General features: G+C 49.8%; 1 protein-coding gene across 1 annotated transcript; it reads right to left on the minus strand.

Annotated features, from left to right (window-relative positions):
- Nucleotides 1–25,535: 25,535 nt before the first annotated feature.
- LOC308620849 (uncharacterized protein) lies at nt 25,536–60,719 on the minus strand (the record flags this gene model as incomplete). Its single annotated transcript, XM_081240741.1, has 18 exons — nt 25,536–25,942; nt 27,335–27,443; nt 27,554–27,768; nt 28,821–28,936; nt 29,079–29,202; nt 29,625–29,793; nt 31,028–31,182; nt 31,437–31,540; nt 31,901–32,279; nt 40,630–41,010; nt 41,147–41,255; nt 42,195–42,409; nt 43,365–43,480; nt 43,692–43,815; nt 45,919–46,087; nt 46,582–46,742; nt 47,275–47,378; nt 60,384–60,719. The coding sequence occupies 18 exons, from the start codon at nt 60,717–60,719 to the stop codon at nt 25,672–25,674; spliced, it is 3,357 nt and encodes a 1,118-aa protein (XP_081096867.1). The 3' UTR covers nt 25,536–25,671.
- Nucleotides 60,720–60,948: the final 229 nt, after the last annotated feature.

A 60,948-nucleotide genomic window follows, 5' to 3' on the forward strand; every position in this document is an offset into this window, starting at 1 on the left:
GATGTCCTGGTACTATTTGTTAAATAGGCCACATTTTATCCTATCATCTGCAGTGCTTCCTCTGCAAGTTTTCCTGTGTGTGGGTCTGTTTTGGAGCTTTTTGCTATTCTTTTCCATTGGACAATTTGTTCTTTCCTGCTCCAGCATCCACTATCTTAATTACTGCAATTTTATAATAAGAGTTTATAATATGCCTTGATTTCTGGTAGGGCAAGTCCTTCCCCTCTGTCCTTTTAATTTTTTTTTATTTTTATTTTTAAAAATTAATTAATTAATTAATTTTTGGCTGCATTGGGTCCTCGTTGCTGTGTGTGGGCTTCTCATTGCGGTGGCTTCTCTTGTTGCGGAGCACGGGCTCTAGGCGCACGGGCTCAGGAGCTGTGGCTCGTGGGCTCTAGGCACTCAGGCTCAGTAGTTGTGGCGCACGGGCTTAGTTGCTCCTCGGCATGTGGGATCCTCCCGGACCAGGGCTCAAACCTGTGTCCCCTGCACTGGCAGGCGGATTCTTAAGCACTGCGCCACCAGGGAAGCCCCCCTCTGTCCTTTTTAAAAAAGTACCTTGGTTATACTTGGTCCACAGCACTTTTATATACATTTTAGAATTTGCTTGCTAGTTTCTTGAAAATATCTATCGGGATTTTGATCAGAATTGCATTGAATTTATAAATCAATCTTGGAATCACTAACATTTTAATATCATCTTATGTCAATTATGAGTTGACATATTATGAGATTTCCTCTCCATGCACATAATACATTTATTTGCATTTTCTTTAATACCTTTTAATATAATTTAAAATTTTTCTTGAAAAAACTCCAATTTTTAGAAGAGTAGAGAATGCAATTGATCTTTTGTTTATTGACCTTGCCAAACTTTACTATTTCTGATAATTTTAGATTTTTATATAGATTTTTAAAATTAATTTTTATTGGAGTACAGTTGATTTACAATGTTGTGTTAGTTTCTGCTGTACAGCAAAGTGAATCAACAAAGTTATACCTATATATATATCCACTCTTTTTTAGATTCTTTTCCCACATAGGTCATTAGAGAGTATTGAGTAGAGTTCCCTGTGCTACACAGTAGGTTCTTATTAGTTATCTATTTTATATACAGACATTTATATCCTCTCTAAATAGTGATAGTTTTGATTTTTCCTTTCCAGTCCTATTTCTGTTATTTGTTATTCTTATCCTAGGCATTGACCACACTCTCCAGGATAATGTTGAATAGAGGAGGAGACAGCAGGCACATTGGTCTTATTCCCAAGTTTAAAGAGAATGCTTCTAGGGCTTCCCTGGTGGCACAGTGGTTAAGAATCCGCCTGCCAATGCAGGGGACACAGGTTTGAGCCTTGGCCCTGGAAGATCCCACATGCCGCGGAGCAACTAAGCCCGTGCACCACAACTACTGAGCCTGCGCTCTAGAGCCTGTGAGCCACAACTACTGAGCCCGTGTGCCACAACTACAGAAGCCCACGCGCCCTAGAGCCCGTGCACTGCAACAAGAGAAGCCACCGCAATGAGAAGCCCATGCACCGCAACCAAGAGTAGCCCCCGCTCGCCGCAACTAGAGAAAGACCGCGTGCAGCAACGAAGACACAGCACAGCCAAAAATAAATAGATAAAAAAAATAAAACAGGAAGATACTAATGAGAACCTGCAAAAAATATATACATAATATAAAAAATGATGTTGAAGATGAATAGTTATCAATATTTTTGAAACCTATTTTTGAGTGAATAAAAGGTACATAACAAATCGAAAAAAAAAACAGCAAGATACTTTTTCTGTTTCTCAGAGCAAGTCTCTGGTGTTGATGAGGGTATCTTATACAATTTTTAAAAATGTTACTGTAGAGTATGCGGCAATATCTGTGAGAAGCCTTACATAGTTTCATACCTTTGGCCCAGTAAGCCCACTATTTTTTTTTGTTTTTTTTGGCCGAGTCACGTATGGGATCTTAGTTCCCCAACCAGGGATCAAACCTGTGCCCCCTGCAGTGGAAGTGTGGAGTCTTAACCCCTGGACTGCCAGGGAAGTCCCTCAGTAAGTGCACTTTTGAGGTTTATCCCAAGGGATATAAGACAGATGCATAAGGCTGCATGCATATGGATACTTGTTTATGATTGGGAAGGGCTGGAAAGAACCTATGTGTCCACTACTGGCACTATTAAAATAAATTAGAAAATTATGGAATACTATGTAGTCTTTTTTTTTTTTTTTTGCGGTACGTGGGCCTCTCACTGTTGTGGCCTCTCCCGTTGCAGAGCACAGGCTCCGGATGCGCAGGCTCAGCGGCCGTGGCTCACAGGCCCAGCCGCTCCGCGGCATGTGGGATCTTCCCGGACTGGGGCACGAACCCGTGTCCCCTGCATCGGCAGGTGGACTCTCAACCACTGCGCCACCAGGGAAGCCCCATATGTAGTCTTTAAAAATGGAGTTCTGGTTGGAGGTGGGGACAAATTTATTATAATAATAAAGGGAGAAACTTCAGGAAAGGTAATACGTACCATAGAAGTTCGTAAGAGTGTCTGTATGAGGTCTTACATGTTTGGCAATATTTTTTGTGTGATGTTTTGTTGTTAGAGAGGGAAGACAAATTTTTATTCAGTACAGTTGGATAAACATAATCACGTCCGTCAACAACAGCCACAAAAACCTGGGGCACAAGATGCTTGGAGACATGTAAATGACAAAGAGGAAGTGACAATGCTTTTTAACATACATTTGTGTGTGTGTGTGTGTCTGTGTGTGTCTGTGTGTGTCTCGGGAGGAGAAGAGAAAAATGAGAAGAAGGTGGAGTTGGGAGGTGTTTGTGTGGAGGACAGGAATAAAATAATATGGTGGAGCACCTGAGTGGTGGATAAAAGGAATATACTCAACTTATGTGCCCTGGAATTTCTAGCGTCTGCCTGTTATTTCTGCTGCTGTCATGGGAGCAACTGGCACAAAAAAATCACATGCCTGTGAATTGCCCCACCTCTCCTATCTCTCAATACCATTGCATGGAGACAACCTGGACTGGAAACAGGTAGAATCATTGTCCTGGTGCCGTTCATAAGTTGGCTTGAGTTGCTAGTCACTGTGATAACCTGCTGCCTTCAAAGCTCTCCCAGCCCCGTGCCATAGCCAAAGAGAATGGAGCCCGCTTGGAGGGAGTGAATCAGTGAGAATACAGGGTCAATTGTGTAGGTCTACATTTATCAATATTTATCCGTATGGAAAGAAGTTCGTGAAATATTAAGGACAAAAAGATTCTAGAACCATAGGAGTATGGCTGAATTTTTGTAACTACATGTAATGTAAAGTACTGTGTGTTTGTGTGCCTCCAGAGCACCTGTGTCCTTTTCCACTGGCTGTGGGGCCTCCCTCAGCCTCCCACCTACCCAGCCTGTCCTGTTTTCTCAGTCTGCTTATCTGCCCATCAGTTTGTCTGCCTCCTACCTGAGTGCAGATGGACCTACCACAGTGGCATGATACAGAGGAAGAGCTGGCGGACGGCAGGGGAGTGCAGCAGCTGCAGCATCGAGGGCCAGGCTCAGCTCAAGGTCAGGCCCTTCTGCAGACTCATTCGGAGCAGCTGCTTGGATAGATGGGGCTCAGGGTTTGGGTTCCCCTGGGGACCTCTCCCTCCACTCTCTGCCTGGGAAGCACCAGGTGTCCTGGGTTCTAGGATGAGGGTGGGGGCAGGCAGAGCTCTGGTGGGGTATCACAGAGGGTCCTGGGGGTTCTCCCCTCCACACTCAGCTTGGCACCCTCTTTCTGTTTACCTTTGATCTGGGCCACTCTCTGCAGGGCCTTCAGGGTGAGGTCCAGGGTCCTTAAGGAGGAATGCCAGAGGGCAGACTCAATGAAGAACCTGTGGGTGGGGGGTAGGGATGGGCATGACTTCAGCCTTGGTTGACAGGGTTGTGGCTTTCTGAGAAAAGCACAGACCAGAGCAGGAAGACATTTGGGAGGGGTGAAAAGAATTCTGGGCTGGGGGCTAGGAGCCCTGGGTTCTACTTCAAGGATTACCACTGTCTTCTTGGGAGACCTGGGATAAGTCTGGCTCCTTTCTGGCCATGGTCTTCCCACTTATCAGTCTGGGCATTGGTTCTTTTTGCTTTGATCTGCTTTGATACTGGGGTGGGGGAAGGTAGTGGGTGTTCTAGGAGATGTTATGCCCATCTGTGACTTATTTTGAACCCTCTACCCTACCCTGAGGTCCCACGCACCTGGAGTAGATGAGGATGACAAAGAGGGGCAGAGAGACCAGCAGCTGCAGGTGGCATCAGTGGGGCACAGCATAAGCCATGCCAGCCAGGAAGAGCTGGCCTACAGTGGGGACAAATCCAAATAAAAGGCCCAGACCTGGCCGGGCATGGATGGGCCACCACTCCAGATCTGGGGAGAAGAGCAGAGCTTAGGCTGAAGTCAGGGCTGTGTGAGTACGTGTGTATTTGGGGGTGGTTGTCACTTCCAGATGGAGGACGATCCTCACATTGGAGGAGAAGGGCTCTTCTCTTGAGCTCAGTCCTGCTCTGCACCCCTCGGTCCCTCACAGGGTAAAGCAAGGGTGGTTTGATCTCTGGTTAGGTTCCGTGTGTGTGGAGAAAGGGATGGACTAGAAGGCTCTGAATTCCCGGGCATGCTCCTATTCAGTGTCCCCAACCCCAACCTTCATGTTTCCTCACTTCTCCCAAACCTCTTTTGACCTGCCTATAGCCACTCCCTCCGCACTTCCTTCGACTCCTTTAAATTCAGCAGGTATTTAGAGGTGACAACTCTGTGCCATGCCCTTTGCTTGACCTGGGAAATAGAGATGAATGAGCCTTACCCTCAGGCCATTCTGCACCACTGTCATTTCTTCCAATGGGTCACACTCTGGCCTCTGGGCCTTGAATATTCTATTCTTTTTTAAATAATTAATTAATTTATTTGGCTGCTCTGCGTGGCTTGTGGGATCTTAGTTCCCTGACCAGGGATCAAACCCAGGCCCCCTGCAATGGAAGCTTGGAGTCCTAACCACTGGACTGCCAGGGAATTCCCTATTCGTTTTGTCTGGAACTCTGCCCCAGAACCTTACTCCTTTCTTTCTGTCTCAGTTTTCATTCAGTTCGGAGCTGGGGAGATTTCTTGGTTCCCCAAGTCCTGATTGAACACCCCACCTCTGAACTCCCACATCACCCAGGATGGGCCTGATCCTAGCCTTTAGTAAACCAGTTTGTAACTGCTTGGCACTCTCCTGCAGTCAACTGTTAACTCTTTGAGGTCATGGGTAGTGTCCTCTTGTTCACTTGTGTATTCCCAGTGCAGGATGTTACACAAATTAAATGCCTTTCAAAACTGTACTGAATAAAGAAATGTTGAAATAAAGACTCCCTGTGTGATCGGCTTGTCTAAGCAACCCCGCTCCAATCTCTGAGTCTTTATTTAGTTCATCCTTACAATGATCCCTAAATATCTAGGATGAATTCCAGCCCCAAATAATCAGAGCTACCAAAGAGGCCATGATCTTATCTTTTCTCTGCCCGGGGCACTGCCTACTCCAGGAGAGGCCCAGATAGGTCAGGATCGGCTGGGACAGGTAGACTCCACTTTGTACTCAGGGAAGGAACTGAGGTTTGAATTGGTCAGGTCCCCTGGTTCACTGGATCCCTGTGATTGAGGAGTCCCCATGAGCCTGGCCCTCTCAGGTTCCCTCTCACTCAAAGTCATGGAAGTGCTGCTGGTGCCCGACAGCCGTGCCTGAGAGGAAATGGAAAATGCAGTAGGTTGGGAAGTTGAGTGCGAAGGCAGCACAGGTCCCTGAGACTGCTAACTGCAGGTGGCTCCAGATAAGCACCTTCTGGCAGCCCAGCCTGTGAAAGGAGGGGAAACCTGGGTCTGGAGAGCACATTGCTTGCTCCCCTGCCCCATGTCCCTGGCTGTCACAACCTTGGTGCCCTGGGCAATCTAACAGCTGCTTGTAAGGCTGCCCACCTGTGCCCATCAGGTAGATCCTGAGATGGGAGGTAGGGAATAATTGGGTGAGGGCTGGCATCTAGGGGACCTGGTGTTGGGAGGATCCTTGGGTTGCCGCTGTCCAGGGTCCTGACGCATCTCAGCATATACCTCTGTGGAGAGAGCCACGCGCCTTCATCAGAATCATAGAGGGTGTGTTGAAAACAATCCAGATACCAGAGCCCCACTTAAGGGCTGTTGGATATCTGGAACGTAAGCTAGAAACCTGATTTTTAACAAGCTCCCAAGGTTTGGGAACTACTGCTCTGGGGTGTGGTTGATTCTTTGACTGTTGGTCGATGGTGACTCCTGTTCGGAGACAGCCTTTTGTGATTTTTTAAAAAACATTGAGGTATAATCAACATACAACAGTATAATAGTTTTAGGTATATAACATTAATGATTCTATATTTGTATACACTGTGAAAGGATCACCACAATAAGTCTACTTAAAATACAACACCATATGTAGTTACAACAATTTTTTTTGTGTGTGTGATGAGAACACTTAAGATCTACTCTCTTAGCGACTTTCAAATATGCAATACAGTAAGAGTCACCATGCTGTACATTATATTCCCATGACTTATTTAGCTTATAACTGGAATTTGGACTTTTTGACCCCTTTCATTCATTTTGCCCACCCCTCACTCCCTGCCTCTAGCAACTACCAATCTGTTCTCTGTATCTATGAGCTTGGTTTATGTGATTTTTCTTTTCTTTTCTTTCTTTTTTCTTTTTTTTTTTTTGTGGTATGTGGGCCTCTCACTGTTGTGGCCTCTCCCGTTGCAGAGCACAGGCTCCGGACGCGCAGGCTCAGCGGCCATGACTCACAGGCCCAGGTGCTCCGCGGCATGTGGGATCTTCCCGGACCGGGGCACGAACCCATGTCCCCTGCATCGGCAGGCGGACTCTCAACCACTGCACCACCAGGGAAGCCCTGTGATTTTTATTTCTGGGAAACCTATGCAAGGTTTATAGTTTTGCAAAATGCATATGATTGTGGCTTATATTTTATGAATAATAAAGCTGATTTTGTCTGCCGAAATGTCTGCTATGACATTTATAATATTTTTAGATATTATTCTTTAGAAAATTGCCTCCTATTATTCATCCCATGATCTTTTTATGGTCTTGGCCTGGAAGATAGTCAAGGTTAGGGTATTAACACTGAGTTGCAGCTACTAATTTAACCCTCACCATAACCCCTATTTTATAGATGGAAAAACCAAGTCTAAGAGAGTTTGTATAACCTCCTCATGGGCACACAGTTATGGCTGATCTGAGACTTGTCTCTAGCTGTTATTGATTCCTAGGTCTTTGTTTCTGTGACACTCACATGTCACATACAAGGCAGAGTGGTAGGAGGTGACTTCTTCAGGATGTCAGAAAATCTGGATACTTGTCCTGCTTTTGCCACTTATTAGCTATGTGACTGTACTTTTTAAAAAAGTAAACATTAACTATTTACGTTATACAATTATAAAGGTAATGAATTATCATTAAAGTTCAAATAATATAGTAATGAAAAGTGAAAAGTTCTCTTCTTTTCAATTCCACTCCTCAGAATTAACAACATAATTTTCTTGGGTTCCTTCCAGGCAGTTTGGGCAAGTTATCCAACATCCCTGAACCTAAGTGTCCTCACTGGTAAAATGCAGTTAATAGTACCATTCGTGCTGGCTTCACAAGGGTACTGTGAGGAGGAATTGAAATGAGGCAAGACATGGAAAGTGCTGATGGACGGTTGTGTGATTCCTACAGACTTTCCAGACATGGTCAGTCTTGGGTGGATCAGTCCTGTGTCCCTCTCTGGATTCTCAGGGATGCCAGTCTTCCTTCTGTGTCCAGCCTAGAGGGCTTATGCCTTTGCTCCTTGATCCAGCTTTGTTCACCACTGACCTGTCTGCCATGGCCCCCAACATCAAGTTTCCGACCAGTACTCCTGCCATGATGATGGACTGACTAGCTGTGGCAAGGTCTTGTGTGTGCACACGAGGTCCCACTGTGAGGAAGGAAGAATTGGGGTCAAGGAGAGCTGGGCCGGCCCCACAACAGCCCATTCCCTCTCCCCTGGTGGGCTGAGGGTCTTGGATTAAGACAAGCACATAAGGAGGACTTGCCTCCCTAAGTCACACACTCTTTCTCATCATCTTCTCCTGGTGAGAATGATTCAAGTTATTTCAAAACATGTAAGAGGTATCTTTTGGGATGACTGCTCAGACTACTCGCCCTTTTCTGAGCACTAACCCCTCACCCTCTTTCAGGGCTCTTTAACCTGTCCTTCCCCGGGTGCAGCTGAAGAAAACTGACCCTGGAGCTGGACAGAGCTAATTAGGTGTTTTTTTTTTGTTTGTTTATAATATTTATTTATTTAGCTGTGCCGGGTCTTAGTTGAGGCATGTGGGATCTAGTTCCCTGACCAGGGATTGAACCCAGGCCCCCAGCATTGGGAGCACTGAGCCTTAGCCACTGGACCACCAGGGAAGTCCCCAGGTTCTTTTTCTTACAAATTTGGAAAAGCAACTCAGAGAAGCAAGCTTTGTAAGGACACCCAAGTTGGGGTGGGAGGGCCAAGTTTGCAATGACACGGAAGTGGAGCTGAGAAATCATGAGACAGAGAGAGAGTGGGAAAGGGAGAGGGAGAAGGAGAGGGAGAGGGAGAAAAAGATGAGGGAGGGGGAGAAGGAGGGAGGGGGAAGGGGAGGGAAGGAGGGGAATAGGGGAAAAGAATGCAGTAATTTAGTCGGAGGGAAGTGGGGGTGAGAGCTTAGTGCCAGAGAGGCAAAGATAGAGAGTTCAGCTCTCCTGGTTCTCCTCAACCACCTGATCCCAGTCTTTCATAAGGCTGGGCTCAAGTTCTTGACCTTGGGTTCTGTGAAATACCTTTGCATCCTTCCATTAACTTTCCATAAGCAAATTTGAGAGGGGTGTAGTTATTTGCAATCCTGAATAAGTGGCAGTTGGATACCTCAACTAATAGTTTAAATTTTGTTGCTCTTTTTTTTTTTTTTTTGCAGTACGCGGGCCTCTCACTGTTGTGGCCTCTCCCGTTGCGGAGCACAGACTCTGGACGCTCAGGCTCAGAGGCCACGGCTCACGGGCCCAGCCGCTCCGCGGCATGTGGGATCCTCCCGGACCAGAGCACGAACCCACGTCCCCTGCATCGGCAGGCGGACTCTCAACCACTGCACCACCAGGGAAGCCCTTGTTGCTCTTTTTAATGAATATAAGAAAAAAAGTTCTCCTTTTAAAAGTACTTCCTTTCTAGGTGGAGTAAAACAGCTCTACAGCCTGCAGGAAAATCATACTAAAATCAAAAGTCACACTGACGGATGTGACTTAAAGGATGTGACTTAAATCAAATGACAAATAGGTGTGGTATTTCCTTTACATAAAAGCTAATTTTTGTATACTTTTGAGTGGATTTTAAAACTCATTTCTTTTGTTAACAGAAGAAAAAGGAAAGGGGGCAGGGATGACCAGGACGTTTAGGGAATGTTCCCTAAGATGTGTTAATATATAATCCAAATGAATTCATCCTTCAAGTGTGATTACTTGATAATCTTGATTTGATTGGAGAGAAATCCTTATTTGTGAATTTAATTATTACTGTGAGACTTTTAATACCCTGTGCACACACCATATGATGTAAAATTTGGGTGGTTGGCATTTGAACACTTTCTCCGAAGAGCAATGGACTTTATTGCTGTTTTATTCAAATAACTGCTATTCTGTAGTTCTCTGTGTTATCTGATATAATTTTTATTTTAAAAAAGATTTTGGGGCTGTGTCAGACTGGGAATTCATTTTTAACAGTATTTTAATGGAAACTTGTGAATGAAATACTACCGTGGAGATGCATGTGGGACACACTGTAGTGAGGAGTTAGGGGTATGATAGACCAGCACTGAGGAATGGAAAGATGAGAAGCAAGAGGATGTAGGAGAGAGGTAAGAAGTCAGAGGCATGCTGGAGGAGGGACGGACTGGGAGTGTGGGATTGGCAGATGCAAACTATTGTATAGAGGACAGATAAACAACAAGGTCCTACTGTGTAGCACAGGGAACTATATTCAATAACCTGTGATAAACCATCATGGAAAAGAATATGAAAAAGAATATACACATGTGTAACTGAATCACTCTGCTGTACAGCAGAAATTAACACAACATTGTAAATCAACTATACATCAATAAAATTAAAAAAATAGGTTTATCGATTTTAGAGAAAATGGAAAAATAAGGATTTGTTAAAAAAAAAAAAAAGAAGAACCAAGGCGTGCAAAGAGAACAAAATCTGTATTCAGTCTGGTGATGAAATCTGGGTGTAGTCCAGAATAGAAATTGATAAATGAGTATAGAATATGTGCTCAGAAAGAAGTTTTCTGCCTCTGTTCTACCCTAAGGTGCTTGTCATCTGTAAAAGCAACAATTGGATGGGGCTTACGTCACCTTAGGTTTAGCACTGGCTTTTACTATATATATTCTCTTCGTGTGCACCTGAGACTCTTGAGGATCGTATATTTGTGTGCTCCTGGGCCTCATGTACATAGAATTACTTTATCAGTAACAGGAACCAAAATCTAGGAATAGGCAGTGGTGGATTTGAGGGAGACTCAGAGAATTGCTGCCTAGGAAAGCTCTGCACTGCTAACTTGATAAAGGCTGTGATAAATGACAGATGCTGTGAGACTGGCCTCAGGGGAAAGAAAAAGAGAAAAAGAGAAAACGAATGACAGTGGCACCAGGAATTAGAGCAGTGAAATGGTAACTGTTGTTCATCTGCAGAACAGAAGTGAACGGGAGACTCAGGTGGGTCATTCATAACAACTCACGCCCTCCCTGCCCTACAGTCATTGGACCCAGGGGTGGGCACCTGACCCAGGCCAGCAAATAAGTCTTTCTTAGAATTTTTCAAAGTTGAAGTGGAGAGACAGTTATTAGGAGTGAGCCCGGAATGGTCAGTGGCCACGTTGTGAAGGATCCGTGACAGAGTCACATGCCCAGCATGCAAAGAAAAGTAAAGATGAGAGCCAGCCAGGGTCCTGCTCGCATGGCCCTGGTTCCCATTGCTCCTAGAGCAAGCTCTGCCTCTGCTCATCTTGTGGTTTGGTTATGGGAGCCTTTATACACTCTTTTCATGCTCAGATTAGCTTGAGTTGAATTGCAGCCACTTGCAAACAAGAGTCCTGACTAATATAGTTCAGATAGAAGCTGCTGGTTATTACTTAGGATGCCTTAATTCAGAAGAAAATAAGAAGAGCTCAGACAGAGTTTTTATTAGAACCCAGAGATAGCATCTTTTTCTTATTATATGTATTTATTTTTTGCTCTGCATTTAGAGTGCAGAAGTATCCCTTTGGGATACTGGGCCATTTGGGGGTTCTTTCCAAGGGGCAGGCTGAGACGTGTCTCTCAGGTGACCTGTGCCACTGTGCTTACCAGATACAGCCATGTGGCCTGGGTGGAGTATCTTCACTGCAACTAAGCTTCTTGCTTGAGCAACCCCTGATAACTTGTGAGCTGTTTCATTTGCTTCACAACTCAGAAGGCCCAGCTTCACGTTAGGTCATGCATGTAAGCTGCCTATTATCCTAATGAAATGGTCTCTGGTGCAGCCTTTGGCATTAGTGGCCCAAGGAAGAAGTATCCTGGCTGTGTTTATGAAATAGGCCTTTTAGTGCCCTATGTCCATGTGTGGTGGTGGATAATGGTCCCATTCACAGTACCTGTTGGAAGAAGATTGGATTATTCTTGGCATCTCCCCACAACTCAGGAAAACTGTGCGCATCTGGCTTTGTCAGTCACTGAAACCAAAAATGATGAGATTACCACCAAGTCTCCATTTAGAAGGAAAGCTAAGGTGCACACTTACCCAGATTCTTTGTTCCAGAGGGCAAGAAATTTGAGCTTTGGATCAAACTGCCTGCTGGTTTTTTTTGTTGTTTATGTTTTTTTGTGGTATGCGGGCCTCTCACTGTTGTGGCCTCTCCCGTTGCGGAGCACAGGCTCCGGACGTGCAGGTTCAGCTGCCATGGCTCACGGACCCAGCCGCTCTGCGACATATGGGATCTTCCCGGACCGGGGCATGAACCCGTGTCCCCTGCATCGGCAGGCGGGCTCTCAACCACTGCACCACCAGGGAAGCCCCAGAGTGTAGAGTTTTAAGAAGGGAAATGGAAAAGCAGAATTGGAAGCCTTGATAACATACAAGTTAAGGTGGGTGGAGGGGAAGCTCTCAGAATTTGGGTTGAGCCTGGAGAATAATGAAGGTCCTTCCCCAACTATGCAGGGAGGGGATGGCATATGATGCCTGCATGCCCAGAGGGAGGAGGACTAGCCATTCTTTGTCACCTTCTGCTTCTGCATCTTGGGTCTGTCTAGTGGGAAGTATGGCTTACCTTTGATCACTTTCAGACAGATGCTGCATCAGGCAAGCCTGGGGGCTCTGCTCGACCCCAGCCTCTCCTCAAGGCATCTTTTCTGCAGAGCCCTGACTAAAGGGCAAGGGGTCACGTAATCCCACTATATTGTCCTTTGGCGTGATGATTAGATGAAGTATGGACACCTGAGCCCTTTGCCAGGTTGGGGATGGGGCTGCTCATCAGTGTGCTGGGCTGAGCCAACTGAAGCCTTTTCTGAGAATTTGAATTAAGATTCACAGAGGGCTTCCCTGGTGGCGCAGTGGTTGAGAGTCTGCCTGCTGATGCAGGGGACACGGGTTCGTGTCCCGGTCCGGGAAGATCCCACGTGCCATGGAGCGGCTGGGCCCGTGAGCCATGGCTGCTGAGCCTGGGCATCTGGAGCCTGTGCTCCGCAACGGGAGAGGCCACAACAGTGAGAGGTCCGTGTACCACAAAAAAAAAAAAAAAAAAAAAAAAAAAGATTCACAGAAATGTTCTGGTTGGTGGTAGGCCCTAAATCTGAGGGGTAATGGATCAGAGCTGGGACCAGTGGTTGTCTTGCAAATGGGCACACAGACGAAATGCGTTGAGGAGAGAGTTACAGAGTAAGTGTATAGGGATGTCTCTGGTGCTCCAATCCCTGGTTCCAGTTTCCATGAGGCCTGGACACACTTTGTTTCCTGCCCTTGGATTCTCTGAAATCCCTTTGCTCATGAGCTGACTTGAGAGAGCTTCTCTTCCTTGCAACCAAAAGATCATTGACTAGAACAGATGTTAAGAGCAGGATCCATGTGACAGCTACAAAGTGCAGAATTCAGCCGGATGAACCACTTAGCAGGCCAGGGAGACTCTACAGTCGACTGTGTGTGTGTTTCGGGGGAGGGGTGTTAAATCACTAGAGATGAAAGGACCCTCCCATAACCCTGTTCTCTTTCCCATCTTAGTTCCTTGGCTGCTCTCCATCTCCTGGCCCCAGCTGCCGAGAGCTATTTCTAGCTGAAGTCAGGAAATCGTTTTTGTCTCTAGGACTCTGAGCCCAGAATCCCCTGCTCAGGAATACCCTCTTTGCCCTCCACTATCTGCATGCCTCCTTTCTAGCTTCCTCTGTACCACCGCCCCACCTCCCTACCCTGTGGAATTGCAACCTCTCAGGGAAACCAAAGTAGAATATCAAACTCCAGTAGTAGTATCTCTCTCTCTGGTGGAGGTGGAGGGGCAGGGGAGTAGCTTTCTGCAAGGAGTTCCATAACCTCCCCTACCAGGAAGACCTCAACTCCAACCCGTTCTCTTACCTGCATTTAGGCAGAGCTCTTCATAGCTCCAGGGTCTTCAGACAAACTCAGGTCAGGTTCATACAGTCTCTGTGTGTGTGTGTGTGTGTGGTGGTGGGGGGTGGTAAGATGGGGACACAGGGGTTGGAAGGAGGAGGTCCAGGTCTCCTCACGTCAGTCACGATGGTGGAATGGAAGGTGCTATTGTCATAGATCCAGCCGTGGGTGCAGGGCTCTGTGGCCCGCGTGCTGTTCGTCTCTGTGCCATTGGGAAAGGATGGTCCCTGCTGAGGGGGAGGTGAAGCAGAGGCAGGACTTGGGCTGCCCCTGCCCATCCCGGGGCAGCCAGGCGTCCTGCTCCCTGTCCTTGCTGAGTTTGGTGTCGGCAGGTGGGCAGCAGTGGTCGGTGGGGATGGCAGTGGTGAAGTTCTGCAGGGTGTTGTGCAAAAACGTTAGGAGCGGGGGCAGAATCAACAGAGTGGTCTGGACCTGCTGGAAGCGGCCGATGCCCCCCAACCTGCAGCAGGAAGTCATTGAAGGCCATGGGGCAGGATCTCGCAGGTGCACTGGAGCTGAGGCCTCTCCCTCCCACAACCTGTTTCCTGTCTTTCGGTGCAGGGGGAGGAGACAGACTGCCCTTTGCCTCCTCAGCTCATCAGTTCCTGGGTCTGCTGTGGCCCTCGAGGCACCAAGTTAAACTGTGACTTGAAAGTAAGACGTTCAAGGATTAAGACTCATCGGGTCAGTGATTTGTTCAAGGGGATCTAAAGGGGAGGTAAAGTTGGATGGGGTGGAAGAAACCACCTTCTTGTGAAGGAGGGATATGCGTGACACCCCAAAGTTTGGTGGTTTGAATCTCCCCACCCCAGGCCAGAGCAAGCAACCTCCTTCCTTGAGGAGATAGGAAAGAGCAGAGGGAGGCCCAAGCTGGTTTGAGCACAAAGCCCCAGCTGAATTCCCTTTTCTCAAGGCCACTTGGGCCAGATGGAGTTGGGTAAAGGCTCTGAAGAGCTCACATAGAAATGCCATTGTGCTGTGCTTGTCAGCACCCCCCAACCTGTGAGCACTGCCTCTGTGTTAATCCCAAAACCTGGGCCTTCAGCTAAGCCACAGCTTAACCTCCACTCAAAGAGTGAACACTGGGAATTCTCTGGTGGTCCAGTGGTTAGGACTCGGCACTTTCACTGTCGGGGGCCAGGTTCAATCCCTGGTGTGGGGAACTAAGATCCAACAAGCATGACATGCGGCCAAAAAAAAAAAAAAAAAAAAAAAAAGTGAACCCTCCTCAGAGGTAAATATCAGCAGGGCCTCTTTTCTCATTATAATACAATCCACTCCAATTTTTCTCTTTCCCTCAGTTGTAACAGCTAAAACCAAGGAAATGTCCACCACCGTCTATCCCATTAGCTGGTTAACCATCCTCAAAACTGGGAAAAAAAAATCTTTATTGAGATTTAGTATATACAGTAAAATGCATCAATTTGGGGGGCTCATTTTGACAAGTTTTGACAAATTTATACACCCATGTAACCACTATATAGAACATTTTTATCACCTCCAAATTTCCTGGCACCATACTCCAGATAGCTCTACCTAGTCCTAGGCAATAGATTTGTCTTTTCTAGAGTTTCAAATGAATATCATACAGTGTATACTCTTTGCATCTGGTTTCTTTTATTGAGCCAAATGTTTCTGAGATCCATCCATGTTGTAGTGTACCAACAGTTCATTCTTTTTATTGTTGAGTAGTATTGCAGTATATGGACCTACCACAATTTGTTTATTCATTCACCTGTCGATGAACATTTGTGTTGTTTCCAGCTTTGGGCTGCTGCAAATAAAGCTGCTTTGATCATTTGTGTACAATGTGTGGACATAAGTTTTAATTTCTCTTGGGTAAATGTCTAGAGGTAGAATTGCTGGGTCATATGGTAAGTGTATATTTAAGTTCATTAGAAACTGTCAAATTGTTTTCCAAAGAGTTTCCAAGTTATATATTTCCATCTGCAATGTGTGAAAGTTCCAGTTACTTTATGTTCTTTCCAACACTTTGTATGGTCCATCTTTTGAATTTTAGCCATTTTTAGTAGGATGTGTAGTAATATCTCATGGTCTAGTTTGCATTTTCTGCATGACTAATGATGGTGAACTTCTTCTCATTTGTTTATTGACCATTCTATTTATTTTCTGTGGTAAAGAGTATGTTCAGGGCTTCCTTGGTGGCACAGTGGTTGAGAGTCCGCCTGCCGATGCAGGGGACACGGGTTCGTGCCCCGGTCCGGGAGGATCCCACATGCCATGGAGCGGCTGGGCCCATGAGCCATGGCCGCTGAGCCTGCGCGTCCGGAGCCTGTGCTCCACAACGGGAGAGGCCACAACAGTGAGAGGCCCGCGTACCGCAAAAAAAAAAAAAAAAAAAGAGTATGTTCAGGGACTTTCCTGGTGGCACAGTTAAGAATCTGCCTACCAATGCAGGGGACATGGGTTTGGTCCCCAGTCCAGGAAGATCCCACATGCCACAGAGCAACTAAGCCTGTGCACCACAACTCCTGAGCTTGCACTCTAGAGCCCGCGAGCCACAACTACTGGGCCCATATGCCACAACTACTGAAGCCTGCACGCCTAAAGCCCATGCTCCACAACAAGAGAAGCCACTGCAATGAGAAGCCGTTGCTTGATGCAACTAGAGAAAGCCTGTGCACAGCAACGAAGACCCAATGCAGCCAAAGATAAATTTTAAAAAGCGCATGTTCAGATTTTTTTTTTTTTGCCCATTTTTGAATTGGAGTACTTGACTACTTTTTATTGAGTTGTGGACTTCTTTATATACACTACAGATTTGTGGAACTATGTTTGCATAGCTCTCTCCTCTCCAGGAGTTTGTCCTGCAAATTCTAGCTGCCTTGGCCACTCTTAACTTTTTTGTCCTCCTCAACTCAATAAGATTGCCAGGCTTTCTTTGGATTCCACTTCTCTACACTAAAGTCTGGAAACTACTTCCAGGAAGAAAGCCTGGGTGATGATAGGTAGGTCTCACATCATTTGTTTCTATTATCAAAGAAATTACAAATCTCCATGGCCTGTTGTTCAAAGGCTGACTGTGGTTTCCCACATTTCCTTCAGTTTTCTTTTTTTTTTTTTTTTTTTTTTGCGGTACGAGGGCCTCTCACTGTTGTGGCCTCTCCCATTGCAGAGCACAGGCTCCGGATGCGCAGGCTCAGCGGCCATGGCTCACGGGCCTAGCTGCTCCACGGCATGTGGGATCTTCCCGGACCAGGGCATGAACCCGTGTCCCCTGCATTGGCAGGCGGACTCTCAACCACTGCGCCACCAGGGAAGCCCCCTTCAGTTTTCTAGTTGTAGTTGTTTACAGTGGGAGAGTTACTTTGGACACTGTTATTCCCTCATGCCTGGGATATTTTCTTTTCCATTCATAATGATTTTAAAACAACAATGCTCCTAGTGTAATTGGAAGTGGACTTTATCCCTCCCTAAAGGGAGATGCTAGATAGGGAGTGTTGGGAGAAACCTCCATTCTTCTGGCCTCCTGTTTCTTTGTGGAATAAGGAATGAGTTGTCTGATTGGTGAGTTTGGGAGAAGAAACAGGGCATGTATGATTTCTTTCCTTCTTTCTCTCTTTTGGGGTATCCTTGCCTTCAGAGAGCGTGTATTTTGCTCACTTTTGACCACACAGAAAGGTATTTGACAGCTGGGTCTATCTCTCAATAGTTTCCATACTTTGGTGCAGAAGAGATGGGTGTTTTGATAGTTTATTTCATCCAGCTCAAAGTTCAGTATTTCTGAGTAACATTGTCTTCTTTAATTCTGTTGCTCTCCTGTCTTCATGGTATGTAGAGAAATCAGAAAATATTGCTTTTTATTTCTTCACTTGTTCCTGTTTATAGAAATGTATTTGGCAAGAAGTCATGAGGACTATAATAATGTGTCAGTTGTCAGGACTTCTGCTTCCAGTCAAGAAGGAGCAGCACAGACTAGATTTACTCTCCTGTCTCAAACTAACAAAAAGCCTATCAAATTATATACAACAGCTCTTTTTAGACATCGGGCAACAGGAAGCACAGGACAGTTACTCCCCAAGAGAAAGAAAACCAACAAAATGAACCTTATGAATCAACTTATTGACGAGAGAAAGTTTCAAGTCTGTAGAACAGTGGGTGTGGAGAGGAACCTAGTTGAGGCCTGAAGTCTCCTGGAGCTAAGGGAATGGATTTGGGAATTTGGGATATCTTGTCAGAAATCATACAAGCCAGCAGATAATGGAGAAATATCTTTAAAGAACTGAAAAGGAAAAAAACTATCAAGCTAAAATTCTATACCCAGCAAGAATATCTTTCTAAACCATACAGAATCAAGACTTTTTCAGGCATATACACGTTGAAAGAATTCAGAAGCAGCAGACCTACAGTACAGGAAATGTTAAATGAAATTATATTTGTACTTAAAAACCATCTTGCAAGGAAAATTCCAGGCACATATGACTTCACTGGCTAATTCTGTAAAACATTTAAGGAAGAGATAATGCCAAATTCTACCCAGACACCTACAGAAATTTCAAGAGTAGACAATACTCCACAAATCATTCTATGAGGTAGCATTACCCTGTGTCTTAGGCAGCTCTGGCTGCTATAACAAAATGCCATAAAATGGGTGGCTTATCAAAAACAGAAATTTGTTTCTCACAGTTCTGGAGGCTGGAAGTGTGAGATCATACTGCCAGCATGGCTGGGTTCTGGTGAGGATCTCTTCTGGGTTGCAGATGACTAACTTCTCATTGTACTCTCACATGGTGAAAAGAGGGCTAGTTCTCTGGTCTTTTCTTATAAGGGCACTAATCCCATTCATGAGGGCTCCACCCTCATGACCTAATTTTCTCCCAAGGGCTCCACCTCTAAATACCATCACATTGGGGATTAGATTTCAACATATGAGGGAATTTCCCAGTGGTCCAGTGGTTAGGACTCCATGCTCTCACTGCTGAGGGCCTGAGTTCTATCCCTGCTTGGGGAACTAAGATCACACAAGCTGTGTGGCACAACCAAAAAAAAAAAAAAGATTTCAACTTATGAATTTTGGAGGGACACAAACATTCAGTCCATACCACTCTGATGCTAAAACCAGACAAAAACATTGCAGTAAAAGAAAACTAGAGACTGATATCCCTTATGGTGATAAATGCAAAGTTCTTACTATAATTTTATCAAATTTTAGTCAGCAATACATAAAAAGGATAATGCATCTTGACAAAGTAGTGTTTATCCCAAGAATGCAAAATTGATTTAACATTAAAAAATCAATTAATGTAATTCACCATATTAATAGACTAAAAAAGAAAAACTATATGATCATCTCAATAGATGCAGAAAGATCTGTTGACACAACTCAATACCAATGACATCCATGATAAAACTTCTCAGCACACCTGGAATAAAAGGGAATTTCTTCAAATTGATGAAGGACATCTATTGGAAAACTGTAGTCAACATCATACTTAATTGTGAAAGACTAAATGCTTCCTTCCTAAGTTCAGGAATAAAACAAGGATATTCACTCTCACCACTTTTATTCAACATTGTACTGAAAGTTATAAGCAGTGTAATAATGTAAGTAAAATAAATGAAAGAATTCCAGAGAAGGAAGAAGAAATCTGCTTTTATTTGCAGACAACTTGATTGCTTGTATAGAAAATCCTAAGGAATCTACAAAAAGCTACTAGGACTAATAAGTGATTTCAGCAAGTTTGCAGGATGCAAGGTTAATATACAAAAATCAGGTCAGTTTCTGTATAATGGCAACAAACAATTGCAATTGAAATAAAATATCATTAATAATTGCATAAAATATGAAATGCTTAGGGATAGATTTGACAAAATGTGTGCAAGATCTATACACTTAAAAGTACAAAACATTGCTGAGAGAAATTAAAGAAGATCTAAAAAAATGGAGAACTATATCATGGATTGGAATACTCAATATTGTTAAGATGACAATTATTCCCAAAATGATCTATAGATTCAATGTAATACAAATCAAAATTTTAGTAGTTTTTTAGGTAAAAATTTACAAGTTGATTTTAAAATTTATATGGAAATGCATACGATCTAGAGTAGCCAAAACAACTTTGAAAAAGTTAAAATTAAAGGATCTACACTGAGTTCAAGACTAGTTATAGTTATTAAGACAGTGTGATATTCATATAAAGACACATAAAGAGATCCGTGGTATAGAAGAGTCCAGAAATAGAGCCACACACATAGCCAGTTTACCTTTGACCAAGATACCTAGGCAATTCAATGAGGAAAAGAAAAAATTTCAGCACATAGTGCTGGAATAATTGGTTACCATATGCAAAAAACAATGAACCACAACCCTCTTTACAAAACTAACTCAAAATGGATCATAGACCTGAATATGAGTTAAAACTATAAACTTTCAATAAGAAAACATAAGAGAAAATGTTAGTGTCCTTGGGTTTGGCAAAGATTTAAAAAATAAGACACAAAAAGCATGAATTATAAGAGAAAAAAATTGGACTTCATTAAAATTTAAAAACTTTTGCTATTCAAAAGACACTCATAAAAATGAAGAGACAAGCTATAAACTTAGGGAAAATATTTGCAAAACACATAACTGGCAAAAGATTTAAAAATTTATGTGGAAATACAAAGTATCTAAACTAGCCAAAACAACTTTGAAAAATTTAAAATGAAAGTATATTCTTGTTCCTAGAATACATTAAAAAACAGCTTCCAACTCAATCATAAAAAATCAACCAAATTTAAAATGTGCAAAAAGTTTCGAACATATACAAAAGAAGAGATCTAGATGGAAATAAGCACATGAAATTTTCTTAACATCATTAGTCATTAGGGAAATGTAAATTAAGACTACAGTAAGATACCATTACACATTCCCTCCAATGGCTAAAATTTAAAATATCTATCATACCAAGAGTTGGCAAAGATGTGGAGCAACTGGAACTCTCACATACATGGTGGGAATGTGAATTGTTACAACCACTTTGGAAAACTGGCTATTTCTTAAAAACTTAAACATACATCTTGCACACTACTCAGCCATTCCACTCCTTAATGTTTTGCTCAAGAAAAATGGAAGCCATGTCCACACAAAAACGGGCATGAAGAAACTTTGGTGGCAATGGCTATGTTCATTGTCTTGATTTTGGTGATGGTTTCATGAGTGTATGCATCTGTCAAAACTCATCAAATTTAACACTGTAAATATGGGCAACTAATTGTCTATTATATTTCAAAAAAGCTGTTAAAATATATTAGTTAACATGTCTTTGGCTGCAAGTCACAGAAAAACCAACTTACAATGGCTTAAAGAATCAAGAGGATAAGGAGGGCTTAAATTTAAATTCTTACCTTCTACCATTAGAGTAGATGTAGGTGGCTCCAGGATTGGTTAAATCAGTGGCTCAGTGACACCATCAGCCCCCTAGGTTAGTTCCATCTTTCCACTTTGTTACTCTTAGTTGCTGCCTTCATCTTTGCTCTGGTTTCCCTCTTGGGTCATAAGATGGCTGCCACAGTTCCAGACATCCCACCCAGACTCAGCATTGTCTGTCAGCTAAATCTAATCTAGCCCTAACAGGCTATTTGGTTTCTTCTCTGGGTGTGGCTTACATGGAACTTGCTACTGGGGTGTGGGTTTCTCTTGGGGGAGACATTTAGGAGAAGCAGGAGCAGACCTTACTAGAACTGGTCAGGGAAACCGAGGCTCAAGGTCATCTAGCTTATTACTCCAGCTTTTTGCAGTGGAGTCAGCTACTGTTCCATGATTACAGCATGAACTACATGGAGACGGTCACATCTCAGAGAATAACATTAAGTGGTTTTCTTGAAAGAGGAAGAACAATGGGGCAATGGGGCCCACCCAGTGTTTTTCTTTTGCTCTCTATACATATAACAAAAATCTTTCCTTCAACAATTTAAAAAATGTGAAGGTAAGGTAGGGGTTAGACAGAGAGGGATCTAGGAGTCCTAAACTTAACTGGCTACAAGGGTCAGAGGGTAACATAAATATGTGAATCTGTCAGATGTAAGACAACAGGCAGTGGTGAGGCCTATGGTGATTTGGACAGTACAGTCCTATCCCCACCAAAAACATAATGCATGGGAAAATAAAAGCCCTATGGGCCAGTTTGAGACCCCTGGAGGAGTCTGAGAATAAGGGATGTGTATTCATTTCCTACTGCTGTTGTAACGCATTGCCACAAACTTAGTGACTTAAAACAGCGCACATTAATTTTCTTATAGCTCTGGAGGTCAGAAGTCTAAAATCAATGTGTTGGCATGGCTACATTCCTTCTCGAGGCTTCAGAGGAGAATTCATTTCTTTGCCTTTTTCATCTTCTAGAGGCTGCTTGCATTTCTTGGCTTGTGGTCCCTTCCTGTATCACTAGGACCTCTTGTTTCTGTTGTTACATCTCCCACTACCCACTCTGATCTCCTGCCTCTCTCTTAAAAAGACTATGGTGTTGGGACTTCCCTGGTGGTGCAGTGGTTAAGACTCTGCCTGCCAATGCAAGGGACATGGGTTCGAGCCCTGGTCCGGGAAGATCCCACATGCCGCGGAGCAACTAAGCCTGTGCACCACAGCTACTGAGCCTGCTCTCTAGAGCCCGCTAGCCACAACTATTGAGCCCATGTGGCACAACTACTGAAGCCCGCATGCCTAGAGCCCGTGCTCCACAAGAAGAGAAGCCCATGCACTGCAGCGAAGAGTAACCCCCGTGTGCCGCAACTAGAGAAAGCTCATGCACAGCAACAAAGACCCAAAGCAGCCAAAAAATAAAATAAAATAAATAAATTTATTTTAAAAAATCACTATTGTGATCATACCAGGCCCACCCAGGTAATCCAAGATAATCTCTCCATCTCAAGATCCTTAACTTATTCACATCTGCAAAGTCCCTTTTACCATGTAAGGTAACATATTCACAGGTTCCAGGATCAGGATGTGGACATCTTTGGGCGTCCATTATTCAGCCTACCACACGAAATGAAAGCTTAACTGGCTGGGCATCTGCTCTCCAAGGAGCCATGTAACTCCTGGGAACTGGGGAGAAGAGCCTGATGGAGGAGCTTGGTGTGGACTGAAGCTTGAGTTGTTGAGGTGGGACTTGGGATGCAAGGGTGGGGCCCTGGGAAGGTGGCTTCCGGTGAGCCCTCTACCAGTGTCATGCAGGTGAAGAACCTCTTGAATGTGCCTTCCTGTCCAGGAAGTGCTCAAGGCTGTAGGCAGAGAAATTGAGGGTGGCCTCAAAGGCTCTACCTACCCTGGCTGAAGATAGGACCTTGTGTTCAAAACTGGGGACAGCATCTGTGGCCAGTGGGGTGGTGCATGACTGTATTAGAACTTGGCCTTCCAAGGCAAGAGGATGAGATGTGAGCCAGTGTTTGGGGGCTGACTCTTTGGGGAGACCGGGTCAGAAGTCACGTACTGGTGACTTAAGAGTGGAAGGTAGAATTCCATTTGGTCAAGGGCATGGGGTGAGTGCAGGAAGTCTCAGGCCAGGAGCTGGGGAAACGGAGTCCGTGCAGATGGTGCGAGCCACCTGAGTCAGCACCAGGTCTTTACCAGTTGGGGGTGTATGCAGCGGGACAGGCCAGGGACTGGCTCTGGTTGAGACAGATGCAGGTACCAGGTGATCTAAGCACAGAATGACAGACCTACAGGAATCAGAACATGTCAGAGTTGCTAGCAGGGTTTTGAGGCAGGGGTGGGTTTGGTCCCCAAACCCCTACATCTGCAGAAGCAGAAGATGTCATCCTAGGTGTCCCTGATCAGCCACGAGGGCAACACTGCCTGAGAAACAGCAGCAGGGGTGGGGCTGGGGGCGCTCTGGCATCTACTGGGCCCTACAATGGCCAGGAAATTCTTGGGGAGCATGGGAATGTCAGCACCATTGGGGAACACCAAGGTTTCAGATGTTCCAGGGTGTGGGGTGGGTTACGGTGATTTCAGCTCTGCCCAGTCTGTCCTCTGGCTTTCTGAGCTGCCTTGAGCTCTCCCAGGGCTTTGTGGCTTTTTCAGGGGAGCTCCAGGCCACCTCCCCTCTCCAGGTTGCCCTGACTCAGCTCGAGCCCTCGGGTCCCACCTGGAAGGCAATGTGTACAGCTTGAGAGTGTGAACTTTCTCCAGGGGACGAGGGTCTGGGGGGCTGGGTCGCTTGCAGGGGAAATAGTAAGGGGCAGTGTGCCAGCAGACAAGCATGACTAAGCAAGTACATGTACTAGAGGGCACTGCTGGCCCCCTCCTTCCTGCCACCTGTGGGTGTTAAAAGGACTATCTTTTCCCGTGGCCTCCCCACTCTAACTCCCCACCTCCACCCCCACCCCCAGCTTCCCTGAAGGGAGCTCCCTTGCTGATGCAGGTGACTGGATATTCCTCTTTTCCTGGCTGTGTTCCTTAAACTGCCTTCTCTCCCTCCTTTCATATGGTTCTTACCCTGTGATCTGGTCTCCTCCACCCCCCACCCCCCCTTCTCTGTCTCTTTTCAGCTCAGGAGGCAGGAGTAGGAGAAGCACAGCCCTGGGGGTGGAAGAGGCAAAAGTCTCAGTGCCTCACAGCCCCTGGGCATTTGGTGGGGAGGGGGGATGTCCTGGCACACACATTCCACGTGGTCTGCTTCTAACCCTGACTCTGCAATTTAATAGCTGTGTGAATTCAGGCAAGTTACTTAACCACTCTGTGCCTTGATTTCCTTACCTGTAAAATGGGGATAGTACTAGCACTTATCTCTAGAAGGTTCCTGGGAGGACTGAATGCGTTAATACATGCAAAGGGCTTAGGACAGTGCCTGGCACCAAATTAGCACTCAGAGGTGGCTCTCTGATGGGGTTCCACCCTCCCCTTTTCCTCCTCCTTCCCCTCCACCAGCCCAGGGCCCGCTGGAGGCTGAGCAGCAAAGAAAGGCCAGGAAGTGCAGTGCGGAGGATTAGGATAGCTAGCAGGCTGAATCTCCAGGTGCAGAGCTGGAAGTGGCAAACTGGTTTTGAGTCCAGACCCTGCTGGAATCCAGAGGAGCAGGGATCAGCATCCTGACGTCACAGCTGCTCTCTTTTTTCTCCTCCTTTGCTGCCAGAAGTTCCCAGGAGCTTTCACAGAGAGGGAGGATCCTGAAACAAAGCCTCTGATTGGCTGCTTTCATTTTAGTCCCTTGTCAGTTTCCAGCCTGATAGGGAAGGAGTGGAGTGTAAGGGATTTAAAACTCAGAAGTAGCAATATTTAGATAGGTTAGAGAAGGAAGGAGGGAAGAGGGAGGAAAGCAGGGACAGGGGAGCGGGCCAAGGTAAGAGGTTCTTCTCCAGTTGCCTGGGATGGTTTGTGAAGTCCTGGGGATTGAGGGTGGGGACTGGATTGTATGCTCTTTTGGACTGGAAGCTGGCTGAAGCGGAGTGGCTGTTACTTTTGAGACAGGAGAGACAAAGGGAGATGCTGCGCACAAACCTTTTAATATGCGGTCTTCGTGGCGTCTATTCAGAGAGGGGGGCCCCTGGGGAGTGCTCCCTGGACCATAGCCCCAACACTTGGGCCACCATTCCCCCTTCCCCCTTCTCCTGTGAGTGGCCCAGGACCTGTAGGACCCTGTCTTCCTTTAGGGCTCTGTAAGGCTCCTTTTCAGTGCTCAGAGTCCGTCCTTCGCTTGTGCTGAGGCCTGGAGCGGGACCATCTGCTTTCGCTCCTGTCGCAGCTGCCTCCTCTTCCCTCTCCTCCTGTGGCAGGTGGGAGTGGGTGGGTGGGCGGGAGAGTGGTGCCCTCGGTATGCAGCCTCCAGGCCAGCCTGGGGCTCCCAGGGGGCTCTCCATTCAGGTGTGCCCAGCTACCAGCTCTCTGCCCCAAACATCTGCCACTCCCTGGAGCCGTGAGCCCCAGGAAGGACTCCAGGAGACTCTCAGCCAATTGGGGACACAGGGACAAAGAGCCCTGGCCTGGAAGAGGAGGCCTGGGTTTGAGTCTTAATGCCACCCCAGCCTGGATGTGTGACCCTGGGAGAGTCTCTGCTGTCTCTGGGTGGAGGCCCACCTGTTTTCCACATCCTGCGCAGTGTCTGGCAGTGGCTGGCCCAGGGTCTCCGGCAGGAGGGCAGTGGCAGCGCTGGCAGCCACGGGGACAGCGCCGTAGATAAAGAGAGGCACGGAGGGGTAGATCTCGGCGGTCATGCTCACCAGTGGGCTCACAATGCTGCCCACTCGGGCCAGCGTGCTGCCCATTCCCAAGCCTGTCTGCCTGCGGGACCCAGGGGGATGGGTGCCGGTTAGTGTTCTGGCATGAATGCTGAGGTTCTGGCTGACTCTGGGGCCAGGGCAGCTCGGGCCCAGCCCCAGGAGACCCGCTGGTGCCTGCTCTGTTCCCCATTTGATTAGCTAACCAATTTGGCATTTATTTTGGAGATTAAAAAAAAAAAACAGGTTGGGAAAGGCTCTGGGCAGAGAATCAGGAGACTGAATTTTGCCTCTGCCTTTAACTTGCTATGTGACCTTGGGCAAGTCTCTTGCCCTCTCTGGACAGTTTCCTGAACGGTTGAGTTAGCTTAGTTCGGCCAGTTGTTCTCAGATCACCTGAGGGATTTCATTTACAGTTGCCCCAGCTCCACACAGACCTCTTGGGTTAGAATCCCCAGGGGACGGGACCTGGACTCTGCATGTTAAGAATATGTTAAGAACATTCTCTATGAGAGCAGAGGTTAAAAACTTTGACTAGGGAGATAAACTGCTTGGTTTCAAATCTAAGCTTCCTGACTTATAAGATATGTGACCTTGGGCAAGGCACTTAACCTCTCTGTGGCTCAGTTTTCTCATTTGGAAAATGGGAATTATCATAGTACCTACCTCATAAGCGTGTTATGAGGACCAAAAGAGTTGATATTTGTAAACAATTTGACAGCGCCTGGCACATAGTACTACCTTATACTATTGTTCTTTCAGCTGAAATCCTTTGAAAGTACAGTACAGTAACCATGACCCCTTGGGGTTCTCATTCCAAGTAGCCTAGGGAAGCCTGCCATTTCTTTGACATCTCATATGAATTTTGCACCCCATTCTATTTTGTTGTTGTTGTTGTTGTTTTGCATCCCATTCTTAAAATAGATATGTGTTTCTGGTGTCTTCATGCAAAAATACCCCCTCCATGCAACCTTGGCACTCAAAAAAGCAGTGCTGTATTTATCCATACAACTCCCAGAATCACCGTTATTAAGTGCTTGCTCTGTGACAAAAAATTACTTTCATGTTTGTGGTCTTTGGTTTCAGACATACTACCTGGTTAAAGATGGAATTTAGATTTTGTGGCAGCTTCTAACTTGTGCTTTGGAGATCAAGGGGAGACTTCAATTAACTGCCTCTGAGATGTGTCTTCTTGGCCTCCATTCAATTAACTGCCTCTGAGATGTGTCTTCTTGGCCTCCAACCCTGTCCCAGTTGGTGGCTCAGATCTTCCCCTTAGGTCAGGTAAGAGCTTAGTGGGCAGCCTAAGTGTGTACTGAGCGGCTGATGTAGACCTTTCACTGTTAGGTGCTGGGAGGGCGCCTTGGGCTGGGGCATACTGGACTGTGCTCTGGGTCTGACCTGTGTGCGGGGGAATGTCTTGCCCCAAAGCCCCTCCCATTAAGCTCCCACTCACCGGATCATTGTGGGGTACAGCTCCCCAGTGTACAGGAAGATGCAGTTGAAGGAGGCAGCCAGGCAGCCCTTCCCCAGCACAGCAAGGGAGGTTCGGACAACGGACTGATCTAGAGAGAAGAGAGGGGCTCAGCAGATCTCGGGAGTGTGGGCTGAGAAGTTGGGTCATGTCTGGGGGTGTGGCCAAGGATGAGGGACCAAGATGTTCATGGGTGCTCACCCTGGGGTACCACCCCATTGATCAGGATGCAGATGCCTGCCAGCAGCAGTGAGGCCATCTGGGCAGGCCGGCGGCCCATAGTGTTGATGACAAGGAAGCCCACGAGCTTGGCAGGCAGGTCCACAGCACCAAAGATCACCTGGATTAGGTAGATGCTGACCCCAAAACCCTGCAGGTCCATGACCAGCCCATAGTAGGCAAAGCTAGTGGCAAACCTAGTGGGGAGGGATGAGGGGTATGGAGTTTGTTAGGAAGATTAAAGGAGGGGGTGCTCATCCAAAACAGGGGTGAGCTGCACAGGTTACCCTACTTAAGAATCTGGAATCTACCTCGCCTAATATTTCTTCTGTTATTTAGTATGCACTTTAAGTATTGGGGTAGTCCTCCAATACCCCAGATTTCTCAGTCTTCTGATAGTGTCCCCAGTGTATTAGGGAATTTTCACTTAGTTGCCATGTAGGATTTACACAGTTTTAGTCTTTATTTTATCTATTAATACTGGACTGAGGGAGGACAAGTGGATATCCAAAGCCATATCTTTAGGGCCAAGGTGTTGGGAGAGGCCAGTTTTCCGGGACCTGTCCGTGGTCCTGGGATGGGTGTTGTGCTTCTTAAGATGTCAAGAGCCCAGAATATAAAGCTCAGGTTGTTGGACAGAACCCACCGCCTGGAGTAAATCCCAAATTGGAAGCAAAGAATTCATTGGTAGGATTGTTCCTTCTGACCATGTTTCTCTTGACTGTCATGGGATTGCTATGATGATGGGGTTGGGAGAGTAGCACGTGAGAGGGGTAATGGGTGATGTTGCAGTGGGAAAGGAAGATTTTTGGCTGGTCTCAACCCTGGCCAGAGTGTACTTTCAGAGATGAGTTTTGCCTGTGCCTGTGTTTCTGGCAGGCACCACAAGGCCAGTAATGTCTCTCAATGTTTTGCAAGCCAGCCTCGTCTCTGCCTTTGTGATGTAATTTGGTTGACTCTGCGGCCCGTCAGTACCGATGAAGTGTTTCCATATTGGAACAGAGCTGATAAAAGGAGAAGAATATGGAGAGATTGATGCCCAGTTTGGGGATTGGAGGCAAACTGAGGCTGGAGGTCATCTGGTTCTTTAAGACTCTCTCTGGTGGGGGATTCCTGCCCCTCATAGCTGGTCTGCTGACTTCCTCCCTCCTGTCTCCCTTCTTCCATCCCCTGCGTCCACTCTTTCCCCAACCAGTCTTTTGTCTCTTGGTCTGTCTGTCTGTCCATCAGTCTGTCTGTCTGGGCCTACCACAGCATGGAGAGGCAGAGGAAGAGGCGGCGAAGGGCAGGACAGCGCAGCAGCTCCATGGCCGAGGCCTGGCCCTTGCCCAGGGTCAGCTCCTTCTGCAGACTGGCCCGGAGCACCTGCTGGGATGGACAGGGCTCAGGGCTTGGACTTCCATAGACGCTCCTCCCAGCCTAGCTCCTCAGTCAGAGAAGTCCTGTGAGTCCTGGGTTTAGGGGTGGAGCCCTGGTGGGGTGTCATGGGAGGTCTCAGGGGTCTCACCTCCATACTTAGACTGGCCCCCTCTTCCCGCTTCCCATTGATCCAGGCCACTCTTTGCAGGGCCTTCAGGGTGAGGTCCAGCCTCCCAGAGGAGGAGTACCAGCGGGCCGACTCGATGAAGAACCTGGGAGCAGGGGTGAGCGTGGGTGTTGGCATGGCTTCAGTTCCAGTCACTGGGGCTGGAGGTAGGGCATGGGCTTTCCAGAGGTCTGCAGTGGGATTTTATGTAAGAGTGGGAACCCAGGACTTTGCCACACCCCAATCTCTAGGACCATAAGGCAGTGCCCAGCTTGGTGATGACTTATTCCCCAACACGGGAGCTCAGCCCTTGGGTGCTGGGTAAAGGGAGCAAGGCAGGCAGGCTGGAGAGCTGGGGGGAGCTGGGGAAGCCAGAGAACCAGACACCCTGGGGCAAGTCCTTCCGCCCAGAGCCTCAGTTTCCCCATTGGTCACACTGAGTCACTGGCCTGGGTTTGACCTTCTCTGATTCTGCGGGCGAGATCTGGGGGAAGTCTTGTCCCTCGCATCCCTCTGGGCCCCACGCACCAGGAGTAGATGAAGAAGGCAAAAAAGGGCACAGAGACCAGCAGCTGCAGGTAGCGCCAGTGGGGCACAGCATAGGCCACACCAGCCAGGAGAAACTGGCCCAGGCTGTAGACGTAGCCAATCAGGGTGCCCACGCAGGCCCGCGTGTGGATGGGCATCCACTCCACATCTGAAAAGAGGGTTAGAACAGAGTGGTGGAACTTACTGGGTGCCAGGTGGGTGGAGACCCGTGGAGCCCACCAAGACCCCTCTCCCTGTTCAAACCTTGGTCTGTCCCAAGGCTCAGTGGAAGATACATCAAACGAGGTTGGGGGCCATGGGAGGGGGAGTGGGGGACCTGTGATGGAGGTGGGGATGGGGAGGTAGGTTTGGCATCCCCAGGAGTTGTCCCCTCCACTCCCCTGCTGTGTGTTTTTGCTCCTCTCCAACCTACTGTCCTGGCCAGCGTCCTCTTTCCCTTCAGAGCATCTCTGACCACTCATTCCGTCCTCAACAGCACCCGCCCCTCTGGTCCTTCTCAGTCTGGGCTGGATTTCAGCCTCAGTGGCCAGAGCAGCTCAGAGGAGACAGTAGCTTTCCTCTACTCTGGAGAATTGAGGTGGGAGTGGGACCACCTCTCTGCTTCTGTCTGAAGAGGTCCAGTTTCGTTCCTTGTGGGCTCCTGATGTGGCAGCTGGGGCAGTGGCTTGAAGACTTAGATTGGCCTTTGGGACTGGATTCTCTAGGTGTCCTGCCCCTGCCCTAGCCTTGTCCTGGTTAATTCCTTTAGTCTGGAGAATCCCAAACCCTTAGATTCCCTTCTGGGCTTGAGGAATGAGCTTGGGTAAATCCTCTCCCTTCTCCCCAGCCTCAGGTTCCTCATCTGAGAAACAGGGAGCAGGGGGGTGACTTATCCAAGGATGCACACTGATGACTCATGGACAGGCCATGCTCAGTCCATAAATGTGTCTGGTCTATATGATGCTGGCTTGCCCTATGTTAAAAATATGAGAATGAATTGCAAATGTTAAAAAAATTGGGATATTTTACACTGATAAAAAAGGGTGGGGGAGGGTCTGACAGCCCTGAGACTTCTTGGCTGGAGCAGCTGAGTGGCTGTGGCCCCTCTGGATGGATGTGACTATCTTTCAGAGACAGTCCTCACCACTGCCTAATGCCTGTTGTCTGCTTCAGTCATTTATGGGAATTACCTGGCCCTAACAATGGACTTTGCAATCACATGTCTAAATGAGAGGTCAGGATGGTGTGAGCCCCGGGAAAAAGGCTGTTATGTTGGCTGGAAGGGCAGGACAGGCTGAGTGCAGGAGGGGTGGGCTGGGAGAGGAGGCTGGAAAGGGGCTGCAGGGCTGGGTGGTCGGAGGGGAGTGGGTAGGGGCCTGCCCTGCCCTTCCAGCCTCCCTCACTCAGTGTCATGCAGTTGAGGGAAATGCCAGCCAGCGCCATGCCCGAGAGGAGCCGGAAGGCACAGTAGACGGGGAAGTTGGGAGCAAAGGCGGCGCAGGTTCCTGACACAGCCGTCTGCAGGTAGTTCAAGATCAGCACCTTCCGGCGGCCCAGCCTGTCGGGGGAAGGAAGACCTGTAGCAGGCGTCCTGAGGACCAGCAGGGCCAGGCTAAATTGGGAGAGGGGCGCTTGCCCTGGGTGAGTCCCTGGGGTGGGGGTCTTTGCAGGACCCGTGACTTATCATGAGGCTGTGCTATAGGTCCTCAAACGAGCCCCAGCTGGTGATGCCAACCTCCCACCTAGGCCCCCCAAGCCCAGGTGAGGAGCCCCCAGTCCCAGCCCGGCTCCTTGGCCCTGCCCAGGACTGACCTGTCTGCCAGGTGCCCGAATATCATGGCTCCGAGAAGCACCCCTACCATGTACAGGGACTGAGCCAGCTGGCGTAAGGCCCTACGAGAACACACGAGGTCCCACTGTGGGGAGAGGGGGCAAGGGTCAGGCCAAGGTGAGCCTGGGCTGCAGGGCAGCCCCTTGCCCTCCTTCCGGCTGGCCCTCTGAGGCCTGTGTCACCCTCTTCCTCTGACTCTTCTCTTTGGCCCCAGGAGCTGAGAGGCTTTTCTTGACCCCTACAACTCCCACCTCCCCCTTTCCTACAAAGACCCCCATCTTGAACCCCTTTCTCCATTTTCCCATCTTGGCCTCTGGAGAGTTTGAGACAGTCTCTGTGTATGTGTATATGTATGTGTGTGTGTGTGTGTGTGTGTGTGTGTGTGTGTGTCTCAGAGGGGAAAGCACACTCTGGATGGTGCACAGAGGGGCCCAGGTCTCCTCACCTCCATCACGATGGTGGAAGGGAAGGTGCTATTGTCATAGATCCAGCCGTGGGTGCAGGGCTCTGTGGCCCCCGTGCTGTTGGTCTCTGTGCCATTGGGAGAGGGCAGCCCCCGCTGGGGGGAGGTGAAGCGGAGGCAGGACTCAGGCCGCCCCTGCCCGTCCCGGGGCAGCCAGGCGTCCAGCTCCCCGTCCTTGCTGAGGTTGGCGTCGGCAGGCGGGCGGCAGTGGTGGGTGGGGACAGCGGCAGTGAAGTTCTGCAGGGTGTTGTGGGAGGCCATCAGGAGCAGGGGGAGGACCACCAGAGTGACCTGGATCTGCTGGAAGCGGCCGGCGCCCCCCACCTGCAGCAGGAGGTCATTGAAGGCCATGGGGCCAGGCCTGGCCGAGAGGCTGGGGGCTGAGGACGTCCAGTCCCAGGCCCTCCGTCTGTGTGCCGGTCTGCCTGCTGCCGTTCCCTGGTGGAGAGGGACTGCCGTTGCTTCCGCAGCCAAGCTGCTCCTGGAACTGAATCTGAGCTGCCTCTGTAGGGGGGACAGCAGCCCGGCCAGGCGGCCCCTCCTTCCTTCTCTCTCCTTGTTCCGTCCCTCCCTTTCCTTGGCAGCCACTCCTCACTTGGTGTGAGTGTGTGGGGTGTTTCTCAGCTTTCAGGGTCTGCTGTAGCGCTGACCCCTACAGGGGCAGTATTTAATCCTTGGCCTGGAGGGAATGAGTTAAAGTGTGACTTGGTATCAGAAGGATTAACCCTCCAAGTATCCTTGTATCAGTGGAATTTCTCCACATGGGTATAAAGGGCAGGAGAGGGTGGACTGAAGTGGGGGTGATGGGAGCAGATTGTACTGGGCATCTGGGGGCAGGAGGGGACAGGGTGGGACCTTTCTGTCTTCCTTTTAGTGAGGGGATGGGGCTCTGGGAAGTGTGCTGGCCTCTTGTGGGGCTTCTGTCCCTTTTAGTGGGCAGGATCCAAAGGGACCGTCGTGGGGAGGGGGTGCCAGAGAAAATACAGGTCGCCCAGTTAATTTGAATTTCAGATCATCAAAGAAATTTTTTTCTTTAGTGTTAAGAATGTCCCTAATAGTTACATGGGACATACTTCTACTAAAAAAGTATTCACTGGGGCTTCCCTGGTGGTGCAGTGGTTGAGAGTCCGCCTGCTGATGCAGGGGACACGGGTTCGTGCCCCGATCCGGGATGATCCCACATGTCGCGGAGTGGCTGGGGCCGTGAGCCATGGCCGCTGAGCCTGCGCGTCCGGAGCCTGTGCTCCGCAACGGGAGAGGCCACAACAGTGAGAGGCCCGCGTACCGCAAAAAAAAAAAAAAAAAAGTATTCATTGATCAGAAATTCAAATTTAACTGGGTTTCCTGTATTCTTTTTTTTTTTCTTAACATCTTTATTGGAGTATAATTGCTTTATATTGTTGTGTTAGTTTCTGCTGTATCACAAAATGAATTAGCTATATGTATACGTATATCCCCATAAACCCTCCCTCTTGTGTCTCCCTCCCACCCTCCCTACCCCACCCCTCTAGGTGGTCACAAAGCACCGAGCTGATCTCCCTGTGCTATGCGGCTGCTTCCCACTATCCTGTACTATTTGCTAAAATTGGCAACCCCGGTCTTTGGTCTTCTGGGGACAGCTTACATCTTATAGGACCACGGCTTTGTTCAATTGGAAGACACAATAGAGGTCAGAGGCTGCTTTTGAAGCAGTGGGACCTAAGACCAACATCTTATGTGATGTAGATCGAGTCTTCCAGTACCTCAGCTTTTACTTTCTTTCTCATCCCGATTCAAAATTTCCCTTGGTCTTGTCTTCTGTCTATAGCTTCTCCTCCTCCCCTCCTCCTCCTCCCCCTCCCCCTCCTCCTTTTTCTTCTTCTTGTTCTTGTTCTTCTTCTCCTCCTCCTCCTCCTCCTCCTCCTTCACAATGAGCATGAACTTATTTTACTTTTAGCCACAACTCTAAGACATTCACTTGATTTCCCCAACGGTTTGGTTCCTGCGTCCAGTTCACTCCTGCTCAGGGCAGTGCCAAGCTCTGATTGGATGGGTTTCTATGGGATCCGATTGGTTGGATCCTGGGTTGGGGATGTCAACAGAGTGGATTACAGCTTCTTGCTTTACTTTGCATAGTGTACATTATATAAACCATGGACTCTGGAGTCAGCTTACTTGGATCCAAATCCTCACTCCACACTTGCTGGCCATGGGCAAGTTGCTAAACTTTCTGTATCTCAGTGTCCTTGTTTGCAAGATGGGGATAATGGTTGTGTATACCTCATTGGGTTGTTGGAGGGTTAAATGAGCAAATACAGGTAAAGATCTTAAGGTGGTCCCTGCCCTGTGGCTCAGTGACCATGAGCTGTTCTTATTGTTTGTTTCTGGTAAAAAGGTGATACTATCACACTGATTTTAGAGAGAAAGTGTGCCTGGGCACATCTTACCCTCAGAACAGTGATTCCTGAGTGGGGGAGATTTTTCCCCAGGGGACATCTGGAGACATTTTTGGTTGTCACCACTGGGGGTGGTGGTACTACTGGCATCTAGTGGGTAGAGTCCCAGGGATGCTACTCAACATCCTACAGTGCACAGGACAGGTCTCCATAACCAATAATTTTCTGGAGCTAGAATGTCAATAGTGCTAAGAAACCCTACCCTAAAAGATGTCCTCAAACTTCTTTTGTATAGTGATCAATCCCATACCTGCTTGGCAAAGGACAGTGCAGTCAGATGGATGACTCCTACCAACATATTTCTAAGAATCCCCACATGCTTATTTGAATGGGCAAATGTTTGCAAGGTGAACATGAGAACTCCTCTGCCTCCCCAGAATAACAGCAGACTTGCAGGCTCCAATGTGCTGCAAGTCTTCCCCTAGCTGCGCCTACCCAGCCAGTTTTGCCACTGGAGTGGTTGAATCAAGACCCTGGTCTCCCTGTGTCCAGGCCAACACCCTTTCCCACCATGTTCTAACTCGATCGCTGGGCTTGGGTTACCATATTAGCCTCTTTTTTGCCCTTCATGGTGTGTTTCCATTTGGGGTCTCTGGCTGTCCCTCTCTGAAATCTGCCACCCAGTGACTGCTCCTCTAGCCCACTTCAGAGATTTTGGCATATGTCTGAACACAATGGATTATTAGGGTTCCATAGTTTTACAGGAGGTATGCCAGGCCCTGTACAAATTAGCTGATGCGAAGGGCCGTGAAGGGAAGGGGCATTTCTCAATTCTTCTGGGCACAAATCTCCAAGTCTTATTGAGGGGAAGCAGTTTGACTTCTGACTTCTCTTGTAAGGAGTCAAGATGCTCTGTTAACATCGCACAGTTTACACAAACTACACTTTTGTGTATGAAGTTGGGGGATTGTTTATTGTCTATTGAAGTCCTGGGTACATAAAGTCTTACGCTAGTTCAAACCTATTCTGTCTAACTTCAAAACCAACCAAGTTCTTAACTGGTACTCTGGAGGTGTGGACTGCGCAGCTAAAGAGCTCTTGGTGACTATGTGACCTCATATGTACAGAAGAGAATAGGGGAGGCCCAGAGAGGTATGAGGCTCAGCCCAGCTTCCCTCCTCCCACCCTGTGTTGGTTCTGGGCTGGGACCCCATGGGTGTCCAGATGCCTGACAACATTTTCCAGGCCAAGGTATATAGGAAACTTGTGGCCTGGGGATGTGAGGACAGCTGGACAAACAGCTTGGGGGTTCTGGGGCCAGTCTCCTGCCAGGACTTGGTGCCCTCATGGGGGAGTGGGTGGAGTGCCAAGTGCAGTGGGGGAGATTGTGGGCCCCTACAAGCACCCTTCTTCTCTGAGCCTGTGTCCAGTCCTGCCTGGGAGAAGAGTTCCTTCCCTAGTGTCTGACCAGCTCCAAGCCAGCCTAAGTCTGGAAAAGGCTCAACTGGAAACTCTAGGGACTGAACTGTGGTTGGCTCCTGGAATTATCTGGTTAGTGAGGGGATTCCCCACCAGGCTCTCAGCTCATGGAGAGTTTCTGGATGGAATTGCTCCCTTGGCAAATGATTTGTAGAGCCAAGAACTATCCTTTAGGAACATTCTGGGTCATTAAACACCCAGAGTTGGACTCCCCTGTGCTCACTGGAATGTGCACTTAAGTTCTGGCCATGCTCACCGAGAAGGGGTCAAATCTGAGGACTTCCGACTGGCCAAGAGCCACAGAACCACGTGCCATTAGTGATGAACACCATCACACAGGTGAAAACTTCCATTGTGCAGATGAGGAGACCAAGGCCCAGAGTAAGCAAGGGATTTGTCTAGGATCACACAGCAAGCAAATCTAGAACTCAGCCCTCCTGATTCCATTGCTTTTTCTACTATGTTAGCAGCCATCACATATCCCAGATTTTCTGAGACATCCAGATTTTGTATAATTTTATTCCATTAACTAAATGGGATTTAAGGTGTGTGACTACCTGTGATTTTGATGTTGATTATTTTGTGAGACTTTTCAAATAAAATAATTTACAGATAAAGAAAACACTCTTGCTCAGATCACATGCCCTAAGTGTGAGTTTGAAATGATTGACCTGGAGAGAAGTCTGGCAGACTCCAAGTGCCTGCCAGGCCTACAACAACATTCGGATCAAGAAGCCAAATTGTGAGCTTTATGCCTGTGGCCTGGCTACTTAGAAATTAATCCAAAGACTGCCATTTAAAGGCTGGATATGAGGCTTACCTGGTGGCGCAGTGGTTGAGAGTCCGCCTGCCGATGCAGGGGACACGGGTTCGTGCCCCGGTCCAAGACCATCCCACATGCCGCGGAGCGGCTGGGCCCGTGAGCCATGGCCGCTGAGCCTGCGCGTCCGGAGCCTGTGCTCTGCAACCGGAGAGGCCACAACAGTGAGAGGCCTGTGTACCACAAAAACAAACAAACAAACAAACAAATAAATAAATAAAGGCTGGATATGAGTCTAGTAACCAATGAAGTGGCTCAGTATGAGGACGCCCTCCAAGTGAGGTGCTCCACATTGGGTGGCAATTCACTGAGCCAGTTCAGGGACAGAGAGAAGCAAATAGGGAAAGCGGGAGGAGCTGGAGTTGTGGAGGAACAAGCAGACATGGAGAGAGGGTGGAATCCAGATAGGGAGTTGGGAATGGCCAGAGGAATGGCGTATATGGGGGGGTGGGTCAGTACATCCTGACACCAGCATCGCAGGTCACCAGGAGTCCTGAACATGTGACTAGGAGCTGCTTTCCTGGGCATCTTCCTTTACCTTCCCGTGTGTCTTTGCAGTAAACCCCCGGATACAGCACAGGAACAGCTAGGACGTCCTGGGAGCCACCCTGAATTCTGGACAACTGAAAGACGGGGATGGGGTGAGAGAGCCAGTGTACTTCACTGAGCCCAATTCTTCTCCCTGCAGGTTGAGACCCACTCAAGCCAAGGGGAGACATTGATGGTCCCATTGTCAGCTGACCCTAAGTCAAATGTTGTGGAGGTGGGACGGGGAGAAGTCAGGTGCCAGGCAGGCATGAAGGGCAAGCATAAGAGGAGCTGTTGCAGTCTAGGAACCGAAAGAAGTGAAATGAGGCTAGATTTCAGGGTGCAAGGTAGAGGGTGTTAAAAACTGAAGCCATTGGGGCAGGTTGGGGCCTGATCATGATGGGCCTTGTAACAGAGTTTAGACTTCATCCCGATGGGGTGTTACCAAAAAACTGAAGCATGGGGGCAATATGATTTAGTTCACGTTTATTAAGCACTCTCTCACAAATATCTAAATACAGACTTGAGAGTAATTAGCTCCGTGGCTGATAATTGAAGCCCTGCTGTGTGTCTGAGTTGTCCAGTATGGTAGCCACTAGCTACTACTGGGCGCCTGAATTGAGCTAATCCTAATGGAGATATGCTGTTAGGGTAAAACACATATGGATTTTGAAGACTCAGTATGAATTAAAGGCTATAAAGTATCTCATTGATAACTTTTCTATTGATTACATGTTGAAATGGTAATATATGGATATATTGGGTTAAATAAAAATATTATTATAGTATTAAAATTAATTTCATCCTTTTAATAGTTACTAGGAATTTTTAAATTACACAAGTGGCTTGCATTATATTTTCACTGGACAGTGCTGGTAAAGAATCCTAGAGGAAGAGGTCCTAGGAAGAGTTTTGAGAGATGATCATTAAGAGCTGATAAAGGAATTGCTTTTGGAATTGTTTGGTTATAAGGAACAGAAACACTTGAGTTTATCTTTGAAAAGAAGGAGTTTATTCAGAGAATTAAAAATAGTTGATAGAACTCAGGGACAGAAAGGGCATCCAGGGCTGAGAGGGAATTGGGACCTGGAATCCATTAAGAATCAACGCACGGACTTCCCTGGTGGCGCAGTGGTTAAGAATCTGCCTGCCATTGCAGGGGACATGGGTTCGAGCCCTGGTCAGGGAAGATCTCACATGCTGCAGAGCAACTAAGCCCGTGCACCACAACTACTGAGCCTGCACTCGAGAGCCCGCGAACCACAACTACTGAGCCCACGTGCTGCAACTACTGAAGCCCGCATGCCTAAAGCCCATGCTCCGCAACAAGAGAAGCTACCACAATGGGAAACCCACGCATTGCAATGAAGAGTATTCCCTGCCCGCCACAGCTACAGAAAGCCCTTACGCAGCAACAAAGACCCAACGCAGCCAAAAATAAATTAAAAAAAAAGAATAAAGGCAAATGATCTCACCATTTGTTTATCTGTTTATCTGAGCCCATGTCTTTCCCCACCCCCCGCCATGCACCTGCTTCATTCTTTCTCTGCAACTGATTTTCTCTGCTCTACTTTTATCTGGGCCAGCCCACCTTCATGCTAACTTGCCTTCTCAGGACAGGAAACAAGAGATGGACTAGAACTTCCATGACCCAAATTCCAGCCTGGAGGGAAAATGTGATTAATGAGATTTGGACCTGAAGTGCCCTCTTGTCCAGTCAGTCATGACCAGAGGTGCAGGGTCATGTTAACTGTTCAGTTAGCAGGCTCTGGGGAATGTAGACCCTTGAGGAAGGTGTGGGTGCGGGACAAAGTGATCACCATAGCATTTTACAGGAAACCCTAAAGGAGACTGAGAAGGAGCAGCCAGAGTGTGGGAGGGAGCTGTAAGCACATGGCATCTCAGAAACCAAGGAAGGAGGCCATGACCAATAGAACGAAATCTGCTGTGAGGTCAAGTAAGACAAGGGATGACAAGTGACCTATGGATTTGGCACAGGGATGATGAGTGTTGTTGGTGAAAACAATTTCAGAGAAGGATGGGAGCCAGAGCGAAGTTTGGATGAGGTTAGAGGGTGGAGGCAGGGGAGGCAGACAGGAGCTTTGTGAAGTTTGGCTGTGAAGTGGAGAAAGAGACAGTGTGGCCCTGGAGGGAGACGTGGCCTCCAAGGAAGTTTGGTTGGTTGGTTTGTGTTAAGATAGGAGAGATTTGGGTTTATTTAACTGGTGATGGGAAGGAGCCAGGAGAGAGGGAAAGGGCAGAGACCCAAGGAGAAGGCAGATGGCTGCTGGTGGGAGAGGCTGGATGCAGAGCCCCAATGGGAGGATTGGACTTTCTGTTGTGATTGGGGGAAACTTGGGAAACATGGTGGCAGACGTCTACAATGTTCAGTTACGGTTGCAGTTTTCTCAGTTATGTAGGAGACAAAGCTGCCTGGTGGGCGCAGGGTTGGGACATGGATCAGAGACTTGGGGTGAGCAGGGAGAAGGAGGTCGGGATTGGAGGAGCCCTGGCTTCCGTCTGCAGCCACTCTGGGCTTATCTAGTCAAGTGCTCACATGCATGACGGGACGTAGATACACACGTGGTATTTCCAAGGACAGGACTTGCTATAGACTGCTTTGTAACCCCCAATGTGATGGTACTAGGAGGTGGGGCCTTTGGGAGGTAATTAGAGTTAGATGAGGTCATGAGGGTGGGGCCGTCATGATGGAATTAGTGCCCTTAAAAGAAGAGAAACCAGAAAGCTCGATTCATCTCTCTCCCGCCATGTGAGACACAGTGAGAAGGTATCTGACCATCTGCAAGCCAGGAAGGGGGCCCCCACCAGGAACTGAGTCTGCCAGCACCTTGATCTTGGACTTCTCAGCCTCCCGAACTGTGAGGAAGAAATTGTTTAAGTGATTCTGTCTGTGGCATGTTGTTATAGCAGTCCGAGTCGACTAATACAGGCTTGGCGTATACACACGTCAGTGTGCTCACACTGGACACACGTGTTCACATCAGCCCACCTTGCATGTACCTGTGTGCCCACACCTGTATGTACATGCCAGTGTGGATGGGCAGATGCACATACTCACATGTCCATACCAGGCCCTGCCCCCTTTCCCACCCCTGTTCCTGAGCAGCATGGCTTGAGTTCTTCACTGCTGTTTATTGAAAACTCCCATTGAAGAAAGTGGTGGGAGCAAGGGGAAGGGAGTGGGAACAATGGGAGAAGTGGTCAGTGGGGAAGGGCTGGACAGAAGAATGGCAGGGCCTGGGCTGCAGGGAAGGTGAGGGCAAGGTGGGGTGTGCAAAGGCCTGTAGCCAAACTTTTGAACTGGCCAGGGGTGGGCTGGGGAGCTCCGGTGGTGGTGGAGATACCTCCACCAAGCTCTTAGAAGACTGTGTCCTAGGAGCATAGATGCACCCAGGGCCCTCCCCAAGGTGCCTGTGGAGCCCAGAGACAGGCAAGGACCTGGCTGGGATTAGTCTCTGGAGGGCAGGGAAAGGAGGGTCTGTTGCCTTCAGTTGGGGCCCAGGCCCAGTTCACAAGGCTGCAGAGGGATCCTCTGGGATGCGTTTTCCGCTTCTGGATCCTGCTTTGGCTCCTTTGCCTGCAGGGACCTAGGGAAAGAGGGCTCAGGAAAAGCCTTGGGCTTCCCCAAGGAGGAGGACTGGAGGGGCCAGAAACAGGGGACTGACCAGTTTTCTAAGTCTTCAACAGTCTCTGGCAAGGGCCGATTGAGCGTCTCAGGCAGGAAGAGGGCTGCACTGCCTCCCAGGAGGGCGATGGTCCCAAAGATGACATTGGGGATGAAGGGCTTCAGCTCCCCGGTGATTTTCACCAGTGGGGCCGTCATGCTTCCCACGCGGGTCCACAGGTTATTTATGCCCATACCTGTTTGCCTGGGAGAGTTCAGAGCAGAGATTGGCAGCCTCTGTGTGGGTTCTCAAAGAACAGCTCTGGGACCCCTGGACAGGGGCCACAATCCCACCTGCCCCTGTATCCTTTGGCTAGGCCGCTTCCAGGCCCAGCACCTACCGGATGACTGTGGGGTATAGCTCGCTCGTGTAGAGGAAGAGGCAGCTGAAGGAGCTGGACAAGCATCCCTTCCCAAACACAGCCAGTACTGTCCTCAGGGTCAACAAGTCTGCAGAGGAAAGAAAACGCAGTAGACCTTGGGGCTCAGGAGCCCCTGAGTTTTCTCACTCCTCAGAGACCTTGTCTCCCTTTTTGCTTTGGCTGCCAGACAGCTCAGATCCAAACTTAAAGCTGAGTAATAGCCCTTCTGCTATTCCCAGTGCTTCGCAGGCTTGCGTCCTGCTGCATTTGGGGTTTTCCCTGGCTCTGATTCCCTATTCTCATATTTTGTTGTATCTGTTTTTGTCCTAAAATATCTCCAGTTCCTTTGGAAGGATATAGGTGTATCAACACACAAACATCTATATAAAGTAAAAGTGGCTTTTCCAAGGTCATGGTGGAGTAGGTTGTGGGGTGTTCCTTGAGCACTGGGCTCTGATGTTTCCCCATCCAAGCTTGTCTTCTGCAGCAATGTCACCCAGGCAACATCCAAATCCCGAGCAATTCCTCTCACTGTGTAGACACCACCATACTTTGCCCTGAGTCGGATCTGAAAAGGATCTTTTTTTTTTTTTTTTTTTCTTTTTTGCGGTACGCGGGCCTCTCACTGTTGTGGCCTCTCCCGTTGCGGAGCACAGGCTCCAGACGCGCAGGCCCAGCGGCCATGGCTCACGGACCCAGCCACTCCGCGGCACGTGGGATCCTCCCAGACGGGGGCACGAACCCGTGTCCCCTGCATCGGCAGGCGGACTCTCAACCACTGCGCCACCAGGGAAGCCCTGAAAAGGATCTTTGATATCATCTAGCCCACCTGTGTTATTTTCTAGAAGAGAAACCTGAGCCCCAGAGAGTACAGGGGGCTGCTCAAGGTAACACAGTGAATTAGAGGCAGACTCAGCAGATCTGGAGTCCCTGGAACCCCACTTCCCAGCCTGTGAGGCCCACAGACACATTGGTCTCACGGGTCAGCCTTTTTCGGAGGGTTCTGGGGGTCGACACAGCTTCTCACCCGAAGGCACAAAGATGAGAGACAGGATGCATCCTCCCGCCAGGAGTAGAACAACGGCCTCCGTGGTGTGCCGGCCCAGATAGCTTATGGAGACCATAGTGATGAACTTGGCTGGGATGTCAACCCCACCAAAGATGAGCTGGAGAACATAGAGGTTGACGCCAAATTCCTCCACACCCATAGCCAAACTATAGTAGGCGAAACCGGTGGAAAACCTGAGGGTCAGAGAGTGATTGATTAGGACCCACAGCCAGGTGGGGGCCTCTCCCCCTACTGCTCATTGGGTCACCAGGATGATGACTAGTTTCATTTCTTGTCCCAACTGCAACAGATTGATAGGGGCTGCTTCAGTGCTCTTTTGAGGCCTCTGAGATTGTGTCTGGGCTCAGTGAGAGAGTGCTGGGATTGATTGGTTATGTCTGACATGGACATGGTCTAGGGTATGGTGACAAAGTGCCATATAATTGACTCCAGAGAATATAGGTCCTGGAGGGACTCTTGGAGACCAAAGGAGGCAGTAAACAATCTCTCTTTGTTGGGTAATGGTTTAACATTCAGCTGTGGGAGGTGAAAGTCCCCAGGGCTGCACACATGGGTCAGATGCCTCCCCTCCCCCTCTCAGAATTGTGGGATCCCTTTTGAAGAGTTCCTGGATATACTGAATCCTTTTCACATGGGGGTGGCCAGGATGAGAAGGGCGTCAGAACCAGGTCATGGAAAGGGCTTTGAAGGAGATGTGGGATGTCGGGCAAAAGAGAAGACTTAGAAGAATCACAATTTCTGTCATTAAATCTTGAAGCCCTGAGAGCCAGGCTTGTTCTGTGGGGTCCCAGAGGGCAGAGCGGAACCAGTGGGGGGAAGGGGCAGAGAGGCACAGCTCACATGGTAAGGATGTGAGCTGGTGAAGGTGTTTGGAGCATTTGCCCTGTGGGTGAGGTGGGTGTGACCCCAGAAGGAAGCAGACCCTTATGGCTGGACCTGGGTGTGGGGCAGGGATGCCAGAGATTACTGGGGTTGGGGCTGGACTGGGGCAGCCCTGAGGAGGGGATCCCTTGAATCTTCTTGCAGGTATTTTAGGTCTTGCCCTTCGGTGAGCCTGCCAGAAGCCTTGTTCATGACCCCTGCTTGGCAGGGGTGCTAGGGTGTGGGCAGTGAGAGGTGGTGGGTTACCAGGCCAGGGAAAGACAGAAGGTCACACGGCGCAGGATGGGCGTCCGGAACAGGTCAGCTATGCTGTGCTTGGCCTTGGCCAAGGTGATCTCCTTCTGCAGGTTGAGTTTGATCTCCTTGGGGCAGAGGAAGGGGAGGGGTCTATTAGCGACCAGCTGGTGGGCAGAGGAAGAAGAGAGGGAGGTGCAGGCCTGTTGGCTTTGGAAAAGCTTGCTTAGGGCATCAGATGTAGGCTTGTGAGCAGGGGAAGCAGAGGCAAGAGGACGGGAGAGTCCAAGAGCAGAGCCCGGGTTCGTGCCCCAGACTACAGTCCCTCTGGGTCTCTACCTCCAGGCTGAGTTTTTCTCCTTCCTCCTTCTTGCCATTGAAGGCCGCCACCTGCCGGAATGTCTTCAGGGCCTTGGAGGACCTTCCAGACAGGATCATCCAACGTGTGGACTCTGGCAGCCACCTGGGGGCCAGAATCAAGTCACAGTGTCTCCCAACCCCCCACCTCCCAACACCAGAAGTTCTTCTGAGAGGCTGGAAAAAGATCAAGAGCCAGGGCCAAAGGCTAGGAAGACCAGAAACCCCAGCTGCCTTACTGCAGGTTTCATGGAATTTAAACCTGGTCAAGCTCTGCACCTGGGCTGCCTGCAGGCGGCACAAATTCCAGAGATCTCTTCTTCCCTTTCCAGAAGAGCCTTTCCCCTGCCCCCGACCCCGGGCAGCTTGTTATCCTTGGGTGTTGTTCTTAGCTAGGAGCCTCGGGCCCCAGGCCAAGGCAGGTGGGGCCTGGGGAAGGTTGGCATGCTCGAAGCTGGACAGCTGGAGGGTCCTGCACGTCCACGTCCCCAGCCGTCCTTGGGCCGAATTCCAGGTCCTGGGTGAAGGGGGGGGCAGGGCTGCAGTCCCAGGGCAGCTTAGGAAGGGGGCTAAGCTTAGGGTTGTGGTCTAGGTAATGGGTCCGAGGACCCTTTGATTCTCCCTGCAAAAGGCCAACTCTGCTGGGTGGGGGGACGGTCTGCAAGCGCAACATGGGGCCTTGGGGTTGGCAAGTGTGTGGCCAACCTCACTCTCCCCCACCCTTGGGCTGTGCTTTTGGGGTTGGTTCACCCCTGAGCAAACCCTGAGGGTCACAAAGTGAAGGGAAATGGAGGAGGCAGAGGCGTGGGGAGAAAGGAGGGATGCTTGGAAAAGTCTGGTCCCAGGTGGGGTCCGTTCCGGCTGTGGACCCCACAGGTACCCAGGACCTGGCTCCAGTGAGACCCTCAGGGGAGTGGACACAGGTCACCTGGCCTCAGACCTTTGGTCCTGCTGGTAGTGGCAGCTTCCTGGGCCCATTGCTACCTGCCTTTCTGGCCTTGTGGTCTTATTTCTGCCCTGACAGTCTTCTCAGCCTGCGCCTACCAAGATGATGGGTGACTTCCTCCCAAATCCCATAGCCAGGGCCTGGATTCCATCCTCCTCTCCCTGAGAATAATGACAACAGTGGCTTCCAATTAGTGAGCCTTCCTGTGGACCAGGCACATGTAACTCTGGGAGACAGGCATCGGTATCTCCATTTTGCCTAGAAAAATCTCGAGGCTCAGAGTGAAGGGACCTGCTGACCATCTGCCCTTATTTTGCCTCCCAATTCTCGGCTCCCATCCTAGGCTGTGGACATGCCGAACTCCACTCTGGACTCTCTGACTATCTCTCTCACTGCAAGATTGCCCGTCCCCTTGGGAGCTTATTCTCATTTTCAAATGGAGGCCCCATTCCAGTCCTGCGTCTTTTTGTGTAACCTTGGAGGATTGTTTCACCTCTCTCATCCTCAGTTTCCTCATCTGTAAAATGGGAATACTAATGTCCCCTTCCCACAGAGATGCCGTAAGCATTGGTATGATGTGGGTTGATGCCCAGAGCAGGGCCTTGCACATAGTAAGTGCTGGATAAAGGATCCTCCAGGACTTCATTTCTGCTCCTGAGTTTGTTCATTATTTCCTGTTCTTTGGGCCCAGCTATCAACTCCCACCTACAGATTGGTTTCCTGTCTTCCACATGTCCTCACTCGAGGTCTCTGCCCCAGACCCCTTGATTCTCCCAGGTTCTCAGGTTGGAGCTTTCCTTTCCTTTATACCTCAAATCCAGAAGTCCCCACACTCTGAGGATTTCTCCTTCAAAATGCCCCTCAGACTCATCCCCCAGGCTCCTCCTGCCCACGTGGTCACTTCCCTTTGTCTCTCGTCCCCACCCACTTGGGTTTGTCCTTCTGTGTGATTATGTCACAAACGGAGGTTTGGTCAGGCCTCTCAGCACCCCGGGCACCTTCAGAGACGTTCTCTGTCCCTCCACATGAAACCGAGGCCTCTCTGGCTTTCTGTGCTCTTCACAGCCTGACCCTAACCTCCTCACCTCCCCCACGCCCCCAGCCGAGCGCTCCCTCCCGCGGCATGCATCGCTGTGTGGTTCCTCCTCCCTGGGATGGGGTGTCTCGGGACAGACAGAGTCAGCCAGCCTGGTCAGGCCTGGGCTCCTCCTGTTTGATCCCGGTGGCTCTAAGGAGGGGGCTGAGGAAACGAGGGTCACATACCAGGACAACAGGAAGAAGGCGAAGAAGGGAATGGACACGGTTAACTGGAGCCAGCGCCACTGGGGGATGGCGTAGGCCAGGCCAGGCAGAATGAACTGGCCACTGGTGTAGAAGTAACCGAGTGAAATCGACTTGATGGCCCGCATCCGGGTGGACACCCACTCGACACCTGCAGGAGGAACCCAAGGACCAGATTAAGACCCTACTGGGCGGTGGGCATCTCCTGAGAAGGGGCACCAGCTCCTGCCCCTCCGTTGGCTGCTTGATCTGACCCTGATCCTACGGTTTCATCGCCCCCATTTTAGAGATGCGGTGACTGAGGCTCAAGAAGGTAGGACTCAAACGTAGGTTTGACTGACTCCCAAGCCTGCGGTCTTGACTGCCTCTCCAGTGGCAGGTGACTTCCCTTGTTTTACCTACTTGTGTGTATGGGCTGAACGAGATCATGTACCTGGCAGATGCCAGGCCCGGGGTAGGTCCTCAGTACTGAAGCTGCTGCTATTATGCTTGTTGTTATATGTTCAGAGGGGGCCTCTGGGGTCCTGAGAGGGGCAGCGCCTTGCCTGACCAAGGTCGCCTGGTGCCTGTGGCTGAGCCACACTCTTGGCTTCAGGCTGGTGCTCCCCAAACTCCTGGTCCCTGTCCCCTCCCCCTGTGGCTCACTCAAGATCGTGGTGCTCAGGGTGATGCCTGAGATGCCGCAGCCACACAGGAAGCGGAAGACTGTGTAGACGGGGAGCGTGGGGCTGAAGGCTGCGCCTGAGCCGCTGGCTGCCAGCAGCAGGTAGCTGCAGGTCAGGATGGGCTTGCGGCCAAACCTGTAGCTCGAAGAAGAAGAGGGTCGTTAGCTGCCGTGAGCCACCCAAGGACAGTGACTCTGCAGGCCTCCGGGCAAATGGCTGGACCCTCCACCTCCCAAAGGGCCAGGCAGGGCATGTAACTCCCTCCCCAGACAGAGCCTTGCTGGTAATTGCTTTTTTTTGTTGACAGGTTTGCAGTTAGATGTTTGAGTTAATGAGTGATCTCCTCCACCGCCAGCTTAGCTACCCGAGCAGGGGTCAAAGGACCTCTCCTCTCCCAGCCGTTCATCCACCCACCTCCACGGCCATGCGGCCACTACTGTGTCTGAAAACACTGAGGCCGTTTCCCCAGGTCTGGGGAGGCTGGAAGACTCAAACTGTAGGGGTTTTGGGACAGGGAGAAGGCTGTGGCCCTGAAAGGGGCTGGCCACACAGCAAGGACCATCTCTCCCCGCTACCCCAGCTCTTTGCCCCTTTGGGGGTGCATGGGTGGAATGGAGAGGGGCGGGGAGTCTCCATGGGTTGTGCCTCCCCTGGCGAGGCCCCCGCGTCTCACCTGTCAGACAGGTCTCCCAGCACGAGACCCCCAATCAGTATGCCCGCCATGAAGATAGACTGGGCCATCTCCTTCAGTTTGTTGGAGTTGCACACCAGGTCCCACTGCGCAGGAGAGAGGGAGAGCCAGCTGGCCAGCCGGCCACCCGGCTCAGTCCAGCCCAGCCTCTCAGCCGCGCTCAGCCTGCGCCCCCATGTGTGTGCTCCCTCCCCCAGCGCCCACGCTTGGCTTCCCTGAGGCTGGCCCCTGCTCCCCGTGCCGCTTCCCCCTTCAGGCTGGCTTGGGGCTCCTTGGGTCCCTGCCTTGTGGTTCTGTAATGACGACATCCCTTCGGCACATGTGGCCTGCCATATGGCTTGTGAAGTCTGCTCAGCTGTCACAACCAGGTCTGTCTTCAAGCTCCTCCAGGCTCACCTGCATCCTGTGGTTACCTGTGTGTCTGCTCCCCAACTTCGCTTGTGCAAGGCCGGTCCCTCTGCTTGCCCCCTCTCTCCTCCAGGGGCCATTCCCACTGCCACCTCCCTCCATCCCACACCTTCAGTCTCTCTCCTGACTGCTCCGTATCATCATTAGCTTGTGTTCCAGTCTCTCCACTTAAAGCCTCTTTCCCTTCCACATTTGCTTCATTTCTCTCTTCCCTTCAAAGCCAGATCTCTTGAACAAGGAACCATCCTGGCTGTCACCCTGTCCTCATGTCCCACTCATTTCCCGAGTCTGCCCCCACCACTCCACTGAAACTCTGCTCCCCAAACCCAATGGAACCTTCTGTTTCCTGACCTGACTTCCCTTCAGCAGCCCATGACCCCGCTGACCTCTCCCTCCTCCGGTCTTCCTCCTTTCCCTCCCTCTGTGGTCTTCTTTCTCTCTATCCCTTAAAAGTTGCCCAGGCCTCTTCTTGGATCTTTCTCTTTTTATTCACTTTCCCCAGGAAATGCCACCTGCTCCTATGGCTTCAATGACTATTTTATGGTGAAGACTCCAAATCCCTCTCTTTAGCCCAACCTTTCTTCTGGCCTTGAGACCCATCGATTCAGCAGCCTACTTGAAATCTCCACCTGGAGGGTGTCTTTTGGGCATCTCAGAGTCAGCGAGACTTGCCACCCCCTCCCTGTAAGGTCTGAATCACAGTGACTGGCAGCCCTTTTTGGACTCCTTCCTCTCCCATGTTACAACCACTTCATCCTCCAGTTTCTAACTTTTTAAATACTTCTTTCTTTCTTTTTTCTCTGGCCGCTGCTAGCGGCATGTGGGATCTTACTTCCCCAACCAGGGATCGAACCCATGCCCCTGCAGTGGAAGCATGGAGTCTTAACCACTGGACCACTAGGGAAGTCCTTTAATATTTCTTGAATCTGGATTCTTCTATTTCCACTACTGCTATCTTAGTGCAGGCCTCATCCTCTTATGCTTGGATTAAGAATAACAGCCAATATTCAGTAGAAATAAAAGCAATGGGACCTAATGAAAACCACAAACAAAATGAAAAGACAACCTATGAACTGGGAGAAAATATTTGCAAATGATGAGACCGATGAGGGCTTAATTTCCAAAATTTACAAACAGCTCATGCAACTCAAAAACAAAAAACAAACAACTCAATCGAAAAATGGGGAGAGACCTAAAGAGACATTTCTCCAAAGAAGAAATATGGATGGCCAACAGGCATATGAAAAGATGCTCAATGTTGCAAATTATTAGAGAAATGCAAACCAAAACTATGAGGTATCACCCCACATCGGTCAGAATGGCCATCATTAAAAAGTCCACAAATAACAAATGCTGGAAAGGGTGTGGAGAAATGGGAACCCTCCTACACTGTTGGTGGGAATGTGAATTTGTGCAGTCACTATGGAAAACAGTATGAAGGGTCCTCAAAAAACTAAAAATAGAGTTGCCATATGATCCAATAATCCCATTCCTGGGCATATATCTGGACAAAACTATAATTAAAAAAGATACATGCAGCCCTATGTTTATAGCAGCATGGTTCACAATAGCCAAGACATGGAAACAACCTAAATGTCCATTGACAGATGAATGGATAAAGAAGATGTGGTACATATATACAGTGGAATACTATTCAGCCATAAAAAAGAATGAAATAATGCCATTTGCCGCAACATGGATGGACCTAGAGATTATCATACTAAGTGAAGTAAGTCAGAAAGAGAAAGACAAAATATCATATGATATCACTTACATGTGATGACACAAATGAACTTATCTATGAAACAGAAACAGACTCACAGACATAGAGAACAGACTTGTGGTTGCCAAGCGGGAGGGGAGCAGGGGAGGGATGGATTGAGAGTTTGGGATTAGCAGATGCAAGCTAGTATATATAGCATGGATAAAAAAACAAGGTCCTACTGTATAGCACAGGGAACTATATTCAATATCCTGTGAGAAGCCATAATGGAAAAAAATATGAAAAGAGTGTATATATGGGTAACTGAGTCACTTTGCTGTACAGCAGAAATTAACACAACATTGTAAATCTGCTATACTTCAATAAACTAAATTAAAAAAAAAGAATAACAGCCAATATATATTGAGGGCTTACCCTGCACCAGACACTGTTCTAAGTAAGCACTTTCCATGCCTTAATTTTTTCAGTCGTCATAGCAACCTATGACGTAGAGCTGTTGTCATCCTCATTTTACAGTTGAGGAAATTGAGCCCAGAGAGGATTATCGCAACAATCTTCTGACAGGTCTCCCAACCTTCGACCTCAGTCCTTCGTATCCATCCTTTCCCTGATAACCTGAGTGGCTTTTCTGAAGCACCTCTCACATCAGCTTGCTGCCTTGCCTAAGGCACCCCCTGGCTTCCTCTTGCCCTCTGGGTAAAGAGAAAGCTCTGTTAACACAGATTTATAAAGCCCTCAGGCTCTGGCCCCTGCCCACCTGTCTGGCCTAATCTCCTGCTAATCCCCAGCACGCACCCTTTGTCCAGTTGTCCTGAATTACTTGTGTAATGAAGTGAAGAATCTCATTCACTGGAAATGCCTTATGAGAATGTTTTGGAAGCAAAACAGTGCGGGGGGGAAAGAACCACACGTCCCAGGGGGCTCTTTCTGCTTTCGCCCCGGGAAGCAAGGGGGATTGGGCAAGGGGGAAGCCTCCAGGTCCTCCAGCTTGCTCACAGTGGCCCAGAGTGGCCAGCAAAGCCAGGGCTCTTCTGGCTGGAAAGGGAGCCTGCATGGTACATGTGTGGGGATGGGGAGGGAAAAGAGTACAGGAGGAAGTGAGGTGGTGTGAAAGGAGTAGGCCAGTGGGTGTCTAGAGAGACTTCCTGTACTGTGTAGCATGCGGTGTAAAGGGACAGGCCATCCAGGAGGGAGATGGGGCCGTGTAATTCTTTTTTTTTTTTTTGCTGTACGCGGGCCTCTCACTGTTGTGGCCTCTCCCGCTGCGGAGCACAGGCTCCGGACGCACAGGCCCAGCGGCCATGGCTCACGGGCCCAGCCGCTCCACGGCATGTGGGATCCTCCCGGACCGGGGCACGAACCCGCGTCCCCCGCATCGGCAGGCAGACTCTCAACCACTGCGCCACCAGGGAAGCCCGGGGCCGTGTAATTCTTGACAATGACGTGCGAGTGGAAGAAATGGATGCTGCTTCCACTTCATTTGAGTAAGAGGGAATCCCTGGCTTGGACTTGCGTGCTTTCTCCCTTCCTGTTGGTTAGGAATGGTGATAACTAGAGCAACTCTGGAAGCCACGTGTTGAAGATGGCGGAGCTGCTGTGTGTCTCGGTCCCCGAATGACCTAGGAAGGGGACTGGTAACACAAGAGCGTGGCAAAGAGCATGGGACCAGATATAGAGAGAACTGGAGAGATTTTTAAAGGCATCCTGGAATTTTGGAGGGGAAGGGAAGATATTTTGAGGCATTTTTGGCATGCTTTCTGTGTTAAGAAAACCTGTAGCTGAAGTCTCCGTTCTTCAAGGTGTTGAGAGAGTGATTTATGTTTCCTTTGACTCTGACTCCATGCATAGGCCTGGCCACGTGGGGTCCATGGTTGTAATCAGTTACACTAGTGATCCTACAAAAGCTTCAGCTATTGTGTTCCTCTTTGCTTTTGTACTTGATATCTTTCCCTACGCTAGCAAGGTTGTCAGTCCTTCAAAAGACATGTCAAGATCACTTACGCTGAGTGCCAGAAGCATCTTTTCTGGCTGCCTGGCACAAGCAGGTAGTCAGTAAATATTCGTGAAATGGATAAATGGCTGAGAAGCACATCCAGACTCCCAGTGTCATTCCTCATTTCTCCTTCCACACTCGGCATCCTGTTCTTACCTCTAAGAGGACACAGATTACATAGCATGCTACCTGCCTATTTGCTTGTCTATCTCTCCTGTATAACCGGACCGAGGGCGGAGACATCTCATTTGATTCTTTATCGCGAGCAGCTAGCAGAATAGTTGGTGCACAGTAAATGTTAAATGTTTGTCCAATGAATCATTAATGGCGTTGCCATACATATTTTACTGATGAGGCCCAGAGAGGAAGAGGTAACCAGCTGACTGGAGGGAACAGGTCAGTCAACTTCTATTTAGCCCATGGCATGGTCTGGGCTGACCTCTTGTCTACCAGCTTTTGGCAGCTCCACATAGAGTTCTTGCTCCCAATATCCTATCCAACGTTCTTGGCCTTCTTTTTTTTTTTTTTTTTTTTTTTTTTTGCGGTACGCGGGCCTCTCACTGTTGTGGCCTCTCCCGTTGCGGAGCACAGGCTCCGGACGCGCAGGCTCAGCGGCCATGGCTCACGGGCCCAGCCGCTCCGCGGCATGTGGGATCTTCCCAGACCAGGGCACGAACCCGTGTCCCCTGCATCGGCAGGCGGACTCTCAACCACTGCGCCACCAGGGAAGCCCTCTTGGCCTTCTTTTTCCTTTCTTGGAATGTTTACTCCTTAGGGAGCTGGATTCAGGAAGGGGAGAACAGGAAGCCCACTGCCATGTCTTCCTGAGTGATGATATACCAGGAAGATGGTGGGGGAGAAAGAGAGGGCTTACTCTGCTCCGGAGCAAGCTTTGCAAATGATGCCATAATAATCCTGTGAAGTGGGTACTATTATTATCTCCATTTTACAGACCAAGAACCTGAGGCTCAGAGGGTAAATAATTTGCCCAAGCACAGCTTGGTTCATTTCAAGGCAGAGACTCAAACTCAGGTCTTCTGGAACCCCAACTAGTGCTCTTGACCATGGCTCCCTGATGTGTGCTTTGCTCTGAGTCCTGAGCCGCAGGAGGGAAGGCTCAGTCCATGGGAGCTGTAGCCATGTGCCACTATAAGACACAAGCACAGGATGGGCTGGAGTCATGGTCAAGGAGGCAGCCAAGGCCAGAACCAAGTGGGCTGATCTGATGTCAGGCCCAAAGGGTGAGGGACAGGCTCAGGAGCTGGAGCAGCAGCAAAATCATAGGCCAGGAGGCCCCTCAGAGGGCAAAGAAGAAGGCCTGACGTAAACGGTCAGGGCAAGCCATGTGTGATCAAGGATGGGGACCCTGCTCCGTGTGTGTGTGTGTGTGTGTGTGTGTGTAGGTTAACTCTGCCAGGGGACCCCACACATGGTCTATACTCCCTCCAGAGCAAGGACAAGGGAAACAAACTTCCCTAGATTTGGGGCCTTTTATTTTATATTTAAAATTATTTTATTTATTTATTTATTTATTTATGGCTGTGTTGGGTCTTCGTTTCTGTGCGAGGGCTTTCTCTAGTTGCGGCAATTAGGGGCCACTCTTCATCGCGGTGCGCGGACCTCTCATTGTCGCGGCCCCTCTTGTTGCAGAGCACAGGCTCCAGACGCGCAGGCTCAGTAACTGTGGCTCACGGGCCCAGTTGCTCCGCGGCATGTGGGATCCTCCCAGACCAGGGCTCAAACCTGTGTCCCCCGCATCGGCAGGCAGACTCTCAACTACTGCGTCACCAAGGAAGCCCTTGGGGCCTTTTAGATCCAGTTTAGAACTTGGGGACAATTGCTATGGCTCTGTCTACTCTTGGACCTCTGATGGAACCAAGGCTGGGGCACAACGGCCAGAGAGCCAGGTACCTGGGAAGACTCAAAAGGTCATGAATCTCTAGCTCTGCCACTTAGTAGCTGTGAGTTCCTGGGCCAGTTACTTAACCTCTCTGTGGCTCAGTCTCTTTATCTGTAGAATGGGGGTAATACTAATACCTGCTTCTCAGGATTGTAAATAAAATAAGGAATGAAGAGCACTCAGCACTATACCTGGCAGACAGTCGGCACCCTATGTGACAGCTGTTTTATTATTATTGTCACATGTCATTGTAAGGCCTGTGCTCACAGGGACATGTGATGCAGTAGAAGGGCATGGATTCTGGAGTCAGGACCCCCATCCCTCTTCCTACAAAAACTTGATTTCACCATCATGGCTGAGAGAGCCACCTTCTGGATCTGAACCCAGTGTAGTCCTCTGTAAAAAGGGGCAATATTCACAGTGGCCATAAGAGAAGATTCGCAGGATCGTGAAAGAAGGAATGCAAAGCACCAGCCCAGGGCCCTGCACACGGTAGATGTTCACCCTGACCCTAGAGAACCCAGGGGATGGCCCCGGGCTCCTCCTGCCTGGGATTACAGCTTCCTAGGTGAGGGCTGCAACGGTGGGGGTCAGGCTGGCCCAGACACGTGGCTGAGCTGGGGCCCCCTGGTCATTATGCAGGAGTCAGATTGGAGGCTAGGAAAGGGGAGATGATAGGAGGGGCGCCCAGGGCAGGGGCCAGGGTGAGCAAGTAGGGGTGACGCAAGAGCTCAGCTGGAGACAAGAGGTGGACAGATGGTCTGGGAGGTGGGCAGCCTGGGGATTTGGGGGTGAGCGTGGAGGAAGACCAGACACTCGGCAGGGGAAGCTTCCAGGGTGGAGACCCACTTCTGGGAGGACCACTGAGTGGGATCTCTGCTTCTCCAGCGGCTGACTTGGGGCCTCCAGGGACCTGTGTGGGGAGACAGGATTTCTGTGGCCCTGGAGACAGAACGGGAAGGCTCAAGGTCCAGAGAGGACTCACAGGGGCCTCAGAGGGGAGGGCCTGCTCATCCAAGGCCAGGCCCGGGCCTTCGAGGGCTGCAGGGTTGGGTTTCCGGAGCCCCAGACTGAGCTGGGCACCCACAGGGCTGTGTTCTGTGGTGTGGAAGCTGTGGGCTCCTCTCCAGGGAATCCAGAGTCCACAGTCCTCACTCCTCACACTTTCCAGACTTAAAAGAAAGGCCTTTGTTTCCTCTTAACGTCCTGGTAAAGCTCCTTCTGAAAAATTCCTACCTTGTCTCTGCTGAACCCAGAGAAAGGAATGTGTGGTCACCTCTGCCAGCAAAGCTTATGGGATCAGAAGGGGGAGGGAAACTCCCTGCGCTCCTGGCTGGACCCAGCGCAGTCCTCCCACCCTCGCCTCTTCTGCGGGGAAGGTCCTTATTATCCCATTCTACAGATGAGGGGACTGAGGTGGGGAGGGAGATGACTCACCTGGTCCCCGGCTGTGGGGTGGGGTGGAGCTGGGCCCTGTGTGCTGGCCTGTGCTGGGTTGGGGAGTGGAGTGAGAAATAGCCCTGCAGCCTGGGTGAGCTGGGAAGAGCTGGGACAGCTGATTCTCCTTTTACCAGGAGTCCCCCTACTCTTCTGGGGGGACTAACCCCCTACTCCTCAGGACATCTCCATTAGTCATGACCACCACAACAGCAACAGTGGCAGCAAACATTAGCTGAACACCTTGTAGGTGCCAGGCCCTGTGCTAATGCTGGCTTTGCATTATCTCTTTTAGTGGTCACACTTGTTCTCTTACCCCATTTTACAGATGAGGAAACTGAGACTTCTGGAGTTGTAACATCCCCAGTAAACGGCAGAGTCAGAGTGTGAACTCTGCTGCTTGGCCCTGGCTCATGGCGCCACACTGTCCACCTGGGAGACGGCTCCCTGCCTACTAACCAGGGTCACCTGGGCTGAGTTGGTTGCCAGGTGCTGTCTTCCTGATTACCACCCTTCCCCCCAGGGCTGGCACACCCAGGTCCCTGCCTCCACACCAGAGACACACCCCTAGGTGAGCCAGCCACTGTCTTATCTCCACCCCGTGAGGGACCGGAACCCCACCCCACCCCAAGTGATGGAGCATAGATTTGCCACGGCTTGAACCACAAGCAGAAAAGTCAAAGGGGTTTTGACCTTGTTGTGCTGCTAAGAGCACCTGGCTGGGTCTGGCCACTGACATTTCCCTGACTGGGTGAGGACCCTGATCAGGGGTTCTCATGGCTGAGAGTCCTCAGGGAGCCTGGGCCTGACCAGGACCCGACCTGGAGAAGGGGGCAGACCCCGAGGCCTGGTGAAACCCTGTGCATTTGGGATGCAGATTCACATGGCCCTAACTGCTGGAATGGTGACTGGGTGCTCAGCTGGCACAGATGTGAGCTGATGCTTGACGGGGTACAAGAACTGCAAGCTGGGCTTCCCTGGTGGTGCAGTGGTTAAGAATCCACCTGCCAATGCAGGGGACACGGGTTCGAGCCTTGGTTCGGGAAGATCCCACATGCCACGGAGCAACTAAGTCCGTGCGCCACAACTACTGAGCCTGCACTCCAGAGCCTGCGAGCCACAACTACTGAGCCCATGTGCCACAAGTACTGAATCCCATGCACCTAGAGCCTGTGCTCCGCAACGAGAGAAGCCACTGCAATGAGAAGTCCGCACACCGCAACGAAGAGTAGCCTCTGCTCGCGGCAACTAGAGAAAGCCTACATGCAGCAATAAAGACCCAACGCAGCCAAAAAAAAAAAAAGACCTGCAAGCTCTGCTCTTGGCCAGGCTCCCTGTAGCTCAAGGCGCACCCTGGAGGGGAAGACACTTCCCAGCAGTCAGCACTGTCTGAGTCCCTCCTGCCGGGCTCTGAGGGCATATGGCCTTCATCCAGCATTAACTGAGCGCTTCCTAGAACCTAGCCCAGGGTGCAGTGGTCGAGGGATGCAGTCCCCAGGAGCATGGGGGTGGGGAAGTGGGGGCAGGTGGCTCTGGAGCCCTGCTGCCTGGGTTTGGCTCCCAGCTCCACCATTTATAAGATGTGGTGCCTTGGGCCAGTAACCTGTACCTTGGTTTCCTCATCTGCAAAATTGACATAATATAGGTACTAACGTTCTCAGAGAGTTGTTGTGAGGATTAAATGAGTTCATACGAGCAAACTGATTAGAGCCGCCTGGCAAGGGGTTAGCACGCGGTGAGGGGTAGCGATGGTTGTTATTTCATTGCTCCCTGTAGGATTTTTGTTTCCTCGTCTAGGTTCTGTATTCTGGAGGACATGGATGGTGGCTTTACTCCTTCTCTCTGTCTTCCAGGGACCAGATGTACAGCAAGTTGCCCACACATCTGGAAACTTATTTACAGATATTGGGGCATTTCCACGCCCCCCACCCCCCACCCTGTTCCTCGCCCCTACATCCATTTGGTTCCCGAGTCCCAGAGATTCTCACTCCCCAACCTCTCTGGTATTTATTCCGACTGCCCCTGCCGTCTGTCATCTTGGTCCTGGGTCCCTGTAGCAACCTGCTAACCGGTCTCCCAGCTGCTGGACCAAAATGCTCCACAAGCTACCCTCCTCCCTGCAGTTGAGGCAGGAGATAGATGGGCCCCAGGCTGAGCAGCCGGAGTTTGTCCCCTGTGGACATATACTCCAAAGTAGCAGGAGGGAGGAGAGCTGAGCCCTGTCCAGATAAGAGATAAAAGACTGCATATGCCGGGCTTCCCTGGTGGCGCAGTGGTTGAGAGTCCACCTGCCGATGCAGGGGACGCGGGTTTGTGCCCCGGTCCGGGAAGATCCCACATGCCGCGGAGCAGCTGGGCCCGTGAGCCATGGCTGCTGAGCCTGCGCGTCCGGAGCCTGTGCTCCGCAACGGGAGAGGCCACAACAGTGAGAGGCCCGCGTACCGCAAAAAAAAAAAAAAAAGACTGCATATGCCTCATTCTTGAAGTCAAGGAGACCTTCCCAACTATACGTGCTCAGAAAGGCTCCTTGAAGGTCAACAACGGAGGGGGTGCCACTCCATAGTAAGTGACATCAACCTACCCACAGGCCTCTTGGCTAGAATCCATCTTGGCTAAGAGATGCACGCGCACACATGGGAGGACTCTGAGATAAACAAAATTACGGCCTCAGAACCAGGCAGAGCGAGATGATTGGCCAGAGGAAACCCGGAAGAAATGCCCCATATAAGTGATTCAAACTATCACAGAGTGCAACTCTCTGAGTCTGCCCATGTGTCTATCCGCATGTACCCTTTTACCTCCTAATAAATATTTTACTTGTTTCACTACTTTCTGTCTTTGTGGGAATTCATTTCTACAAAGCCGAAGGGCCAGGACCTTGTCACTGGCCACTGGTCTAGTGGCCAGGATTCAGCGCTCTCACTGCTGTGGCCTGACTTCAATCTCTGGCTGGGAATCGAAATCCTGCTTCAAGCCGCTGCTGTAGGCTGAGGCTACCCGAGATCACAGTCAGAGTGCAGACCCATAGAAGGTGATCTGAGTACGCCACACTCCTGCATAACACCATACAATGGCTCCCTGTCATCTTCGAGACAGAGGCCAGTCCTTTGCCCCGGCATCCACTCCAGGCCCTCCTGCTCCCTATGCCCCTGGCCTCCGCAGCCCGCTGCCCGCCTCTCCAGCCTTCCTCAGTCTCTTGCAGTCCTTACTGCTTTGCTCTCTTTATGCTCCTGTGACTGTGCATGTGACTCCAGGCACACCGTTCCTTTCGCCTGGGGTGCACTTGCCCGCATCAGCCCCCTCCCTAACCCTGACCCCTCCTTCACACTCAGCTCAGGCTTTGCTGACTCCAGTGAGCCCCCCTGGGTTCCCCCTCCAGGCAGATTCCATGCCCCTCCTCTGGGCTCCCAGAGCACCCTGAGTTCATAAAGCTCGTATCCATTCATTACACAAATATTTATTTCACAGTGCGCCTCCTCTGTGCCAGGCACTGTTCCAGCTGCTGGGGATATAGCAAAGCAGCTGAAAACCCCTACCCTGGGAAGCCTGCATACCCCACCACGCTGCTGGTGAGTTTCCTCACTACAGGTGAGCACCTGGAGGACAGGCAGGGCTCATGAGTTCTTTGACTCTGTGTCCTCAGTATTATGAGTGTAGCTGTCAATAAATGTTGGGGTTTCCCTGGTGGCACAGTGGTTGAGAGTCCGCCTGCCGATGCAGGGGACACGGGTTCGTGCCCCGGTCCGGGAGGATCCCACATGCCGTGGAACGGTTGGGCCTGTGAGCCATGGCCTCTGAGCTTGCGCGTCCGGAGCCTGTGCTCCACAATGGGAGAGGCCGTGACAGTGAGAGGCCTGCGTACCTCAAAAAAAAAAAAAAAAAAAAAAATTGTTGGATGCTGGATGTATTTCAGGCCCTGGGCTGGGTGCTGGGGAGAAATAGTGCATAGGACAGGGATGGAGTATCCAGGACTATGAGAGTCAGCAGATGTGATGGTTAGGAGCGTGGCTCTGGGGCCGGTGCCTGTGTTCAGGTCCTGCATCTGCCTCTTATTAGTGGCGAGACCTTGCACAGGCTCCTCATCCTCTCTGTGCTTCAGTTTCCCCATCACAACAATGGGCTTATCATACTATCTTATAATGGTGTCAGGAAGGTTAAAAGGGTTAGTTAATATTTATAAAGCACTTAGAACAGTGCCTTGCGCGTGGTCAGAGCTTTATACAGAAATAAATATTCACTAGACAAATGAACAGCAATCATAGATTCTGAACATAGATAGTCCTGGATTCAAATCATTTCTCTGCCAGGTCCGAATCATATGTAATCCTGAGAAAGTCACTGAACCAGGCTGAGCCTCGGTTTCCTCATCTGAAGGTACTAACAATACTTCCCTCACTGAGATACCATCTCCAGGGATTCCAGGAGCCCACGCTCATAGTGTGCCCAGCACAGGACTGGCACCAGGTAAAGACTTTGAAATGCATCCCTTCTAATGCGGCAAAAGCAAGATCCTGCCCTTGAGGGGCTCATGGTCCCCGAAGGGAGAATGAAAACGTTGGCCTCTGCTCACTGCTCAGATGTCACCCCCTCCAGGAAGCCTCCCTAGAATCCCGTGGTCCCCCCACTCTTTTGTACTGCCATGAATGCTTGTCCCCCTGTGCCTAGTATGGACTTTTGCTTTAAATTCCAGCTCCGAAACTGACCAGCTGTGTGGCACTGGACCTTCACTTCCTTCCACTGAGTCTTAGTTTCTTCTTTTTATTTATTTTTTTGAATGAAAAAGGAGATAAAATCACCTTCAACAGAATATCATTGTGGGAATCAAAGTATGGGAGACAATGTCTGCCAGACACCAAGATGTGCCTGGCCATTTGTGGATCCTCAATAAATGCCAATTCCCTTTTCGCTCTCTTCATCTGACCATGGTCTCCAGGTCATTCGAGAGCCTGATTTACCTCTGTAACTCCTGGAGATGGTGGGTAAAAGAATCAGTGAATAAATGAGGGTGTGAATGAATGGGAGATGCACACATAAGTGACTGCAGGAGCGGATGAGATGTTTTCTGGGTCTGCTCAGGCATGTCCCAACCCTCACCTCTGTCCACCCCCTCCTCCACACACTGTCCCACCTTGAGACCTTTGCACAAGATGGAATTTTCCTCCTTTCCCCCATTGCCTGGCTAACGCTTGCTGGACTCCCTTATCTCTGCCCAGGGTCACTTTTTAAAGGAAGCTTCTTCCCCTGGCCCCTGCCCGCAGTCCAGGGGTAGGTTGTAGTCTAAGGTCACAACTTTAAGTACTTTGAAGTTGTAATTTGACATTTCTTTGTGTGGTCCTCTCATTAATTTGTGTTACCCCTGCTGGGCGGTGGACCCCGTGGGAACAGGGACAGTGCATTTTTGTATCCCCAGAGTTTGGCACTGCGCCTGGCATAGAAAGGGCCGTTTGCACTCTGAACGTGAAGAGACGGGACCTTTTGGTTGGTGTGTCTCTGCACCCGGCTCCTTCCTCTCTGCCTGCCCAGTGCCTGTCCCTGGGTCCTTAGGGAGACTGGGCCCCAGCCTGCTCCCCTGTCCATGAGTGTGGGGTTCCTGCTGTAATCGGAGGGAGAGGGCTGGCCTCTGGGCATACCTCAGTCACAATGGAGTCCCTGGTGCTGACGTCGTAGGTCCAGCCATCCAGGCAGGGCTCGGTGGCCCCCTGGGTGTCATTGGGCAGGCTGGCGTTGGGTGGATATACAAAACGGAGGCACCGCTCAGGCTTGTCATCCAGGCCCGTGGGGAGCACCCAGGGCCCTGCAGAGGCGTTGGGTGGTGGGCGACAGTGGTGGGCGGGGGTGGCCGCTGTGAAGATCTGCAGCAGGTTGTGGTTGGCCATGCTGAGGATCGGGAGGCCGAGCAGGACTGTGTGCAGGAACTGGAAAGGCCCTTTGCTGGCCACGCGGTCCACGAGCTCGGCGAAGGTCATGGCACCGGACGAGATGAGCCAGAGCTACGGGTGGGTGGGGCACCAGGCCGGGGAGAGGGATGTGTGCATGGGGGTGCGGCGGGGCAGGTGGACAGTTGTGGAAGCACAAGGGGGAGGGTGTGCCCAGGTGTATGTGTAAGCCTGTGTATGTATAAGTGTGTGAGGATGTGGGGCTCAGCTGTGCATACCCACAGATTTGCGTGTGGATGAGGATGTACCCAACTGCGCG

The sequence above is a fragment of the Mesoplodon bidens genome, assembly GCF_964165515.1.
Source record: "Mesoplodon bidens genome assembly, chromosome: 7".
Lineage (NCBI taxonomy): Eukaryota > Metazoa > Chordata > Mammalia > Artiodactyla > Ziphiidae > Mesoplodon > Mesoplodon bidens.